At 52.8% G+C, this 70,503-nt stretch overlaps 1 protein-coding gene across 2 annotated transcripts; it reads right to left on the bottom strand.

The window, feature by feature from the left end:
* Positions 1–14,790: 14,790 nt before the first annotated feature.
* On the bottom strand, positions 14,791–48,311 carry ATP6V0D2 (ATPase H+ transporting V0 subunit d2). Of its 2 annotated transcripts, none has more exons than XM_084864423.1 (8): positions 47,980–48,311; positions 36,340–36,511; positions 24,328–24,506; positions 23,293–23,372; positions 22,095–22,172; positions 19,251–19,427; positions 17,939–18,016; positions 14,791–16,464 (listed from the first exon to the last, which is right to left on the bottom strand). In XM_084864423.1, the coding sequence occupies exons 1-8, from the start codon at positions 48,107–48,109 to the stop codon at positions 16,303–16,305; spliced, it is 1,056 nt and encodes a 351-aa protein (XP_084720549.1). In that variant the 5' UTR covers positions 48,110–48,311; the 3' UTR covers positions 14,791–16,302. The 2 variants fall into 2 exon arrangements, with proteins under 2 accessions (XP_084720549.1, XP_084720548.1); XM_084864422.1 differs by having other exon boundaries at positions 14,791–16,435; positions 47,980–48,287.
* Positions 48,312–70,503: the final 22,192 nt, after the last annotated feature.

Below are 70,503 nucleotides of genomic sequence, written 5' to 3'. Positions count from 1 at the left end.
TTTTATACCCCCAATACCAGGAAGTTATCACCAACTTATTTGCATTCTTAAGTAGGTCCTAGCATGCCTGGATTTACATATCTAGTCCCACCCCTGCCCACACCTGGGCTAATGTGAAGGCCAAGCTGATTACACTTTCCGCCATCTTGGGGAAATGTGTATCCTAGACGCGGCTCTGCCAATCGTCTCGGTTGCAGCTGGCAACAATTAAAAGAAATGCCCATGTGCCTTCCCAGGTGGCCCTCTATAGTAGAGTTCATTCTAAAAGTTGTCCTTTGTTTCAAAAGCTTTAACTAGTAACCATAGCCTTTATTAACTTATCACATGCCTGGGATATTATTATCTCTACTAGAGGCCTGGTGCACGAAAATTTGTGCACTTGTATGTAGGGGGCATCCCTCAGCACGGCCTGCACCCTCTCCCAGTCTGGGAGCCCTCAGGGGATGTTCAACTGACATCCTTTGGGGGATGTCCTCTGTGGGAGGTGACTGGTGGGCTGATAGGGGAATAGTGCTGGTGAGCGGCCCCCCGCCCCCCACCACCTCACTGCCACTGGTCACCGTTGCCCCCCAATTGCTGTCCCCTCCCTCTGCCTGCTGGCACTTGCCTTGGTTGGCCTGGTGCTGCCCACTCACAAACCCTGCCCACTCACCGACCTATCGTTATGCCGTTCAGTCCATTTGTAGGAATTTACTAGGCTTTTATTACATAGGATAGTTTCCATTTCTCCCAACATACAGTTGAAGAAATTGAAACCTGAACAGGCAGTAAATTGTCCAGAAACATACTAATAAGTGGTGTAGGCAGCATTTCAATACAAGTGTTCTGTCTCTACTGCTCATGGCCTGACCCTTTCCTTGGGGTCTAAGCCACGTTCAGCCTTGGCTACTGCAGACGGAAGAAATTCAATGGGGGTCAAAGGACAGACATTTATCCATCCAGTGGGATTTGGCTTTAAGTAACAGAAGCCCTCCTGCATTCACTGACCCAATGAAAGGGCAACTTGCTGAAGAATGTGCTGTATTTGTTGTTGTTAATCCTCATCCAGGGATATTTTTCTATTGATTTTTAGTGAGAGTGGAAGAGAGAAGGAAAGTTGGAGAGAAACATTGATGTGAGAGAAACACAGCAACCGGTTGTCTCCTGCACCAACCCTGACCTGTAACCGAGGTACATGCCCTTGACCAGAACCAAACCTGTAACCCTTCAGTTCACAGGCTGATGCTCTATCACCGGGCCACACCAGCTAGGGCCAGAATGTGCCGTATTTTAAGGAAGACCTGAGCAGGCAAGTCCCAGGCATCAGGGCAGCTCCATTCCCAGCTGTCTTTCTTTGCTCCAATGATGCTGCTTTTCTCCTGGATCCCTGTTTTGTTGACTTTTGGTTCAGTCTCGAGAGAAAGGTGTGCCCAGTAGAGACTGGCATCCAGGGAGTCAGAGGTCTGCCCTTGGTTCTGTTACTGCCAAGGCCCAGGGCACATTGCGTTCCCACCGCCACGACATTTAATTCCGTGTCAAGTCATTCTCACAGATGGCGAAGCGGGAAGACAGGCGACACGGGACACCGAGAAGACTCTCCCGGAAACCCGTTGTCCGTGATGGAATCCTGACTCCTTTTCCTCTGTGCACTCACTGCTGCACAGGGCCGCCGCCCGGGAGCGCTTTCCCAGCTCTTCATACGGGCGGGCAGGAGGCCGTCAGCGGACAGCCTTGCTGGCCAGGAAGAGATCCCATTCTCTTTCCCCAGAAGCGCGGCTTTGCTGAGAGCTGAAGGAGAGTAAAGGCCACCAGGCAACCAGGAAAGCGAATGGGCCCTCTGGCCGTGCCGTGAGGACCAGCGAGGCCAGGGGACAGCAGACTGTCACGTGACACACTCTCACAACATGCGGTGCCCGTTCACAGGGACCCGCACCCAGGCCCTACTGCAGCTCGGATGTGACGGTTCCGGTCCTGCCCAGCCCCTGCCAAAGTGGCCGTGTCTGTCTCTGCTCCAGGGCACCCCTTCAGACTCAGCACAGAGCCGAGAGGAGGCTGCAGACAGGCACCGGACCCCCGGGGTCATTCCATCCTCGTGCTCTTCTTCAGTAACTTTACCATCTGGGGGAGTGAGGACATGCCCCCTTTCTTCATTCAGCACCGAGATCAGGAAGGAGGGGGAGACGGCTGTGCACCTGGGCGGGTGCTGGGCATCATGTGCGCATGTGTGTGGGGTGGCCGGGAGGGTGCTGCCAGCACTGGCTACGCGGTTCACTTTCCAAAATACTCACCTGAGGATGTTTCCATTTATTTATTATTATTATATTATTATTATTATTATTATTATTGCGAGAGGAAAGAAGGGAGAGAGAGAGAGAGAGAGAGAGAAAGAGAGAGAGAGAGAGAGAGACATTGAGTTGATGTTCCACTTACTGATGCACAGTTGGTTAAAACATCATTCCAATACTACCCAGCAAGGATGGGTGAGTTATTTTTAAATTTCCTTTATTCCCCCTTCCCCACCCCCTTATTTCAGTTTTAGCTGGATTCTGGAAGAAAAGGCTTAAAAATACATTTCTTTGGTCTGCTGTCTTAACCTAGATATCTAACTTTCAATTCATTTAAGAACTAAAGCTTGGCTGGCATGGCTCAGTGGTTGAGCATCAACCTATGAACCAGGTGGTCATGGTTTGATTCCCAGTCAGGATCCATGCCTGGGTTTCGGGCTTGATCCCTAGTCGGGGAAGGGGCATGCAGGAGGCAGCCGATCGATGTTTTGTTTTGTTTTTTAATTGATGTTTCTATCTATTTTTCTTCCTGCCTCTCTCTAAAATCAATAAAAATATATTTTTTAAAAAGAACTAAAATACGTGTTGCAAAGATTTTTATTTTTACTTTTTGGAAGGGCCACCCAGATTTGAAGATGAAAAAAAAAAAAAATTGAACTCAGTCAAGAAATCTGAATTGATAAGACTAACTACTCCTAATACATTTTAAAAGAAAAGTGCTGAAAGTTTGATATATAAATCTTTGTCTCAACAATGTAAATTGTTTTGAAACCAAAACAGGCTGTCCTGATGGATCATGGTTTAGGCCAGTATTTCTCCCCTTTCAGTGGTGGGCCCTGCCAGGTTAAATTTGGTGTCAGCCATTTACATGTGCTACACAAGGCACAAAACCTTCCAAGATGTCCTGTAGATTTTGTTTTCATTTTCTGTAACCCTCACTGGAGGATGTTTTTCCCATTGATGTTAGAGAGAGTGGAAGGGAGGGAGGAGGGGGAGAGAGGAGAGAGAGAAACATCCATGTGAGAGAGCCACACCCATTGGTTGCCCCCACATGAGCCCCAACCTGGGAGGGAACCCTGAGACCCTTCAGTTAGCCAGCCAATGCTCTAACCACTGAGCCGCTGGCCAGGGCAGATGTCCTGTTGTTTTATCAGCCTTCAGTCCCATTTAGGTTAACTGCTTGTTCAAGATGTCTCTCCGCGTTAAAGTCTTATGGAGGGTGACATGCCTTGTGGCAAGCTAGACAATTCTTCATCCCATGGAACTGAGGAGCTGGTAGGCCTGGCAGAGGGCCTAGCTGCTGCCTCTTTCTCCCAGTTATCCCACCTGCTTTATTCAGGTGACAAGCAAATCACTCCCAGCTTCAAGGGATGGACTAAGGCTGATCTCAGCCAGGCCCTATGATCTGTGCTCCTGGCCTGGGCGTGGCTTATGGGCTTCTGCCAAAGGAACGCCAGGAAGGGTCGGATGCAGAGATTATAAATAAGATTGTTCTCCCCGACTCAGAGCCAGAGCCAGAGCAAGGGCGCCATCCCTTCCTTTCCCGGACTTGCCCTGTAAGCCGTGCGGTTTGAAGTCGCATTGGCCGCCTTGTCCTGAGGTGGGAGCCGGGAGGCCCGTGGAGAACAGAGAATCCTCAAACGATGAAGCTGGAAACTGGAGCCAGCCTGGGGGAACCAGTCTGGACTTCTCCTACGCCTTCAGCTGATGGCTTTGACTTAAGCACTTTGACCCAGTCATTCTACTTTGAGCCCAAACGTTTTAACTGGCAAAAGTGATCAAATGCGGGTGTTTAGTGGTCCCTAGTGAGGAGAGATGCTGATTGCTTGATTTAAACCCATTTCATCAACTATGCACCCGCCGTTTTTAAAAATGAGACTTGAACTAGATATTACATTGAATGAGATAAATTGTTTTTCTCAGCTCCTCACACAAGATAGATAGTAGTTAACATTATTCTAAATTAGTTAAGACCTCTATCTTATTTAACAAATGTAATAGTCATGATTTGGCCTAGTGAGACTATTAAAATTGGAGGCAGGTACAGCCAAATATATATAATGTCTACTATGTGACACATGGTAAATGCTCCAAAAAAACCTGTGAAACAAGTGAGCATAGGTGTGCAACCATTTTTATCTCATGCGTAAATGAGGAATAAACGAGTGCGTGTCAGTGGGCGCTATGACTGTTGGTTTCTCTGGCTGTTAGGAGGAGTGGTGGTATGATATCCGAATAAATCCTGTGAGAAACGTAATAGCTGTCGTTTCCCTGGAGGACTTAGGACAGTCTGATAAGTGGCAAAATCTGAAATGTCCCCCGTGGAACATCGCTTCACACACGGACTGCTGCTAGCAGCCCATTGCCTCATGGGATGGCCCTGGAGCATTGTGGGAAGTTTCCCTGAATTGCATTAAGAGCAGATTTTGCCTCTCTGCCTACTGGGATTTTATTTGAGAATCTCACAGGGTAATGCAGCGTCAAACTCACTTTCTGTAATGCACTTAGCTCGCGCCGCAAACAGCCCTCATTAAGCAGACGGGCGGCCAGCGCCGGGGAACAGGGTGTACCTCCAGCTCTCCCCCGCAGCCGGGCGTGCTCTGCTCCACCTGAATTCCTCAGCCCGGCCTAATCTGATCACAGAGGCATTTTAAACAGAAACGCCGTGCAGAAACCGGCAGATAATGTTTGCTTTGCTCACAGGAAACACGCATTGTGTGCCTCACTGAGAAACACTCTGGTTCCCACGCTTCCTGATGTCACACGGACTCCTGGCCGCTGGCCGCCTGGCTTTTTGGAAGGCTGGTGGCAAGCTCTGCAGAAACCACCCTGAGCCAGCCAGAGCTCAACAGAATCCAAGTTATAAAGGAAATGGCTTAAATGGCTAAATTTGTATAAAATCCTCTTGAAAGACATTGGTGATTTATGTCTAAATATTTTATGAGCCTAAAGGCTGGATAGGAGAGATATGGTTTTGACAATCGAAAGACCTCAAAGAATTCATGCTGTTGCTTCTCTTCTGGATATGGGCGCATGTCTGTGGATGGGGCCAAGGCTTCCTTCTCTGTGTTGGAACTGAAATGGCCTCGCTGAGTTCCCCGGCCCCATCAGGGAGGCACAGCCGTGGCTGACAGGACCAAGTGGTCCCAGGATCCACGGAGGGGACAGGCGGCGGATGCAGGAGAACCTGACTGTGTTGAGGACGCCTTCCGCTGCAGCCCCTCAGAGGATGCTCAGTCAGCGTTTCTGGATTAGGGGACACAGACAGGCTGAGAACACAGTGGTCACTGTCCAGACAGAAGTGGAGCCCGGCCAGCAGGCCCACAGATGGACAAGAATGGTCAGCATCCGTCCTTGTGGGGTGGCTGTGCGGCTCAGGGAGGCTATGCGCACACAGTGAAGCCGGGTAGGGCTCCGCACCGTGGGAGGGACTGTGCAGGGGACAGCTCCCAGCGGCAGTTGTTTAGGTGACTTAGACACTCCTCTGGCTCAGGCACCTAGACGTGAGCCTTCAACATCCGTCTCAGACATTCCTACATCCCTGCTGTTTGTTGTTATAACAAGGTAGAGTGGATGAAAGAATTTCCAACATCTTAAGAGAGAATTACCTGCATTTCACAGGTGCCCTTAAGACGCAATAGAACATGTTCAGCGCAGTCGGAAACAGTACTGCTGGCTGTTGGAATCCGAGCTCATCGCCACACAGCATGTCCTGCCTGAGATTCTGAGATTGTGCTGAGGTTACCGGGCTTGGTAGGCCTCGAAACCCCCATCCCCCCTGCACTGCTTCTTGCCAATTCTCCGGTGCGTCCCTTCCTCGTTCCACACAAGGACTGGCCGAGTCTGCTTGAGAAAAGTGGAGTGTGTTAAAGCACGTGGCCAAGCTATGTGCTAGTGTCAAGTTCTGAAGGGTAGGTACATTTCAGAACCCAGAAAGGCAGGAAGGAAAGAAACCTCCGAAGGTGCGTGGTGGCAGAGGGAGGTCTGAAGCCGCTGGAGGCTCAGCCCTGGGTGTGCTGCCCCCCAGGTGGCTCAGTGGGCGCCATCCCGTGCGCAGGAAGGATGTGGTTTCAGGTCCCGGGTGGTGTGGACCCAAGGATTTACAAAGAGAAGAATGTAAACAGCGCAAGACACAGGTGAAGGCATTTCTGGCCCCTGACTCAGTAACAGGACATTTTTTAAAAAATATATATATATATATTATTGATTTTTTACAGAGAGGAAGGAAGAGGGATAGAAAGCCAGAAACACTGATGAGTGAGAAACATCGACCACCTGCCTCTTGCACACCCCCCACTGGGGGTGTGCCTGCAACCAATGTACATGCCCTTGACCGGAATCGACCTGGGACCTCTCAGTCGGCAGACCGACGCTCTATCCACTGAGCCAAACCTGTTTTGGCAGGACATTTTCCTGAGACCCACGTAAAGGGGACATTTTGGGGGTTCATTGCCGTGCATTTATCTTGGGGATGACTGTTTCCCCCAGCTTGTTTTCTTAGTGGTGAAGATGATTTCCAAACACTTGCATTTTTATTTTTTTCAACAGATTTTTTAAATTGATTTTTAGAGAGAGAGAAAAGGAGAGGAAGAGAGAAACTTCCATCTGCTGCCTCCTGCTCGGCCCCTACTGGGGATGGAGCCGTCAACCCAGCCATGTGCCCTGTCTGGGAGTCCAACCGGCAACCTTTGGTGCACAGGGTGATGCTCAACCAATGAGCCAAAGGGTCAGGGATGCTTGCATTTCTTTCTCTTTCTTTCTTTCTTTTTTTCTTTCTTTCTTTCTTTCTTTCTTTCTTTCTTTCTTTCTTTCTTTCTTTCTTTCTTTCTTTCCTTCCTTCCTTCCTTCGTTCCTTCCTTCCTTCCTTCCTTCCTTCTTTCTTTCTTTCTTTGTTTTGTTTTGTTTTGTTTTGTCAATCCTCACCCAAGGATATTTTTCCATTGATTTTTCGAGAGAGTGGATGGGAGTGGGAGAGACAGAGAGAAAGAAAGATCAATGTGAGAGACACATTAATTGGTTACCTCCCACATGCACCCCAACCAGGGCCGGGGATCTAGCCTGCAACCCAGGTACATGCCCTTGACTGGAATCAAACCTGAGACCCTTCGGTCTGCAGGCTGATGCTCTATCCATAGAGCCAAACCGGCTATGGTGCTTGCATTCCTTTAAAAGTTCTCCCTCTGATGGCGAAGATGAAATGTCAGCTTGGCCCCAAGTTTTATGTGGGTTGGTCCAGCCTCACAGAAGCAAACCTTTCCAGCTGAGGTTGCTGAGGGCAGGCGGTGGGCAGGATGAAGGTGGCGGAGCCCTGCCCTCCTGCTTCTCTCAGGATACCCCTCTCTCCCCGCCCCAGCGGCCATGCAGCTTCCTTCCCTCAGGGCCTCAGGCTCCCTGGGACTCTCCTAGCTTGGTCTCTATCCTCCTAAATTCCAGCCCCTGGATGTGTCCCCTCAGACCAGCTCACCTGGGACACAGAACAAGGGCAGCGAGCCCTTCTGATGCAGAGGTTGTGGCCAGGGTGGGGGTCACAAGGGTGGAGGACAGTAGGATCCGGGACTCGGGCGGGCAAGCAGGAACAAGCTTGCTGTTGGAGACTCTCAGGGTGAGGGTCTTTTTGTCTCTGCAGCCTCTCTCCTGGCTCCTCTCAGAAGTAACTGCACTCGTTAGCCGGGGAAGGACAGAAACCCAGCTGGACTCCGTGGAGGGGTGGGCTTCCTCAGGGCCTCACAGCTGCTCTCTCTTCCCCGCCCCTCCCCCCACTGCCCTCCTGCTGCCCAACCAGCCTCCACCCATCCTGCCACTTCCCCAGAGCAGAACCCTTCACTGACAAGGGCCTCTCCATTCACCTTCGAGTTGCACAACAGGAACTCCGGAACTAGCCTCTCTCCAGACTCACCTTTGTCAACTTCTTCAGATGTCACAGCTGCAGCCGTGGGGACTGAGCCAGCCTGGCCTCCTCTGGCCTGCAGGGCGGCACGGGGAGGCTGTGCTTGCTGCCTATGGGTGGGCGAGCTCTCCCTGCACAGAAAGCTCCTGTGGCCATAATCGGCAGGACCTACCTCGCCTTCCTCTGGGAAGTGGCCCTGCTATGGGGTGGGTGTGGAGTGACCCTCCCTAGAGGTTCAGGCCCCTGCTCAGGCGCCAGCCGGCCAGCCCTGCTGCCATCGAAGCCACTGCCCATTCGCTGTGTGTCCCTCTGAGGGAGGCCTCCCGCCTTCCCCCGGCACGCTGCAGGCACTTACTGAGGTGTGGGAACTATTCACTGATTGAAAAGGAAACACAGGAAAACCATGATCGCTGTGCAGCTACAGGAGTCTGGAGGTTGAGGACAAGCCCCCATAGGAACACGTGCAGTGGGGCTGGCTCAGTCACCTGACTCCCACGTGACCATCCAGGGGCAGACATGGAAACTGCATTGAGAGGAGCAGAAACTGAGACTCTCACGGAGTCAGCTGCCCAGAGTTCCCAGCCGGGCCAGAGCCCACCAGCCCTGTGATTCCTGGACTCGCCCTGACTTCCGCCCTCTCGTTGCCTGGCACCTTCCCTCCTTGGGTTTTTGAGCAGCCCTTCAGCCTCGCTCTGCAGGTCATCCGGAGTGCTAGGGCCAGCTTCTGCCACTTGAAGACAAGAGTCTAACCTCATGGTTGGCAAACTACAGCTTGCGAGCCACATGTGGCTCTTTGGCCCCATTGAGTGGCTCTTCCACAAAATACCATGGCCAGGGCAAGTCTATTTTGAAGAAGTGGCATTAGAAGAAGTTTAAGTTTAAAAAATTTGGCTCTCAAAAGAAATTTCAATCGTTGTAATGTTGATATTTGGCTCTGTTGACTAATGAGTTTGCTGACCACTGGTCTAACAAAAATACCACTACAAGTAGCGGGCAGTGTGGGAGCTCCTAGCAGGTCCTGACTACAGGCTAACATTGCTCGTAGATTCCCACGGTGAAGGCCTCTGTGTACAGACTGGACAGCACCTGAAGGTATTTGATTGAACAGAAACAGAGGTAGACAGATATACAGCAATCTTTCCTTTTATGTATATATATATATATATATATATATATATATATATATATATATATTATTGATTTCAGAGAGGAAGGGGAAGGAGAGACAGAAACATCAATGATGAAAGAGAGTCATTGATTGGCTGACTCCTGCACGTTCCCCTACTGGAGATGGAGCCCACAATCAGGGCATGTGCCCTTGGCCGGAATCGAACCCTGACCTCCTGGTTCATAGGTCAACACTCAACCACTGAGCCCTACCAGCCGGGCAGTAATCTTTTCTACAAACCATATCAACACAGTTAAGTCAGGTTTTTCTTTTCTTTTTTTTTCTATTTAGGTGTCCTATTTTCATAAAAAGAATATGTTTTTCCCCTTCATGACAATGACTTTTCACTTCAAGTGTAAAGGCCATGTCCAGCTAGTAAAGGGTTTTGGCTTAAATCCTTTCTAGATTTGAGGTCCATTTCCTCGGCGCCCAAAGGACAGGGCGTGGTGGAGTGCCTGCGTTCTGGCCGCTCCAGAGCAGCCCTCCTCATCAGCTGACACCGCTGCGGCCTCCCCCGAGGCTGAGCGCTGTGTGGCCTTCGTAAACATGGCCGTGTATGTGGGGGAACCCAGAGCAAGCTTTATCCAGGCTGAGCAGAGGGGAGCGTGCGCCCGCCTGGCTGACTCCCAGAGGAGAGCAGGCGGCATGGAAGAGACCCTGCCTCCCCCTCGCTGGGCTCTCAGGAGGAGTCAGAGGCGTGGTTTGCTCCCGCAGCGTGGTCAGCGGCACCTCCACCACCCAGGTCCCCAAGGAGTGTCGGGCATCATTTCAAACCCATTGGAGGACTTAGCGAGGGCTGATTCGGCTCCAGCACTTCCTGTCGCCCAGAGCACTAACAGGTCAGCATCTTCTGAACCCGCGGTGACCGGACAGCTCAGCTCTGGGGCTCATGCCCGGAGCCCAGGGGCCCACTGAGTCCAAGTGCAGCTCACACTGGCGCCGACGGGCTGTGTCCTCGCTCACAGCCAAGTCCAACCTCAGGACCGGTGACTTTCATTGCTCCCAGTGGGTGAGCGGCAAGCAGACTCCGTAGAAGAAGCTGGGGAACAGTCCGATCACACCGGCGGCCAGAGGGGGGAAAAGGACAGAGCCCCCAGGAAGCTACCAAAGGACTTGGCTGCAAAGACCGGCAGTGGGCTCCGCAGCCTGGCCCCATGGCGAGGCTGCTATGGCTGTGGTTTTTTGTGCCTTTCCTATTTGAAATGGTACAGGAAGATACCGTCTGCGTGCTTACAGAAAGGCCGCTATGACTGTAACTCCACACTGCACCCTGTGTACGCACACACGGCACCCCAGGGAGGGCTGTGGGAGCTGCTGGCACTTGGGTGGCCGCTGGGGGAGGGTCAGGACGCAGGGAGCCGGGCACCACCCACTGCACCTGCTCGTGGCTGCCCTCCCACTCCTGTGCAGGAAGGTGCCACGCCCCTTAGGACTAGGCAGGGTGTCCAGGTCCTGGGACCCCTCTTTAACTCAGCCATGGCTGACCCCACAGATAACTTTCTAAAAAATGGAAATTATGAAAACAGAAGCAAAGAAATGGAGGGCGGTGAGGGAAGGATCCCCATCAGGAAGAATTCCATGCCACACAGGAAGGTGTTCATCCCACTCCCTGTTGGGTTTATGGCCAGACTGAGCTGAGGGATGTGGGAGGAGACCCCGCAAACAGGGATGAGGCGGGACTTCAGGCTGAGCCCAGCTGCAGACAGACGGGAGGCTGGGACTCGGAGAGGAAGGGGTGGAGTTGGGACTTGGGAGGGGGCCCTGAGTTGGGCACAGAGAACAACCATACAAGAGACCAGACAGTGCTGTGCAGGTCAACAGGGAAGGCGACGGGCCTCATTTATTAGAATTAACTGATCTTCAGCCAACTGTGAGCTGGGAATAAAGCAGTTATTTTGGTCATCTATCTTTGTATGTCAGTGTCCAGTAGCATACGTTTCATTTTATCTGGAAGCACGAGTGATTTCTTTTGAGCAAACACTGTGTTCTGAACGAGCGGAGAAACAAAGGCAAATAAGAGATGGTCTGCGCTCCCGGTGGTGCTGGAGACGCCGCTGCATGGTCTCTCGCACATCCCGGAGGAGGTGTGAGCGGCTCATGGACCGGCTCCCTTTGTGCAGGCTGCGTACTGAGCAGTTCAGCTATTACTTCATCTAAATCCTGCGGCGATCTTAAGAGTAGATATAGTTATCCACTCTCACAGGAGGGGATACGAGAAGTTCAGTGACTTGTCAAAGTCCACAAAGCTCTGGGAATTACGGACGTCGATTCCAAGTCCTGGCACTCATGTCTTCCCAGAAAGGCTCCTCTGCCCTAACCACGGCTCCTTCGAGCCCAGCGTGTGCTCGCTGGGCAACCAACACGATGGAAGGGCTCATCTGTGAGGCCTCCATCTGTGAGCCCGCCGCACAGCAAAGGATCTGACGGAAGGCCGGGCCGTCGGAGGTGGCGGGGAGATGCCATGGAGGCAGAGCCTGCCTGTCAGCCGGAGGGGGAGATGGGGAGAAAGCTCACCTCTGAGGTCACTCAATGCGGACTTTTTAAGCCCGGGCTCCCACATGCTATCAAAGCAGAGCACGCCTTTGAGGAAGCCCGACGTGCTTCTCCACGCCTGTGACGGGTCCGCAGCACGGACGCCGGAGCAGCAGAGGAGCCCTCGCCTCCCGGGCTGCCTTCGCCCGGCCCGTGTTGGCATCTTCCTGAGGTTCCTGTGAGGACTGGGGCTGCTGGCCTGGCTGAGCGGGCGTGTCCGCTGTGGCTGGAGCGATGCATTTGGAAAACGTTGGCAGATGCGTTGTTTGGGGCCGGGGAACACACCGCATCCCCGGTGAGCGGGTGTCCGGCCTTCTTCAGGAAGGCTCTCAGAACCAGAGGTTTCATACCACTCCAGGCACCGGCTGGCGCCTAGTCTGTGTGACTCAATGTTGACCCGAGCCTGAGAGCACTGGTTCGGACGGCTCCCCTTATCCCCCTGAGAGTTCCATGTTTAAGTCAAGAAAAGTGTTTTGAAAAGATGTCTACGTGCTCCCTAACACCAACAGCGCCCACAGCGAGTGTGCACTGAATGTGACCCCCAAACGATTACTTCATCCGATCTGAGACCCTCCTCCAGCTCAGGGGACCGTCCTGCGTGTCCTTCTGTGGTTGATGGGGCGCGTGGCGTGTGCATGGGCCTGGCGGGCCTGGTGGGCAGACCGATACTGATTTTGACAATGGCGGGGACTTTGGATGTCATTTGCAATTCTTTGAGATTATTTTTATCTCCTTTTTTCTAAAGATGATTTTCTTTCCCCCCCTCTTAGCACACTCATTAGTTTTCATTGCCGAAATCGAATACTCTAGGCTCCTGCTTTTGTCTCCGCACCTTGAACACGCTTAGAAGGAGAGAGAAAGCCACTAGTTGAGGAACAGACAGTGCACGCACAGCAGAGTTATCGGCCTCAATGGTTCAGCGGTCTTTTCCCCTTTAATAAACTCCGCAAACAAAGGAAAGAGCCAGCCCTTGCTGTAGTCTGCCTCCTGGGAGTTCTAGGAGCGTCAGTGTTGGACAGCAGGCAGATAGGTAAGTCATCACTCAGTTATCCGCTGTGCAGGGCCCCCCCTGCTGTCCCCTCCTGGGGTGGAAGCTGGCCTCACGCTCTGCCTGCGGTCCCCAGGTACCGGGGGTGGCCATGCGGTCCTTGCTTGTATCTGGGCCTATTTGTTCCACAAGTGTGGTGATTGCTTCAATGTCCTGATGCTGTGGGACTGGAGATGAGGAGCCGGGACTCAGCGCTTGCCTTCAGGGGTCCTATTTCCACAGAGAGAGGGGCAGCGGCCTTTCCTGTCTTCCTGGCACGGAGGTGTCTGTGCCCCGGAGGAGGTGGCAGGTCCCTGCCGAGCCTGTCGTGGCCTTTCCTTCCGTGCAGCAAGTTGAGGAGGAGCCTCGGACCGCAGCGCCTCCCAGGCCTCAGACGTCCGTGTCAGGAACCAACCCAGGCCTGTGGTGTCTCGGGGTCGGGAACCAGAGCCCACCAGCAGCCGCCTGGGCTCTTCCAAGTCAGATGGCTGCTAAGCGACAGCCAATCAGACACTGTCCTTGTTTGCGTCCACCTCTTCTCCAGAAACTCCTCCCGGCTCCTGTCCGGACACTTCTAACCACTTCCTGTTGGATCTGTCCGATTGGAATAGATTTTTGCTTAAATAAACTCTTAAAAATTCCAAGTTTCTCTTTTAGTGGTTCTATGGTTTGAATCACAGAGCCCTCCGGCAGGGGATTTGCCCTCATTCACTAGGCAGACATTTATTCAGTGCTGCAGAGCGCCAGGCCTGTGCTACAGACAGACAGCGTGATCCGGGAATACATCTCGGGCTTGTAGAGAGAGTGCTCAGTTGGAGGGGGAAAACCGACATTACCAAGCAAACAGATCTGCCCATGGTACAAACTCGGTAAGAACTGTGAGGTGAAGAGCAGGGTGTCCGACAGAGGCCAGTACGAGGTGCCCCCTAAGCCTGGAGGACCTCTGTGAGAAGGTGAGTATGCAAGATTGCTGTGCACAGGCCAAAAGGTGGGACAGATGCCCGCTGCAGAAGGCAATGTGGCATCAAAACCTGCAGGAAGGCGCCAGCCGCGTGGAGATCCAGGGGAAAATGTCCCCATAGAGAGAGGGCGTGGGTGGGCGGGGCCCCAAGGGAGCTGCTCCAGACTGGAATCTGGAAGGGGCGGGCGGGAGCGGGCTGCCTGCGGGGACCTGATGTGGCCGGTGCCCGGTGCCCGGTGCGTGCTAGCACACGCTAACCGCCTGAACAAAGCGGGCAGTGCTTCTGCTCTGACAGTGTGTAAGTGAGCGGTCAGAGGTAGGGGTGGAGGCTGCAGCGGAGGCCGGGGACTGTGGAGGAGACGGAGTAAAGATGTAACCAGGAAGCTGCTGAGGGCAGGGGCTGGGCTGTGGCTTCTGCACCCACTTCCATATTTACCAGGCCTGTGCCCTGACAGCCACATGGCCGCCTAGCCCCAGCCTCCGGGCCTCGGTGCTGGGGGACAGGGGCAGGAGCACTTGTCCAGCACGCTGCGTCCCTCACTGCTGTGCTCAGCACCCGGAAGAGGACGCTCCCATTTGCTGGAGTGAAAATGACTCAAAATGAACGAGATGAACCCAATGGAGAATTTTGTTTCCTCCTGACTCTGACACAAAGCAGACAGCATCTGTAATCTCCCCGTGTCCGTCCTGCCTGTGCTTCTGACCCTGTTCAGTGGTGGGTGTGAGCACTGCTACAGCGAACCTTTGCTGGGGGTTCAGAACCAGACCTCAGGATGTGCTCTGCGTTTGATTTGAGCTAAAGGCAATTTTAGCTTCCGGGCCAAGAGAAACTCTGCCCTCCCTTTCAGTCCCTAAAGCAGGCGGGGAACTGTTCTCTGCCCAGGGCCATTTGGGAATTTATCCCATCATCAGGGGCCATACAAAGTCATCAGCTTAACAAGTGGTCAAACATTTCTAAAATATATATATTTTATTGATATTTTACAGAGAGGAAAAGAGAAGGATAGAGTTAGAAACATCGATGAGAGAGAATCATCGATCAGCTGCCTCTTGCACACCCCCTACTGGGGATGAACCCGCAACCAAGGTACATGCCCTTGACCGGAATCAAACCCAGGACCTTTCAGTCCGTAGGCTGACGCTCTATCCACTGAGCCACACCGGTTTTGGCACAAGTGGTCAAACGTTTAACCAGCTCACCCCAATGCCTCGGCAGGGCCAGGCCAGATGACGTCCAGACCTTCTACAGCCCGTGGGCCAGACGATCCCCACCCTTGACCTGGAACTGAATCAGGGGCCTTGCGCATAGCAGGTTCTCAGCAGGAATGTGGAATCTGGAATTGCCTCACCTATCTGGTGGGCAGTGCTATTCACTGCCCTTCTGCTCCGTCGGCTGACAGTGACCTGTGCGCGCCCCAGGACGCTGACCTCATCCGAGCGCAGGGCTTCTGTACCCACCCCTGAGCCCGGCCCCCTCGCATGCAGGGTTCCCACACAGCGGAGTTAGCCTGGCCATGGTCTCCTGTCTGTGATTGCTAGGCCAGCCGGGACCTGAGGTCGGGCAAAGTTCCTCTCGCCCCGCCCCGCCCCCACTACCGCAGCACCGGTTCCTGTGCTGGAAAGAAAGGCCTTGAGCAGGTGTGGGCTGCTTGTCTTCCTCTGGTTGGCTCTGGGCACCGATTCAGTGAAGGTTTATAGAGAATCCAGAGGCTGCGATGGACCCTGTGGTTTTCTGCTGGTTAATGTGTAAAATCCAGCTTAGTGCAGCATGAAGGAGCACTAAGAGCTGTGTCTCGTGCTTTGCACTAAGAGGAAGCTGTGCAGGTTACACACCGTGCCTGTGACAAACGGACCCTGCCCGCTGTGGGATGTCTGTGCTGAGCGGCGGCTCCCGAGCCCACCTGACCGAGTGCCCGACAGGAGCCTTCCCATCGCACGTGCCAGGTGGGCGGCGCACAGCTCCGGGGGTTTCCGATGATGGAAGGAACGGACAGTTAAAGAATAAAACAGGCCCTGGGGGACTGCTCAGTGGTTAGAGCTCATGGGCTCGATTCCAGGTCGGGCACATACCCAGGTTGGGTGTTTGATTCCCCATTTGGGGTGCACGCAGGATTTTTTTTTTTTTTCTCTCTCTCTCTTCCTCTCTCTAGAATCAAGGAAAAACATTTCCTCAGGTGAGGAAGAAACAGTGAAACAGACTGCCAGTCGTTGGGCCCGTGGAGAAGTATGAGGAGCAGGAGTCAAACACTTATTAGATTTGGTTTCAACACACAAATTCAGAGTAGGGAAAGTCCCCAAGGGTTAGTGAAAACGCATGGCCGAGGCCGTGAAGAGACATAAACGTGGAAACAAGGGGAGTCTGCAGGTAAGCCAGGCCGCGGCTTCCTTCTGTGATAACCGAACGCCCCTCCTTTCATTCTGCTCAGTAGCAGCCCTTCCCACTCAGATCTCTGCCCCGCGCGGTCACAAGATGGGGATGTAGCTGTTGATCTTGGTGCGATGCCTTTGGGAGATGCACTCGGCTATCCACACGACGTTCCTCATCTCCTGCTCCCGCAGCTTCGTGTAGGCATAGAAGACGCCGCAGTGGAACTGCCTGGAGAACGCCAGCACGTTCATCTTCACCTGAGCGGGGGAGCACGCCGTCAGCCGCCCCGCCCCCACCGCCCGCCCCGCCCCCACCGCCCCGCCCTGCCCCGCCCTGCACCACACCGCACGCCCCGCCCCCCACCGCCCCACCCTGCCCCGCCCTGCACCACACCGCACGCCCCGCCCCCCACCGCCCCACTCTGCCCCGCCCTGCACCACACCGCACGCCCCGCCCCCCACCGCCCCGCCCTGCCCCGCCCTGCACCACACCGCACGCCCCGCCCCCACCGCCCCACCCTGCCCCGCCCCGCACCGCCCCGCCCCGCACCGCCCCGCACCACGGAGGAGCCAGACGCTGTGCCTGAGCAGTGAGTGCAGACCCAGCAGTCCCTGAGCAGGTGCAGGCCTCAGGGCTCTCTCCCAATCTCACCGTCACTCTGAGCAGGCTCTTAGGACTGTGTGTGTGTGTGCGCGTCTGTGTGTGTGCGTCTGTGTCTATGTGTTGTCTGTGTGTATGTCTGTGTGCATGTCTATGTGTGTGTGTGTGTGCCTGTGTGTCTCTGTGTGTGCATGTCTGTCATTGTGTATACATGTCTGTGTGTGTGTTGTGTGTGCGTGTCTGTGTGTGTGTATCTGTGTGACTGTGTGTGGCGTTGGAGCTATATTCACTTGGCATCCAGCTTGTGGGCTTGTCTCATTCAGGGAAAGGTTGCTGTGGCCACGGCCTTATAGGCTTGGGAAGGGTTTAGCTGCCTAACTCCCTCCAGGGCAGTGTCCGGCCCCTGGTCTCCAGACTCAGCTCTCACGAGCTTTTCTAGAATGCTCTGCAACAACCTGATTTACAGGGCAATTGTTTGTGGTTTTTCTCTGTAGAAGGGATATAAAATAAAAATTTCAAGAAAATACTTTGAACTGGGGCAGTCGGAAACGGCAGAGTTCCGCACTCTGTCCCTGTGGCGGGAGGAGAGGGGGCTGAGGGCCTCTGCTGCCACCGCAGCTGTGCAAGCGCTCGGAGCAGGGCGACAGGAGCCACTGCCCCGCTGCGGCCGGGGGTCCCTCCGGGCTCCCCGTGGTTCCCCGTCATTGCAGCGGGAGGGCCTGCGGCTTGGGGAGTGATGGGCCGCACTGGGAGGACGGCTTAGATTAGGGGCTGCTGCCGGTGTCAAAGGTCAAACACCGAAGGAACACAGTCCCCTGTGGGGCCTCAGCACCGGGCAGGGCCTGGAGGGAGAGGGGCCTTTCTGCCTTTCCAGGGAACCAGGACGCGGCCCCCCACCCATTCGCAGGAACAGTTCCCAGCGTCGCAGTGTGCCCCGCTGCGTCCTCCCCTGGACAACCGGAGGGCGCGCACCGGGCTGCCCAACGACAGGCAGGCTGATGGCGCGAAACCGGCCCTTCCCTGCCTTTGGGCTGCCCCCCCCCGCGTCTGTCCCCGGGCACAGCACCGGCTGCTGCTGCGAACCCCGGTGAGCAGAGGCTCAGGCCAGAGCGGGAGGAGGAGCGGCCCTACCTCCTGCTCGTAAAACACGTCCTCCAGCGACTTCCCCGCGCTGCCCTCACCCACAGCCTCCAGCAGCGGCTTGTACACCTGAGGGACAGAGCAGCGATATTGGTAACAAACCCTCATTTCTTATCACGTGTGGCCCCTGGCAATACAGAAGCTGCATTTGTTTATTTGTTTACAAAGCTCATCCCCAGAGGATGTGTTCTGTAACTCAGCCCCCAGGAAGTGTCACATTTCCCAGGTGACAGCGGTGGAAGCACAGCGTAGCCGCGAGCGCAGACCCACCGGCCAGGGCATAGGAGCTCGTTCCCAGCTCAGCGCCCCCTCTAGGGGCAGGGCCTGTGTAAGGTGACCAGACGTCCCGCTTTCGGCGGGACAGTCCCATTTTTAACAATTTGTCTCCTGTCCCGCTGCGTTTTAAAAGTCTCAATTTTTGGAAAAGTCGCGATTTTTTAAAAGAATCTTTCCAAAAATCAGGACTTTTTTAAAACACTGCGGGAATCGGGACAAATTGTTAAAAATCGGGGATGTCTGGTCACCTCAGGCATGTGGCACCTTAGAGACGGCAGCTGACCAATTCCCCCGGGGACTGCGAGTGCGGGTGGGGCACAGGCCAGGGACCGGGTACAGTGGAGGCCTGGCCTCCAGGTCCCCAGAGGCCTCAGGGCGCCCGGGGAGGGGCAGGTCTCAGCTCCAGAGGAGAGGAGCGGCTGGGGGAGGAGGCCTGAGCTGCAGAGCAGCTGGGGGGGCAGGGGGGGTCCCTCTTGCCCCCGGAGCCAGGCGCACAGCCAGGGGCCACTGCCCTCACTGCCCTCACCTGCTCACCCCCGGCCGCTCGAAGGGCCTCCGGGCTGGCTCTTCCACCTGCTCTGACGTGAGCTCAGGTGCCCGCCCCGGGGAATGGCCTCCTCCGCCCCTGAGAACTGTGCTTCCCGAGGCCACAGAGAGTCCCTGTGCTCCTCACAGCCCCGGGGGGAGCACCCGCAGGGAGGGAGAAGGGGCAGGGAGGAAGCACGGGCAGGGAGGGAGCAGGGGCAGGGAGGGAGCACGGGCAGGGAGGGAGCACGGGCAGGGAGGGAGCAGGGGCAGGGAGGGAGCACCGGCAGGGAGCACCGGCAGGGAGGGAGCAGGGGCAGGGAGGGAGCACCGGCAGGGAGCACGGGCAGGGAGGGAGCAGGGGCAGGGAGGGAGCACCGGCAGGGAGCACCGGCAGGGAGGGAGCACGGGCAGGGAGGGAGCACGGGCAGGGAGGGAGCAGGGGCAGGGAGGGTGCATGCCCAGGGCCCACGTGACAGCGGGGGACCGGCCATGTACGCACCTCGTAGTGGTCCGCCACCCTCTTCATCTGCTCAAAGTCCTCCGCCTGGGCCAGCAGGCGCAGGCCCTCGGGGCCGAGCCGGCCGCAGGTCGGGTAGAGGGCCTCCCGGGCGTCTCTGCTCAGCTCGGTGCCGAAGGAGTTGAGGGTGATGATGAAGGCTCGCCTGTCAGCCTCAAACTGCGTTTGCAGGAGGGATAGCGTGAGAGCCGCCCTGTCGGGGCTGAGACAGAGCCCGGACCGCGCTTCCGGCCACTTGGTCCCTGTGGGCTCTGCCTCTGAGGTCACAGGCCAGACTGTGACCCCGCTCACCACCGAGCAGCTGCCCGGGCCCCACCCCAGGGCTAGCCCTGCTCCACACCCCACGCGCTCCGGCAGGTGCGGGACAGGGGCCAGCAGCCGCCGCGCCTCCTCCTGGAAGCCGCAGGGAGGCCTGCGCGGTGTGGTGGGCCCGGGCAGAGCAGACAGCCGGAGAAGGCCTAGCGGGCACTGGGCAGGGAGAGTGCACGCTGCCCCCACGCCCCTGACGTGGGTCAGCTCTTCACGGGAGGAAGTGCTGTAGTGCCCGTGGTCTGGGTGGGGTTATCATTTTGTTTTTTGGTTATTATTTTGTTTTGCTGCTTCTTTTTTTGTTTTGTTTTGTTAATCCTCTCCTGAGGATATTTTTCCATTGATTTTTTAAGGAAAAGACGAAGAAAGGGGGAAAGACAGAGAGAAACATCGATGTGAGAGAAACACGTCGATTAGTTGCCTCCTACACGAGCCCCAACCAGGGCCCAGCCTCGTGCCCTTGCCTGGAATCAAACCTGGGACCTTTGGTCTGCAGACCAAAGCTCTATCCACTGAGCCAAACCGGCTGGGCCGGAGTTGTTTTTTTTAAGTTAAATAGCAACACTCTAACTCTGTAGCTAAGAATTATACTATTTGGAGCTAGCGATCTCGCTCTCTGGCCACAGTTTCCTCGTTTGTGGGGTGGTGGGCCGTGTGAAGGTCGGTAGGCTGAGTGTGCTCGCCTGACTGCTCCGCTGGACGAACACCAGGCAGACCTCTCATCTCTGTGCTGTTTAAAGTCCAAGTGAACCCATGCAGTTTCGGAGAGTGCTGCACAGACCACGTGCTGGCTGGTGCAGTGCTGCTGCACACGTTTTGTTCAGCGTAACTCCCGTCTGCTTCTGTTGGCGGGAAGGGCAAGAACCATTTCTAAACCTGAGACTGGGATGTGGACACCATTTCTGAGCCGGGATAAGTGCTGCTTTGAGTGCCTCTGGAGTGAGATTCCCGGGAACGTGTGATGTGACCAGAGTCCGAAGGGACATCAGAAAGTTCCCGACTCATCGGGGCCAGCCTCTGGGCGAGACACGGGGAGGAGACCTTAGGAGGTGGCCAGTGACCCTTCCCTCTCCAGGGACTGCTCACTGGACGCTTCGAGGGGGACGCAGGCGCCTCCAGCTGTGACACCGGGCGGAGGCGCTGCTTTGAGGGACAGAGCTGCCGGATGCAGCTTCAGGACGGGGCTTCCACCACATGCCGGTGAAGTTACTCAGCCCCCACTCCCCAACCCCCCGGCTTTTTTGCCGAAAGGGTAGTTCTTCTCAGTTTTCCTTGAATTCAGAAGTCATGGATCCACATTCAAGGATCTGCCACCAATGAAGCCAGAATAAAAGGTAGCCTAATGATTAAAGGTAGTCTTTGGACAAAAATTATCTTCACAGGGCTTTTCTGAACCCAGAATACACAACTCATAATTAAATTCAGTCCTGCCCGGGCTGGTAGCTCCGCTGGCCGGCGCATTGTCGTGATACGCCAAGGCGGGTCCAACCACACATAGGGCTCATGAAACCAATGAACAGGTAGGTAAGTGGGACAATTAATCGATGCTACTCTCTCCCTTCCTCTATCTCTCCACAATCAATAAAAATTAAGGTACAGATTTATTTTAAGTTACATATTTATAATATTTAAATTATATTTTAATTTTTAAGTCCAGGAGTCTGAGGAAGCCAGCAGAGAGCTCCACTGACAGGCCACACTGAGTGCCAGCTGTGCCCCGATGCCCTGGGACGCTGGGCTTCCGAGCATCTGCGGGTGACATTTAAACAAGAGGCCTCTGGCACAGATTCAATTCCTCTTTGACGACAAAGGGGATTGAGAAGTATGACACTCCGGTCAGAGAGGCAGGAGCCAGGCTGGGCCTCCCGGTCCCCACACAGCGCTGGAGCAAGAGCGGCTTTTAGGTGCGGCTTCCACAGGACGCTCCCCGGGTCCCACGCCTGTGTCCCTCACTGGAGGAGTCTGGGTCCTTCTGAGTCCTATGGCGTGTAATTGCCATAGCTTACCAAATTTCTCACTAACTGCGATCTCTCTTCATATTATACAGCAAGCATGATCACATTTTTATAAGTGTTATTCTTTCCTAAGTCTAAAACAACTCTTCAATGTTGGAAACTTGGGAAATCACTCTTTTTTTTGAATCCTCACCCAAGGATATGATTTAGGGGCAGGGAAACAGAGAAACAGAGAGAGAGAGAGAGAGAGAGAGAGAGAGAGAGAGAGAGAGAGAGAGAGATATCAATCGGTTGCCTTCCTTATATGCCCCGAGCAGGAATAGAACCCTCGATCTAGGTATGTGCCCTGACCCAGAATCGAACCCACAACCTATGTAGCCACCCAGCCAGGCAGAAAACACCACTAACGGAAGACACTGATGTCATACAGAGAGTAAAAGGCGTTGCTCGTTTCACTTTAGTTTAATAAAGGAGCTTCCGCGATGAAGCAGCATCCGGCCCTGACAGGAATGAAACACCTGGAAACACATTTGGCATGAACGCTTCAAGCACGCTTTCTCACCTCGAGGATGGGGCACATGACTTCCGCGGTGACGTCACCGTGATCCTTACAGAAGTTGTGGAACGCCTCCAGGTACGACTGGAAAAGAGGAGACGTCAAACGACAGGGTGGCCATACAGCCTTGTGGAGAAGCTAGAGCCGCCCTTCGTGGCTCAGTCAGCGTTTGTGGGCTGTCCCTTCTCGCCGGGAGGGTAGGAGTACCGGGGAGGAGGAGCTCACACCAACGCCGTGGCACCGTCTGCAGCAGGAGCTGTAGGAAGCACAGCCGCCCTCACCTCGCCTCGTACCCCCGTACCTCCCTTTTCCGCATGCTTCTCCGTGGCCTCACTCGGCTGTTCTGGCTCCTCTACCGAGCGTGCCAGCCCTTTCACCAGCCCCAGAGAGACCCGCTTTGTCCTGTGCTGACGCCCCCTCTCGGGAGGTGCCCGGGGCTCTGAGCACGGGGTAGGAAGGGCAGGCTGGCTGCAGTCAGCCGCCCGCAGAGTGCCACTGCACGCACCAGGAACTGCTTCCCCCCGCTCGCCCCGCGCCGCCGGGCCTGTCTGAGGAGAGCACCAGCCCGCTTAGCCGGTGAGTGGGTTAGCCTCCGCATTGCTTGGACAGTGCCTCCCGCTGGCTGCATCAGGGGCCCTGTAGCCCATATTCACAGCCAGGGCCATGCCTGGCTGAAGTGCTTGGGGAGGACCCTGCGCTGCAGCAGGGCGTGCGGCCCAGAGGGTGGCGCCTGCGGTCATTCAGCTGCTCTGGGAAAAGGTCCGAAGGCGCTGTGGTTGTCCAGGTGCCAGGACAGGTGACTCAGCGCCTGTTACACAGAGACCTGGAGGGGGCGATACCGTCCAGGCAGAGGCCGATGATGTGAGCAGCACCTAGGCCGCCCTGTCAGCGGTCATCTCGGTACGCTGCCCACGGCCAGGAGAGTACAATCGTGTGGACAGGTAGCGGGCATTGGGACTCACAGAACGAAGGACAGAGCGAGCTCCACTGACAGAGGCGCCTGTAAATGCTGCTTGTCTCTGGGCCGCCAGCCCTTTGCCACCTTACGCTCCGGCCAGGCCTGGGGACAGCGAGGGCTGACCTCCCTCAGCTGCTTCCTGCCGGGAGGCGGACACATGCTCCACGCCGGCCCGGTCCGCCGTGCCGGGCAGGGGCATCGCGTCGCACAGAGCCGGGCAGGACGGTGCCACAGAGACAGCGTTACCTTGTACAGCTTGTTGCGCAGAACTTCGATGTTCAGCTCATCGAGGGTGTTTTCAGACATGCAGTCCTGGAAGAACGGTGCTGGGAACAGAAGCGTCACAGGATGAGTTAGTGACGAGCAGGACTGCACGCGGACAGTGTCACCTGCACGCTCCGCCTGTGCTCACCAGGGGGACACGGGCTTCAATCCCAGGGTGAGTCACAGCGACCGCCACGGGCCACCGGCTGGGACCACTCCGCAAGCATTAACAGCATCACCTGCGGGGCACCGGCTCACTGACAGCCAGTGCCCGGCAGTGCCCACGTCCGGGCTCACGTCCGCAGTCCTGCCACAAATGCTAATACTTAGCTCTGATGCCCTCGCTTTGTGCCAAGCGCGGAGTTGTGCTTATTGTTAATCAGCTTAACAATAACCCACAACCTTCGGACCAACTTGAGTTGTGCTTATTTATGTCCGATTTCATTTTTAAAACTCTGCAGTGGGGGCCGGAGGGGAACCGAACTGCCTGTGCCTGGTGGACCGGCTGAGCCTGCCTCACGCTCACGGCGTCGGTGCCAGACCCCTGCCCTCCTGGGACCTGCACCACAGCACCGGGCACTTGATGACACATTTATTTTTTTCTAAAGCTTTTGTCCAAAGTGGAGAGTATTTGGACAAATGACCAAAGGGCATAGCTACTGCGCAGACTTCCTCACAGCCACGCGTGCGCCCGGGCCGGTGGCGTCTCCGTGCTCCTGGGCCGGCGGACACCCCGGGCGCCCGACACGCCCCTCAGGAGCCCGTGCGGACGGCGGTGACGGGGAAGGGAAGGCGCCCGGGGAAGGGGCAGCCTGTCATGCACATGCGGGGGCGGGGGGCGTTGGAGATGAGTGCTCCCTCCAGGTGCGGACCCCGAGGTGCCCGCAGTGCTCCCTGTCTGAGCCGGGCAGGCGGGCTGGGCTGGTCCCCCCACTCCCAGCAACCTCTCCACTGCGCTGTGCTCTCGGGAGCCGGGGCAGTGACCGCACACGGGCGAGCCCTCACCCACGCTGGTACCTAAGGGCGTCTCCACCAGGACGGCGTGGAAGAGGTCGGAGGGCGTCTCGGCGATGTTGACGGCCTCCATCTCCGAGAAGCGGCCCAGCGGGTGGCACCGGCCCAGCAGGTCCCGCACGGACTTCTTCTGCAGCGCGCCGCTCAGCAGCAGGACCACGTTGTCAATCATGTAGCTGCACCTGGAGGAGGAGGCACGGCGTCAGGACACACCCCTGGCCAGACGCACCCACTGGAGACGCCGGGCGCGCTCCCTGGGGAGGGTGGTGGCCCGAGCTGTCCCGCGGGGGAGCCGGGACGGAGACAGGACAGGCCCCGGGCTACGAGCCAGCGGCTCTCATCTGGAGGGGCATCTTCGCACCTGGGAGGGCATGGGACTCCCCCCTTCTCTCTCTCTCTCTCTCTCTCTCTCTCTCTCTCTCTCACACACACACACACACACACACACACACACACACACACACGGGAAAGCCTTGGGGAGTGGCTTTGGCTCAGGAGGGTCCCACAGCCGCACAGCAAGACGTCTCCTGTGGACAGGGCGGTGGGGGAAAGGAGCAGAGAGCGCCCCGCCCCGCAGTCGCTCCTGGAAAGCCCGCCCTGTGGTGCTCTCCCCTGCGCCCAGGATCTTGGCTTCGCTGCAGTTCTGCCTGCGTTCCTGTCAGTGACTCCTTCTGAGCTCACCTGCTGCTCCCAGCAGGTGGGACTTATCGACCGGGAGTGCGTGAACACTGGCACGCCCACAGACCAAAAACCATGTTACTGTTGCGACATTCGCTCAAAGTCTGACTTATGCCCATTTTACGAATTTGTCTTCATCCTGTTTTGCATCTTGTAGCCTAGAGTTACCCTCGTGTGGTCCTAGTTTAGAGGATGTTCCCTTTAAGATTTGCGAACCCTAGGAGGCTTCGCGTTACCTTTTGGGGAATGTACTCATTAAAAGGAACACTGCTGGTAGCTAGCCGTCATCCATGACACTTGTTTTTACATCTGAGAGGCCTGCCCTGTGCCACACGGAGGCCTCAGGATGGGCTGGGCGTCCCTTGGGTGGGACTGGACAGCAGCAGCTGGCAAACTCCGTGGCCACAGCAGACCATCCCGTAAGGCCCCGTGACTCCCCCTGCGCCCCGCCCCGCTCAGCACTGAGCTGCAGGGTTCACGCCACCTGAGAGGCTGGGTCTGCAACATGCAACCGCGTTCTCGGCGACAATTCGGTGCCAGGCGACCAGGATAATGTGCCGTCTGCCAGGTCACACTTGTCCATGTGGGAAGCACATACAGGGACAGGGACGTACGTGCAGAGTCAGGAGCCATCTTTCCTGGGAAGGACTGGGTGTGTGGAGTACATTTGGTCCGCGCTAAGTAATTCATTACCAGTGAACTTCTCCAACAAAACGTGCCAATCTACCGCAACAGGCCCCACGGGTCCCACTGGGACCCGGACAGGAGGGCCGAGCTTGCCTCGGCGACATTGCAAACGTGTCTTTTTGTCCCCGTTCGTTCAATCCAACGCCAGCCCCACACCCGCCCGGGGCAGGCCGCCTTGGGTCGGTATGCTAACCAGCCTGCTGAGAGCTGGATCCCCCACAGCCCTGGCTGGCATGGCTCAGTTGGTTGGATGGCAACCGTGCACCGCAAGGCTGCAGGTTCGATTCCCAGTCAGGGCATGTGGCAGGTTGTGGGCTCCATCCCTGGTGGGGAACGTGCAGGAGGCCGCAGATCAATGATTCTCACTCACATTGATGTTTCTCCTTCTCACATCCTCTCTATCTTTAAAAATCAATTTTAAAAAATCTTAAAAAAGAGAAAAAAGAATCTCCTCAGAAATATTCTGCTCCCTCTTGAAATTTGACATTTTGGATAACATTTCTTACTTCCCTGAACTTCCCTTTTTAAGTAGAGAAATGAGAAAATTAAAATAATAGTAGAAAGCCATTCATTTTGCTCTCACACTCATTGTTTGTCTTCTGGCAAAAGGAAACATTGAAAACTTCCTCAGAAGTAACAGCATATTTAGAACAAGAGTGCTGAGCATGAATCACCCCAAACTCCTGGGAGCACCTCCCCAAACTCCTGGGAGCACCCCCAATCCTGGGAGCATCCCCTAATCCTGGGAACATTCCCCCAAATTCCTAGGAGTGCTCCCCCCAATCCTGATGGCTCTGAAACGGCTAGGGAACCTTCCCCTCACACCTCAGACTCCCGCAGTCCTGCTCCCAGTGGCGTTCAGGTGAAAGATGCCTCCAAACCTGCCCTTCCCTGCACCAGCCTCTGCCCTGCTCTCCCAGGAGACGCTGGCCCGCTCCTCACTGCGGGGCATGGAGCCCTCCCCGCCTCCCAGGCCACTCAGGGCCACAATTCTCATTAAGCTTCAAAGTGTCTCCAGCTAGAAGTGACTTTTCTCTGCACTTTTCCTTTCATTTGTCCCAGCGTGAAATTAATCTCCCATGTATATTGGTATTAACGATGTGAACAAGGGGACGAGTTAGCTCACAAATGCCCCTCACTGTCTGAGGAGGCAAGCACTGACTCTTCTGGGCAGTCACTTCACACACGCGCCTCAGGTAAGTGATGGCACACCCACACATGGAACGCAATATACGCCTTGCATAAGACAGCTCTGTATGATCTACATAGGAAATTCTTCATAGATTACATGGAAAGACAAACTGGATTATGTAACACATATAATACGGTCTCCCTGATGTAAAACAAACAATGAAACCTACTATCTATAAATATAAAACCTAATATGCAACTACACTGAATAGCAAAACAACTGAACAACCGGTTGCTATGACATGCGCTGACCACCAGGGGGCACGTGTGGAACATGGCAGGTGCTGGCCATGGTGGGATGGTGGAGCAGGTGAGCAGGACGCCGGACCAAGGCTGGTTGCTGTCATCGGGGTGAGCCTCTGGTGGTTACTGAAAAGTCTTTGCTCCCACATGCACAGTCCCGCCTGGCACCCACACCCACTGCCAGTACTGGAGCCTGCTGCGCCCACCTGCTGCTGGCTCCAGCCCCGATCTCTCTGCATGGAGACCCCCCCCCTGTGCCCACTGCAGCCTCGAAGCCCACAGTTCCTTTCAAGGTGCATGAATCTGTGCACTGGGCCCCTAGTGCATGTGTAATTGTATATGTGCACATATTTGTATTTGTTTGTTTACACACACATATTTCTATTTTGTACAAAAAAATTGGAAAGATATGCAACAAACTATGAGTGCCTAACCCTAACCCTAACCCCTGGTCTCTGGTCTTTAGGAAACAGGTACTGAAGTACAATACTTATCTGCTTCCTTATTTCTAAAATGCCAGTAATATTAGTGCCACCTTGTAGGGCTGTTGTGCTGTTGTGGACATCAAATAAATTTTATTTGGTTTCGGGCTTGATCCCTCATGGGGGCATGCAAGAGGCACCATCAATAATTCTCTCTCATCATTGATGTTGCTATCTCTCTCTCTTCCTCCCTTCACCTCTGAAATCAATAAAAATATATTTTAAAATAAAAATAAATTTAATAGCACTGGCCCATGTTGCTCTGTGTTTAGAGCATTGGTTCTTGCACCTCAGGGTTGCAGGTTAAATCCCTAGCCCTGGACAGGTGCATTCAGGGTGCATTCATGATGTCTCTCTCACATCAATGTTTCTCTCTCTACCCCATTTCTCCCTCCCTCCCTTCCACTCTCTCTAAAAATCAATGAAAAATGTATCCTCACTGAAACCGGTTTGGCTCAGTGGATAGAGCGTTGGCCTGTGGACTGAAAGGTCCCGGGTTCGATTCCGGTCAAGGGCATATGCCTTGGTTGTGGGCGCATCCCCAGTGGGGGGTGTGCAGGAGGCAGCTGATTGATGATTCTCTCTCATCAATGTTTCCATCTCTCTCTCCCTCTCTCTTCCTCTTTGTAAAAAATAAAAAAATTACAAAAAAGAAACAAAGAAAAATATATCCTCAGGTGAGGATTAACAAAAAATAACACATTTAATGATTATGAGAATGTGGTTTGTAGAGAGCACTACATAAGTTAAAACAAAACATGGACACAGACAACAGCCCGGTGATTACCAGAGGGAGGGGCATGGGCAGTGGAAGAAGATAAAGGGGTAAATGGCGATGGAAGGAGACCTGACTGGGCGGTGGACACAGTACAGCATACAGATGATGTGTATAGAATTGTACACCTGAACACCATGTAATATTATTAACCAATGTCACCCCAATACATTAAAAAAAAAAACTCTTAAAAAGCACACGTTCTTCTTTTTCATTAGAAAGATAAAGCCAACAGCCCGGCCGGCATGGCTCAGGGGTTGAGTGTTGACCTATCAACCAAGAGGTCTCAGCTCGATTCCCCATTAGGGCGCGTGCCTGGGTTGTGGGCTCGATCCCGTGTGGGGGGCGCAGGAGGCAGCAGATCAGTGATTCTCTCTAACCATTGATGTTTATCTCTCTGTCCCTCGCCCCAATAAAAAATATATTTTAAAAAATAGATGAAAAAGATAAAGCCAACAAAATAAGATAAAACGAGGGGCTATCTGGCTCAGCAGCAGAGTCTGTGCGGCCTCCTGTCTTCCTATCTCTCCCAGGACAGTTGGAGAGAGAGAGAGAGAGAGAGAGAGAGAGAGAGAGAGAGAGAGAAATGAACCCAGTCCTTTGGAGAAGGGGTTGCTGTGACCAGTCATGCCCCCTGGTGGTCGATTGATACCTAACCAGAAAGGTGATGACCAGCAAAGGAAAGGTCTTGTAACCCACCAGGAACTGCTGTAGAGATAGCAACCTGTATCTTCCACACCCAGGACATCAAACCAACTCCCAAACCCTCTGGCACACAGCACTCTCTGCGGGACTGGCTTTGGTTTACCCCGAACATATTGGCTAAGAAATGGCAGCACAACAGGGCCGCACAGAATGTGAAATTCTGAGTTGTGTGTGTGTGTCGGGGGGGGGGGGGGGGGGGGGGCGGGCCGGGTGGTTTCTAGCTCTGTAAGGTCCTGCTGGTTACAGGAGTTACATGGATTCCACAAATGCCCAGTGGCCGTACTGCCAACTGATTCCGGACAGGGACACAGAGAGCATCCAGGAGGGGCCGAGGGCGATTGCTCTTCAGACTTGTTCTCTCCTGTCCTCTCAGCTGTCAGAAGAAATGAGATTTTCCAAATTAAACCTTGTCCATTGCCAACAGCACCAGCGGAATGCTAATACTATCCAGACTATCTGTCCACTTCCAATTTGGCAGTAACCTTCTACCCAGGGTTTTGGGACCACCTGTATTCTTATGGACAGTTTTTAACATCACTTATAGCTGGAAATATTTAGAAATTTAAGTAATTTTTAAAAAAACACTATTTTAACTAGATCAACATGCGGGTTTGTTGTGAAATGATGATGCTCGCTTATTCAACACCAAGGCTCCTTCCATGTTAGAGATTCTAAAGTTAGGAAACAATGAACCATGTGATCATCACCATCCATGGAGCAACCTGCCATTCCAGGGATAGCATTTCCCCAAATATTTGGGGCAAATTCCTTCTCCTCCTCGTCGTCGTCATCCTCCTCCTCCTCCTCCTTCTCCTCCTCCTCCTCCTTCTCTTCCACCTCCTCCTCCTCCTCTTCCTTCTCCTTCTCCATGTCCTTCTCCTTCTCCATGTCCTTCTCCTCCTCCTCTTTCTTCTTTTTCTCCTCCTCCTCCTCCTCCTCCTCTTCCTCTTTCTCCTCCTCCTCTTCTTTCTCCTCCTCTTCTTTCTCCTTCTCCTCCTTCTCCTTCTCCATCTCATTCTCCTCCTCCTCTTTCTCCTCTTTCTTCTTCTCCTTCTCCTTCTCCTCTTCCTCTTCCCCTCCTCCTCCTCCTCCTCCATCTCCTCCTCCTCCATTTCCTCCTCCTCCTCCTCCTCCTCCTCCAACTCCTCCTCCTCCTCCTCCTCCTCCTCCAACTCCTCCTCCTCCTCCTCCTCCTCCTCCTCCTCCTCCTCCAACTCCTCCTCCTCCTCCATCTCCTCCTCCTCCTCCTTCTCCTCCTACTCCTCCTTCTCCTCCTCCTCCTTCTCTTTCTCCTCCTCCTCCTTCTCCTTCTCTTTCTCTTTCTCCTCCTCCTCCTTCTCCTCTTTCTTCTCCTCCTCCTCCTCCTCCTCCTCCTCCTCCTCCTCCTCCTCTTTCTTCTTCTCCTCATTCTCTTTCTCCTCCTTCTCCTTCTCTTTCTCTTTCTCCTCCTCCTCCTTCTCCTCTTTCTTCTTCTCCTCCTTCTCCTCCTCCTCCTCCTCCAACTCCTCCTTCTCCTCCTTCTCCTCCTCCTCCTCCTTCTCCTCCTCCTCCTCCTCCTCCTCCTCCTCCTCCTCCTCCTCCTCCTCCTCCTCCTCTTCCAATTCTTGGACTTGTAATGCATCCTTTAAAAAAATGTATTTCAGAGAGAGGGAGAGGGATATAAAAACATAAAAAAAAAATGAGAGGGAATCATCTATCAGCTGCCTCCTGTACTGGGATCAAGCCTGCAACTTGGGCATGTGCCCTGACCAGGAATCGAATTGTGACCTGGTTCATAGGTGGACACTCAACCACTGAACCACACTGGCTGGGCTGGGACAAATTTCCATCATGTGAGACCTGTCCCTCAACTCACAACGTACAAAATGTGACGGCTTCCTGACTCAGTTAAAATTAGACCTCAGGTCAGATTTTCGGAATTCATCCAACATCTGAGCAAACTGATTTTACAAAGCCTACTGTTAACAGTGATTTCAGACCAGGATGCCTTCCCTGGTTTGATCTATGATCCCAGTAAGTTACCATATGTATGTTTCAGTTTCTGCATCTCTAGAAAGGTGATAAGAACCAAGAAAGACTGGTCAGGAGGGTTCAGCAAGACTCCGGGCAGAGTACACACAGGGCCCGGCCTACAGTCACATCCCGCCAATGCCAGGACTTCATCCTTTCTCTCCCACGTGGCCAGGGCCATGTTGTCGCACTGCTTGGGGACTTTGGATGTCTGCGGGAGGCACTGCAGGCAACATGGTGGTGGCCAGGAAGTTGGGTCTGAGTCCAGCACCATCCACTCACTGGCATGGCAAGGACAGTCCTGAGAGCACTCCGGCCTCTGCTTCACCCCTTTACAGGTGGGTTTCTGCTCAGACTGTCACATTTAAGGAAGGTCTGGCAGATGCCAACACCCGACACACACGCATGAAGACACCTTCTGATGTGATACAGCCCCCTGCCTTCCCGCCGTGGGACGGTGGCCTTAACCTGGCCTGCGTTTGCTTCTCCAGCCTCCCTTCGCCGTGTCTCCACCCTGTGTGCAGCCAAACGGACCCATTACTCATCGCACTTGAGGCTTCAGCCCAGATGCTCAGCCTTCTCTGGTCCCCAGCTCTGTCCATCTGCAGCATCCTCCAGAGACCCCGCGTCAGACCACTGCACACCCAGTCTCTGTCCCCAGGCCCTGTCTGTGTGTGATTCCTGTGGCAGGCCAGCGGCTGTATCTTCCCGGAGTCACGTCCTGGCCCAGCGCTGAGGGAGGGCCCACGGCACAGACCAGGGACCCGGCCCGGACCACGTGGGACACGCGCCCCTGCTGCCTCCTCGGACTGTGGTCATGACTTCTCACTTATTCACAGAAACAGCAGACACTGCATAGCTTCTGGGGGGGGGAATGTAACTGCAGCCCAGGTCTTGTGCCTTCCACCAAAGCACATTCCAGATGAGCCAAAGTCTTAGATGGAAAGAGTGAAGCATCAACAATGATGAGTGGGAGAAGAGACACGTGGACTAATGGATTGAGAGTGGGGAAGGCCTTCCCATCAGGATACAATAATCAGGAGTCGAGAGATGAGAAGAATGATGATTATAGCTAATTAAAAATATTCAATGTTTCTACAGCAAAAACGTGTAAAAGTTAAATTCTATCAAACTGAGGAAATAACTTTGGAACATATATGATGAAGGTTAACTTTCTTCATTTACAAGGACCCCTTACATGCCAATCAAAAATGCTGAATATTCCCACAAAAAATGGTCAGGTAGCAATACAGATAACTGATAAATTGAATTGATGTTCAATTTTGCTAAGAGCTATAAATTAAAGCAAAGAGATACAATCTTTAACCGATTAGATGGGCAATTAATGAGAATGTGCGAGTCCTGGCTGGTGTGGCTCAGCCGCGGGCATCGTCCTGTCACCCGAAGGCTGCCAGCTGGGTCCTGGGTGCGGGCATGAGCCCAGGTTTGGGGCTGGATCCCGGGAGGGGCGCGCAGGAGGCAGCTGATGGATGTTGTGCTTCTCATAGCGATGTTACTCTCTCTCTCTCCTTTTCCCTCTCTCTAAAACTCAATAAAAAGATTAAAAGAAGATACTGTCCAGTGTTGGTCACAGTGTAAGTCTCAGGCTTCCCCATGCACTGCGTAGGGAGCACCAAAGGAGGCTACTTTTGTTGAGTACAACTTAGCAAAATTTAAACAAAAAAGAAGACATTCCTTTGATTCGCTACTTCCACTGGCAGAAATTTAGCTTGGAAATAAATTCAAGAACGACGCAGTAGTAAACTGTTTGTGACTAGATGACTGGTTGGTTGAGTTGTGATACACCACACACAGGATTCTGTGCAGTTACTACAAACAATGGCATTGGAAGGATCGTTGTGAGAAGTATTAGGTGCGGGAAGTGCAGAGGCATCTGACTGCACACATGGATTTGGAATGCGGGGCGGGTGGGCTGAGTGTGTGTCAGTTTAAATATACAAATGTAAATGTTTTCCTGGAAAAGTGCATAAGAATGTGAGAAGTGGTCACTCTTGGGGGAGGAGCTGAGTGGGGAGGGGGACAGGAGGAAGAGGGACATTTCCATTTTATGCTTCCTGAGCCAGTCATACATTATACAGGGAGACTACATAGCACATACGCAACACAGTCCAGCTGCTGCCGACCTTGGTTCCTGGCTTGCCCGCTGGAGGGGCCCAAAATTTTGAGTATTGGGTATAATTTATTAACTGGATTAATAAAAGCACCATTCACTATTGTGTACAAGCTCAACATTTTTTAAATTATTTATTTAAAAATATACATATATTTTTAATTTTTAAAATTTTAACATATTTTTATTGATTTCAAAGAGGAAGAGAAAGGGAGAAATAGAAACAGCAGTGATGAGAGAGAGTCTTTAATCCACTGCCTTCTGCACACCCCTCACTGGGGATGGAGCATGCAACCCAGGCATGTGGCCTTGACTGCAGGCTGATGCTTTATCCACTGAGCCAAATTGGCTAGGGTGATATATATATATATTATAAAAGAGTAATATGCAAATTAACCACCACTCCACTACACCCACAAGCCATACCCACCAGCCACACCCACCAGCCAATCAGAAAGGGTATGCAAATAAACCTAACCAAGATGGCTACCGGCCACAGAAAGTAGGAGGGAGGCTTGGGTTTCCCAGGCAATGGAGGAAGCCAAGTTTTCCACCTGCCCTTGCTGGCCTAGGCCTCGACTCAAGGCTACAAAGTTTCAATTATAGAAAGTAAACAAATACAAACAGAAATGGCTGTGGGCCACAGAGCAAGCAGGAGGCTTGGCTCCGCTATAGGCTACAAAGTTTCAATTGTGGAAGGTAAATAAATTCCAGATACCAGTGCCTCCCCTTGGGTTGCCAGGGGGTGTGGCTGGCCTGAAAACCACCACAGGCCCCTCGCCCAGGACACCCCACGCCCCAAGGGAAGCCCCACACTGATCTGGGACACCCTTCAGGGCAAACCAGCTGGTCCCCACTCATGCACCAGGCCTCTATCCTATCTAATAAAAGAGTAATATGCAGATTGACCATCACTCCAACACACAATAGCTGCCCCCATGTGGTCAAAGATGGCTGCCCCTATGTGGATACAAGGTGGCCAACATACGATGGCCAGCAGGGGAGGGCAGTTGGGAGGCACCAGGCCTGCAAAGGAGGGCAGTTGGAGGTGATCAACCCTGCAGGGGAGGGCAGTTAGGGGTGACCAGGCTGGCAGAGGAGGGAAGTTGAGAACAAACAGGCTGGCAGGGGAGCAGTTAGACATCAATCAGGCTGGCATGGGAGTCATTAGGGCATGATCAGGCTGGCAGGCAGAAGAGGTTAGGGGCAATCAGGAAAGCAGGCAGGCGAGCAGTTGGGACCCAGCAGTCCTGGATTGTGAGAAGGATGTCCGACTGCCCATTTGGGATTGGGCCTAAACGGGCAGTTGGATATCCTTCTAGGGGTCCTAGATTGGACAGCCTGGGCTGAGGGACACTTCCCCCCTGGCCCTGTGCACAAGTTTCGTGCACTGGGCCTCTAGTGTGTGTGTGTGTGTGTGTGTGTGTGTGTGTGTATATATATATATATATATATATATATATATATATATATATAATGCTAATTAGACCGGACGTCTTCCAGATGTCTGTCTGGACAAAGCCACAGTGGCTGTGAGGGCTTAAGGCAGCGTTTTTCAACCGCTGTTCCGCGGCACACTAGTGTGCCGCGAGATGTTGCCTGGTGTGCCGTAGGTGCAGACAAGACAAGAATTTTATAATTTTTCACTATTTTGTTTTCTTAATATTTCATAATAAAGTAATTATAAAATACTTTCTTTGTGTTTATTTTATTCCTATTCAAGAGAATTACTTTATATATAGTCAATATAGGCACAGAGTTAAATTTTTTAACATTTTCTAATGGTGGTGTGCCTCGTGATTTTTTTCATGAAACAAGTGTGCCTTTGCCCAAAAAAGGTTGAAAAACACTGGCCTAAGGCATGCAGTTGTGACGGCTGCAAGGGCCAAGGGCAGGCCACCAAGGAGGCTAGCAGTGGCACCAGCAGAGGGGTGTTGGGGGCACACCTTGCCCTGATCAGCCTGGTCATCTCCTACAGAGAGAGGCCAACTGTGGCTTAGGCTCACTCCCTGAGGCCATCAGTAGGACATCTCCTGAGGGCTCCTGGACTGTGAGGGGGCAGGCCAAGCTGAGGACCCCCCACGCTCCAGTGCCTGCGGCCAGTCAGAGGGAGAGAAGCCCAGGTCTCAGGTGCTTGCAGCTGGTTAGGAGGGAAGACTGGGTCCTAGGTGTGGGGGCCGAGGCAGAGACAGTTAGGGGCTATCATGTAGGCAGGCAAGTGAGTGGTTAGGAGCCAGCGGTCCCAGATTGCAAGAGGGATGTCTGACTGCCGGTTTAGGCCCATTCCTACAAACGCTGGTTTAGGCCCAATCCCACAGGCATTGGGCTGAAACCGGTAGTCGGACATCCCCTGAGGGGTCCTGGATTGGAGAGGGTGCAGGCCTGGCCAAAGGATCCCCTTCCTGCACACATTTCATGCACTGGGCCTCTAGTGTGTGTGTGTGTGTGTGTGTGTGTGTGTGTTTAATTTTGTTTAAAATATATTTTTATTGATTTCAGAGAAGAGGGGAAAGGGGGAGAGAGAAAAGCATAAAAAATGAGAGAGAATCATTGATCAGGTGCTTCCTGCACATCCCCTTCTGGGGATTGAGCCTGAAATCTGGGCATGTGTCCTGACTGGGAATCCAACTGTGACCTGGTTCGTAGGTTGATGCTCAACTATTGAGCCACATCAACCGGGCTCAGCATTTTTCAGAGTGAAGGGCCTTTGCATTGAAAGACTGGGGCCGCTGGTGACAGAGAAGGATCAACACAGACACTCCTGAATGCGCTGGGGCTCCTTATCCATTGTGAGGGGGCTGGAAGGGCAGCTGTGGCTTAAAGTACGTTCTGTGATGTTTCGGTGCCACCACAAGGGACCCAAAAGTGTCATATTGTGTCACCGTCAGTCCCAACAGCACAGACACGTTCACCACCAGCCCCACGGGGCGTTGGGAAAGAGAAAACAGAAAGAAGCTTTAACCGGAGGACACCATCGCAATCACAGGTTAGTGCGTGAGGTCTGCCTTCTCCCCGTGGGTGCGGCCCGGGCTCCTCAGCTGCTGAGGCTGGGATGCATTTGAACATGAGAGCAACGGAAAGGCCTAGAACCCCACCCGCCCGCCGCCACTCACGTCATGTAGGTGAAGAAGGTACTCAGCGGCTCCAGGGAGTGATTCCGGAAATACTCAAACTCCCCGCACAGCTTCTTCCTCATCTCCGTGTCGATTTTGGAAACGGTGAGAGGATTCGTTTGATCAGCCAAGAAGTTGCCGTAATCGGTGGTCTGCAGGTGAACTTTCAGATCTGCAATCCAACGGAACCCCAGAGCGGGTTAGCGTTTGAACACACATGAGCAGCCTGTACAGCCCTCACTGAATTTACGCAAGCTTTATCATTACTAATGATGCACGTTAATTACCATTACCTTACAGACCACAGCCTGAGTCTACGTATGATTTAGACAAGCTGATTTCTCTAAAGCAACCAACAATTCATAATTGATATGGGTATTCTGGTAAACCACATGTTCAGTGACCTAGCAGTCCAGGATTGTTAGCACGGCCGGAGAACATTACCGACCACCTGGTGAGAGAAGTGAGGAGCTTCTCGGAGCCGGAAATAGCTGCTCGGCAAATGGTTGAGAAGGAACTGGGGGTCCAGCCCAACGTGGTGGAAAAGAGCCCTTCCTCAGGGACAGGGCCAGCGGCAGCCTGGGGCTAACGGTGCAGTTACAGAGGGGTGGGGAGTAGGAGGGGGGAGCGGGGAGAGGAGGGAGGGGCAGAGCTCAAACAGGGTCTCCTGACTCTAAAATCAATGGTTTCCCCAGGCTCAGGCCAGCACCTTTGATCACATGCTCTTGGCTGCAGGTTATTGAATTAAATTCTACTCACAGTGCTTCCTCCTCTGTGAGACGTGTCCCCAGCCTCCTCACTTTTGTTCATGCTGACCCCCCTCTCCAGGAACACCGGCTCCCCCACATTTGCCCATTATAATGGATCCTTCAACACTGGCACAGTAGTTACTGTGACTGAGGGCTTAGTGTGTACTGGGCATGTACCCTGTTTCCCCGAAAATAAGACAGTGTCCTATATTAATTTTTGCTCCCAAAGATGCGCTAGGTCTTATTTTCAGGGGATGTCTTATTTTTCCAAGAAGAAGAATATGGTACACATTTATTGTTAAATGAAAATAAAGAAAATTTATTACCTGTATACGGTACGGAGGTACAGTAGTTGTCAACACAAACCAAACAAACTGTGAATCCTACAGTATCAAGAACTTACTCATTTATTCAATGACAATCATGTCATCATCTTCTGGAACATCATCATAACAATCCAATTCCTGAATTTCCTGGTGAATTTCTTGTGACTCCATTTCTTTCAGAATCAGTGGACCAAATCTCTCATGTTTAGCCTAGGGGGGCCTTATTTTTGGGGGATGCCTTATATTTCACTCAGAAGGAAACCTATAAGTAGGTCTTATTTTCGGGGAAACACGGTATTAGCTCCCTCAATGGCTAGCCTCGGAGGTGGGAATGATGTTTGCAGGTAGAAGGCTGATGCTCAGAGGTTAATAATTGGCTCAAGATCACAGGGATAAATGAATTCTAAGCCAGGCTATCTGACCCCAGAGCACTTAGAACCTGTATTTTATTGCCAACCCGTTCAATCAGGTTGCCCATTGTTCTGTGGCCCGAATTCTCTGATGACACCTCTAGCACAGCCCCGTCCCAAAGTGCTTCAGGCTTAAGCGCTTTAACCCCACAGCGGCTGCACTAGCGCAGCCGAGCCCCTGAGATTCACGTGTTATTAACTGCCTCTGGCACCATCCACCCCGCAGCCGGGCTTCTGTTGCATCCGGGGCTCATGGGGCTGCCTGCGGCGCTGATGGCATAGCTCCACCCGGACTCCTCGTCCCCAAGGAAACGCAGTCTGATGGGGACGAGGCACCACCAACTGCGAGCTACATCAGGCTTCAGCGACTGAGCCCAGGCCCCTGGCTAAGGGGGGCACAGCGGGCCAGGCCCACAGGGACAGGAGCCCAGGAACGTGCCCCTGAAGGCTGCCAGGCCCGGGTGCTCCGTGCCCGCAGGAGCGAGAGGAAGGGCGGCAGGAGCAGTGAGGCGGCCGGCCGCAGCCCCTGTCCCCACAGCCTCTGTCCTGAGCTTCCAGAAGGGGAGTGAGAATCGAGCCAGGGAGCGAGCAGGGGCTCCAAGCAGGGCTGGGCAGGCACCTCTCCTGAGGACACAAGAGGCCATAGGGGCGTGGCTGGGGGGCTGGGGAGGCAGCAGGCCATTGTGTTCAGCAGCCGGGCCCCTCCTCAGGATCCAGAGTTATGCGTCGGAAACGCGGTTTGTCTGGCTGCAGGATTTACTTGCTCAATTACCTATTTAATTAAGTTAGTTTAAAAATGCTCTTTTAGGGGGGCCATGTCTCGTTTGTCTTTTATTTCAAATCTTCCTATCACTTGACAGTTTGCATGCTCCGTAGGAGGGCTGTTGGCCAATGAAAGGGCACAGGGCATTTCTGTAGAAACCGTGACATTTGCTCATGTGACACGTTTCTTTTAAGCAAAACAACTCGCAGACCTCCTGGCCGCCAGGGGGATCCTGACACTCAGTGGTCGCGGAGCTGGAGGCCCCACAAGGCCCAGGCACAGGTGCGCCCAGACGCAAAGAGCATCGCAGGGCTGCCATGCGGCCGGGCCACGATGGCCACCACAGCAGCAATGCCTCCACGCAGATTTACAACGTTCACGGGTCCGTCCCGTCCTACCCACGTGCGCATCCGAGTAGGTGCGTGAGGAAGCAGGCTGTGGAGATGTGATTGGGAATGACAGGCCTCTTGTTTAATCTTTCTATACACTTTAATTTTAGGAGGCACTTGCTCAAGTACCACGAGAAGAGGAGTCAGCACAGTGTGCTCTGTTCCTCTCCTCGTCCCAGCTTCCAGCTCTGTCAGCTCTTACTTCTCCTTCCCAGGTCACAGCTTCACAGCCTCTGCTTTTACCCGCAGTGGATTCGGTGTCTTCATGGCAGTCCCCACAGGAGCGGCCTCCGCGCCGGGGCCTGGCTCTATCTCGTGGCCAAGAGGTCCTTTTGGGAAGGACCCTGAGCTCCGGAGACTAGAATAGCTACTTATCCCGCTTCTGTAAATATGACGAGCCACACCCGGGGCACACTTCCTTTCCTCAGGACACTAGACATTCTCCTGGCACCACTGGCACATGACAAGGGCTAGGGCAGTTTTATTCCGTCTCTCCTGAAAATGACTGACTTTTGCCCGACTGTCTAAAAAATTCCCTCTTTAGTCTTGAATCAGAGTAACTTGATCAGTGACTGTCTCAGGTCAATGTCTATTGCTCTTTCTCAGATTTTCCTGTGATTCAGTTTCCTATTTTGCAGTGTGGATTCTTCCCTTTTAGAAAACTCTTTTTTCTTTTTCTTTCTTTCTTTCTTTCTCTCTTTCTTTCTTTCTTTTTTTTTTCTTCTTCTTTTTTTTTTTTTTTTAATAAACAGGCTTCTTAAATGCAGGCATGCAGCCTCTGTGATGCCCCCAGAGCCCCAGCCCGAGGACAGCGGCCAGGGCTGCACCCAGGGAGGCACCGCACACTGGAAATTCCCGGCTTCTCCACCCAGAGAAGCTGCGCAGCAAGTGGCAGGGTTTTTCTTTTTTATACAAATGAGAAAGTGAAAAATGTCCAATCTATGGGATCACTACCAAATAAATCAGATTTATAGCAACAGAAAAAGTCCTCAATTAGATTCTCATAACAAATACCAGAGCATGGGACATAGAGGTGTGTGTGTGTGTGTGTGTGTGTGTGTTTGTGTGTTTGCGCATTCAGGCATGTGCAGGGGCCTACAGGTGTGCAGGGGTGTGTAGGTGTGCACACATGTGTGCAGGTGTGTGCAGCTGCATGCAGGTTGCGGGTCACAGTGGAAAATGTGTCTCCAGGCTCAGTCCCTGGGTCAGGAGTTGCCTGATCACTACTGAGCCAGGACAAGGACCAGGGCTGCGTGGCCATCTATTAATTCACTGGGCAGATCAATTTCAGAAAATGGAGTTTGTTGTCTGTCTTCTGGCAGCTTCCTGTTTGGGCTTTACTATGCGCAGACCTGCTGGCCAGGCCGGCGAGGTCAAGGCAGCCCCTCCAGGGCACCTGTTCGGGGTGCCCTCTGCTTAGGCCCCGGGGCCCCGACCCTCCGCAGTGTCTGCCTCTACAAGTGGGTGTGGAACCCAGGCTTGGGGTGGGGTGAGGATTACACCAGATGGCGGAGAGGAGCCGGTGTGCAGAAGCCACCGTAATATTAGTTCCCTTTTCTTCTCACTTAGCCTCTACACCAAAGTAGTTTGGTTCAGTTGGCTAAAAACTCTGGTTTTTACTCTCTAACCAGATTTTTTTCCAAACAAATTACTGGAATTGGCCATCATGTCTTACAATTACTCTGATTTTAGTACGTATATCAATGTCTATAAAAGCCGACGTCTTCCCGTGTTCGCTTTTACCGTCGTCTTACGTGATGAAGTGTCGCCCTCTTAGGCATCTCGTTGCCCACCCCGCTTGGCCTGCGTTTCCGTGGCAGCCTGAGGCCCAGCCTCCCACCTGTGGGTCAGAGCCGGGCGCCGCCCGCACCATGGCCACCACCCGATGGACTCTCCACAGACAGGCCGGTTCTAACAGACATGGTCTCCTAACCTACAGTAACCCCGTCTCAGAGCGGAAACGCGGGCCAGAGGAATAACCCGCTGCTGGTGTCAAGGCAAGTGTTTGACTCTCGTTCAGCATCTCAGAGCCCCGCAATCAGACCCTCAGCCTCCCACCTTCTCCAGCCTGAATTCCAGCCTTATCTGCAGGTGTTCCACCCCCACACCTCTATTCTCCTATCAGTAACCCAGTCACTTTCCTGCGGCCCAGACTCTCCCAGCTCAACTCCCCTCCCCCACCGCCTCACGGGCATTTTCCAACCGCCTGTGCCCCCACATTTGGAGTCATATCAAACACCACCAGCCATAGCCGTGAAACGGGAGAATTACTTCAGGAATTCACGAGCCCAGCAGAGGCCAATCCTTGTAGATGCGCTGCAGTTCGGGCTCCTCAGGGAGTCCGGGAACTCCTACGATTTAATCTACCAAACACCCTAGAAACCTGGGACCCCCGGGACACGGACCAGGCCGGGAGACAGCCTTCGGGGCTTTGTTTTCTTCTCTGGCATGAAAGCCCTTGTAGGGCACGGACTATATCTTTGTAATTTTTTTTTTTAAACATTATCTATTAGAGAGAGAGAGAGAGAGAGAGAGAGAGAGAGAGAGAGAGAGAGAGAGACATTTGATGTTCCACTTGTCTATGCATTCATTGGTTGATTCTTGTATGTGCCCTGACCAGAGATCGAACCCACAGCTGCGGCCTATCTGAGGGTGCTCCACTGAACCGCCAGGCAGGGGCCATTGCTTTCTGGCTGCACTTCCTTGGCTGCAGAGGAAGCTCACCAGGCAGGCTGTTGGCCAGCTGCTACGTGAAGGCGCCGCTGAAGAGGAACGAGGGTCGTGCCCCTTCCAGGGACGTCGCTGTCGGTGAGACTTAACCTCCAAACCGACAGCCGCGTCCCGTGACCGCTGGCCGCCTCCTCTCCCCACGCCCGTCTGTTTTAGAAAAGGCGATTATTACTAAGTCCTAGAGCTCTGAGGCATTCATTATACCACCGTGTCTTTTTTTTTTTTTTTTTTTAACAACAGCCCTCTGCTGAAGAGAAATAACAGGAAGAAGAAGAGGAGGAGGAGGAGGAGGAGGAGGAGGAGGAGGAGGAGGAGGAGGAGGAGGAGGAGGAGACTCAAGAAGTAATTCGGTTCCAAACTAAACATGAATTCACTGTGTACATGCTGCGAAAGGAAAAGCGGATAGGGTATGCCTTTAAACGGTATAGCTCTCCCTGCTCGCCTAGCCTTTTCAATGACAGCACCCACCCACCCCCTTTACTGTCATGGATGCTTTTCATGATTCCCTGAGAGGAAGAAAATATCCCCTGTTGCCGAACCCTGGCTTTTCACACAGCAGATGACCCTCTTGGACAGATGCAGGAACTCTCTCACTCCAAATCCAAGAGAGGGAGTTTTGACCTTTCATCTCTTTCTTGGTTTGTTTTCTTTAAATGGTGGTTGGTAAACACAGACCTCCTTTGAACGTTTTACATTCACACTCCTTTAGCTTGATTTTTTAATACAACTAACTCCCTCCCCGGGTGTGTGTGTGTGTGGCGCGCCATGTGTGGTGGCTTTACAGACTAAAATCAGTTTGGGGTAAGTGATCCCTGTGCCTAGGCCGGCATCTTCCCTGACAGAGCCTGCCTGCCTGTCGCCTTCCTTCTTTTTTTTTTTTTTTTTTTTTTTTTGTCCATTTTAGAATTTTATTTTATTTTATTTATGAATCTTTATTGTTCATATTATTACAAATGTTCCTCATTCAACCCCTTCCCACCCTCCATTGCTCTCCTCCACCAGGTTCCCACCCCACCCTTTGCCCTTTCCCCACCCCCATTGTCCTCATCTGTAGGAGCACAGTTTATGTTCAGTCTCTTCCCATGCCCCCCTATCCCCGTTTTCCCTGAGAATCGTCAGTCCACTCCCATACCATACCTCTGATTCTATTATATTCACCAGTTAATATTGTTCATCAGATTTTTTTTTAATTCCCTTGGTTTTTAGATTCACTTGTTGATGGTTACGTATTTGTTGTTCATAGTTTTTAATCTCTATTTTCTTTCTCTTCCAAAAGAACCCCCTTCAGCAATTCATATAATTCTGGTTTGGTGGTGATGAACTCCTTTAGCTTTTTTTTATTAGTGAAGCTCTTTATCTGGCCTTCGATTCTGAGTGATAGCTTTGCTGGGTAGATTATTTTTGGCTGTAGGTTCTTGCTATTCATCACCTTGAGTATTTCTTGCCATTCCCGTCTGGCCTGCATGGTTTCTGTTGAGAAATCAGCTGACAATCGTATGGGTGCTCCTTTATAGGTAACTACCTGCTTTGCTCTTGCTGCTTTTAATATTCTCTCTTTCTCTTTTGCTCTTGGAATTTTAATTATGATTTGTCTTGGTGTGGTCTTTTTTGGATTCCTTTTGTTTGGAGTTCTGTGTGCTTCCTGGACTTGTAAGTCTAATTCTTTCACCAGGTGGGGGAAATTTTCTGTCACTATTTCTTTCAGTATGTTTTCAATATCTTGCTCTCTCTCATCTTCTGGGACCCCCATAATTCTGATGTTGGTTCGCTTGAAGTTGTCCCAGAGGTTTCTTACATTATCTTCAACTTTCCGGATTCTCTTGCCTTCTTGCTTCTGTGGAGGAGTGTCTTCTGGCTCTTTATGTTCCAAATCTTTGACTTGATTCTTGCGATCTTCCATTCTGTTTTTAGGACTCTGTATAATATTTTTTATTTCAGACAATGTATTCTTTATTTCTTGTTGACCCCTTATTAGTTCTTGTTGATCCCTTTTCATCTCCTCATAGGTCTCGTCGACCTTTTCTAGGAAATTCTTGAAAAACCTTATAAGTGTGGTTTTGAACTCTATATCCAGTCTCTTCTTTTCCTCCATTTCTTTTGTATGTGCTCTATTTCCTTGTCTTGGCATTTTCACAGCTTCCCTTAGTTGGTAGGGTGACTTTGTGTGCTAAGGTGTCCTATATGGTTCAGTGAGTCAGCCTCCCAGTTACCTGAGGTGGACAGTCTTGGTGTAGCCCTTTGTGGGCTGTGTGTGCAGTCTTGTTGTTAAGCCTTGCTTGTTGTTGGTATCACTGGAAAGCGTTTATCTCCAAGCCAATTGGCTATGAGGATCAGAGGTGCCTCAGCTAGGAGGGTTTCTATATTCTGCTTGGATGGGCGGATTCTCGGGGTGACACAGCTAAGCTTTGTTGAAGGCGAGCACCTCTTTGGTATAGGCGCAGACAAGCTTTAGATTCCTGTCTGCCCCTCCCTAGGAAAGTCCTATTGGCAGCAAATGAGGAAGCTAGCCACTGGAAGGGCTTCTGTGCTCCGCCTGGATGGTCTCTGGTGGTGCAGACAAGCTTTATTCAGCCCCTCCCTACGAGGGTCTGGTTTCTGAGTCCCACAGTAATGGCTGCTGGCTTCACACACCTCCGAGAAATCCTCACCCACTGCCCGACAGTCTGGCCTCTCTCTATGTGGGGCTGTCTATCAGCGCAATAGGGTGGTTTTGGTTTCCTCCCGAACAAGAAAGCAGCTGCGCATTAGCTGTCCGCCCTCTATGCGCGCAGGGAGTAAGCTGGTAGCGAACTCGGCCCGCCCTCTCCGCAAGCAAGCCGGCAGCGAACTCTGCGGCTGCCTTTTCGCGCGCACAGTTCTCCGCACCTTCACAGTTCCTGAGGTTCAGCGCGCCTTCTCTCTCCTTCCCAGATGGTAGAGCCTCCCCTCAGCCAGCCGTCCGGCGCCTCAGGGTGATGTTTCCCCTGTTTTTCAGTTCTAAATTCAAACTTGTTGTGGTGGGCTGCATTCGGGTGTCTGCCCTATGCCGCCATCTTGTTGAGTCCCACCGTGTCTTTTTTGAAGAGGAAAGGATGTTTGCGAGTCTTACGTATAATTTAAAAATGGATGAAAACAGCAGTGCGGCCCTGGAAAGCTGGAGGGGCCCTGCACAGCTAGTCCCGGGAGCCGCCAGGCCCAGGCCTTGTGCTCTGGGCCAGGCCCCCCTCCGGGAGCCCCGTGGAGCCCGAGAGGCGCCGGGGGCTCGGCCCGGAGAGGGACTCCAGCACGGACAAGGGGTCAGTCACACCCCTGTGCTGTTACTGTTTGGTTCAAGTCTCTTGTAAAGTGGCCTCCAAGCAGACCAGCCCAGCTTCCCTCTCCTGCCCCTGCAGGGCTGAGTCAGAGCTCCCTGTCACTCAGGCAGCTGGAGCAGATGAGTGCTCTGACCACACGCACACCCAGTTCTGCACACACATGAACACTAGGACTCCGCAAGGCTTGTCTGGCAACCTTCCTTTCCTCTCTGCCTAATCACCGGAACCTTATGTGCTTCTTACAAGTGGTTTGAAAACAATATGCTGAGGCCTGGCCAGTGTGGCTCAGTGGTTGAGCATGGACCCATGAACCAGGAGGTTTAGGTTTGATTCCCAGTCAGAGCATATGTCCAAGTTGTGGGCTCCATTCTCAATAGGGGTGTGCAAGGGGCAGCAAATTGATGTTTATCTCTCATCATTGATGTTTTCCTCCCTCTCCCTTCCTCTGAAATCAATAAAAAAACAAAAACAATATGTGCACATCAGACACTTCTTTTCTTTAAAGATTAGAGGACTTATCTTTGCCAAGTTAGCTTATCTTTTCTAGAAAGTGTCTGCTTGTGATGCTGGATCCCCACTCTTAGTTATCCATCATTGTATGTGCGTGTGGTATGCAAAAGCACATAAATCCCGAAGTCCTTCACTTCTCTCCGATAGGCGGCTGGGCAGGTGGCTGGGGTTCTCTCAGATGCAGCAGGTGCACTGCATTCACATTACTCACAACCAACAGCCGAGACACAGCCAGGAGGCAGGTGTGCTATGTCCGATGGAGCTGTGAGCAAACAGGCCTGGCCTTGGGTCCTCACTCCGCTCAGAGAGGACATGCTAGTGAACCATGGACGCAGACCTCCTGTCCTCTGTCCTGAGGGCGCAGGAGGGTCAGGTTAGGCCCGGCCTCTGGGCCTCGGCTCCAGCCCAGGACATGAACCCCTCATCGTGTTTGACTGACCTTCTCAGCACTCATGACCCAGCTTCGTGTCACATTGGTATTCCTGGGAGCCGCAAAGAGCCGGTTGGAACGGATTCACACATAGTTGTGCAAGAATGTTGGAAATACACTATTCGGAGGAGGACAGAGAGACTCAGGGGGTGCAAAGACAAGCGGCTTTGGAGGACGTAGAGGCCCGAACATGGGCTCTGCGGGAGGACTCCGGGTCCTTCCCGCCACCAGAGGGCGTTCTGCGTGTGCGGCCGTGTGCAGCCGTGTGCACTGCACTAAGAAGGTTCACCTTCAGGTCTGCGTCTGCAGCCTTCCCTCCTCCCCCAGCTGGAGCCGCGGGCGGTTCCTCTTGGCATTCCTTGGTGAGCTGCCAATGCCTGGCTGTGTATCCTGAAGACATTTCTGTATTTGAGTTTAAATTTGCATTTCTCAGCCCATTTGAAAGTTTGACTGAAAACTAAATAGAATTTATTCAAATGACTTCGCTCAGAAGCTCTCATGCTGCCAGGTCCATTAATTTTTTCTGCCTCAATTTATGCGACTTTTGATCCGAGACTCCTCAGTCCCCCACCTCCTCACATAACGCAGGACGGGACTAGGAGCTGGGATCATATTTGTTATTTGTAGCCAGCAGCATTGGTTGGCATCTGGGAGTTTTTCCTGGCTGTTTCCATCGCCCGTGAAAGGAGAGGGTGCGTCTCTGGTGGGCGGCTGGGCCTCCTCTGGCTCTGACAGGTCAGACCACCCACAGGGACTGACCTCAGGCCCTCAGCACCCCCTCCCCAAAGCTGCCTGCAAAGTCACCTCCACCTTCCTCTTTGTAGTCTGGATCCTTACAGATTTCTTGCTTTTTCTAGAATAATCTGGAAGTTTTAAAGCACCTTCTTATGGACACTTCCAGGACTGATTTTATAAGTATGTTTCAAAATGAGTGAGTTGCTGTTTTTAAGAATAAAAATGCTGCACCATGTGATTTATTTGATAAGGTTTTGAAGATATTGTAGCTTAGAGAGCGTCTCCGGAGAGGGGGGCTGGGAGGTGTCAAGGGCAGAAAGTTTGGTTTCACAAGAGAAGCACGTTGTGGGGACCCACAGTCCAGCGCGGAGCCTGCAGTTCACCCCCAACGATCACAGCGACACTAATGGTGATGGTGGGGGGTGGGGGTGAGGGGCGGGCTGTGGCAGAGGTGGCGGAGGTTTCACAGGTGCACACTTATCTAACCTCACCGAGTTGTCTACAATAAACATGTACAGCTTTTCATGTCGACCAGACCTCAATCCCTTGGTTTCAAAACAGATAATTTCCATTTGCAGAGAGTGTGCTTCCTGGTTCTGACATTCTCCCACATACAACTCATTTATTTCTCCAAGCAACGGCACACAGTGGCACGGCCTTGCACTTTATAAATGAGAGCCCCGGGTCTCCACAGCACCTGCAGGCCGGCCGGCCGCTGGCTATTTGTAAGCGCCAGAGCCAAGTCTGGGAAACTCTGTCAGTGGAAGCTGGGAAACTGGGGAGAGGGCACAGTTCTCCAGACTGAAGCTCTTAGCTTTTTATTGTTTGTTTTATGCCATAGATCCCTGGGCAATCTGGTGATGTCTTTATCCAAATAACATCTATAGATATGCAGACTAAAAGCAGGCAGGATTCCAAAGTACTGTTAGCAGGTATCTGAGGATGTGCGACACGTGCTTCTGCTAGGCAGCGGACACCGGGCTGAGGGGAGGGCAGCCTCCTGCGTGGTTTGGAAACAGGGAGAACAGAGCTATTTCAGACACCTGCAGGCCTGCACCAGCATCCGAATATACTGCCTTCCTACTGGCGACAAAGCACCTGCCTGCATCATGGAAGGAAGGCAAACTTCACGCGGAGAATCCTGAACACGGAGATGAACTGTCTCCTGGTCCAAGCTCACTGACCCTGAGGTCCGGCCCTGGAGGAAGACCTGCTCTGGGCTGGGGCGGGGACCGCCCTCCCCTGCGTCCCTCGGCAGCCTTCCCGCACCCCTTCCCGCACCCCTTCCCGGTGGGATCCGCTCACCCTCCAGGGTCTCGCACTGGACCAGGTTGAGGTAGTCCTGCTGGGTCAGGAGGCCGGCCTTGCAGCCTCGCACCAGCCCCTCCAGGTAGCCATGGTCCACATTGAAGCTCAGCTCGGCGCTTCCCAGCATGGGGCCGGTCCCAGGGGCGGCAGTGGGTTGGGGTAGCTCGTCCGGGAGCCTCAGAGCCGCCGTCTGGGCACGCGCTGGCGGCACAGGAGTCACAGGCGCCTCCTGCCCTGACAGCGGGTCTTTGTGACTGGTTTTCTCCGTGTCAGTGCCTTTGAGCAGAGGCAGTGGTGTTGATGGCAACAGTGAATAAGCTGATGACCCATCAGCCCAGGAGGCCTCTTGAGGGGTGGGGGTAAGGGGGCGGGGCGGGCCCCAGCTTTTCCAGGAAAGGGGAAACACCTGAATGTTTTGTAAACATCCCTCCCCCCAGCAGAGCTTTGGAATGTAAAGGACATCTGTTCTCAATTTCTTCAGGACTAGCAATGTGAAGAAAGAGATGGCCTTTTAAAAATTGATTTGAGAGAGAAAGGGTGAGATATGATGGATCAAGCTCACAATCAATGGGGAATTGAACTGTGACCTCCAGCTTCATCGGTTGACACCCAACCACTGAGCCATATCAGCCAGGCAAAGGCCTTTTTTAAAAAAAAAAATCCTCACCCAAAGAGTGAGGGTATTTATTTTTCCCATTCATTTTTAGTGAGTGGGAGGTGAGGGAGAGACAGAGAGAAAAATCTATTTGAGAGACACACAATGATTGGTTGACTTCCACACCTGCCCCAACTGGGGGTCTGGAATGGAATGGAACCTGCAACCTAGGTATGTGCCCTTGACTAAGGTGACCAGATGTCCAGCTTTTGGCAGGACAGTCCCAATTTTTTACAATTTGTCTCACCTCCCGAGGTGTTTTAAAAAAGTCCAAAAGATTTAAAAGACTCTTTCCAAAAATCGGAACTTTTTTAAAACGCCGTGGGACGCAGGACAAATTTTTAAAAATTGGGACTATCCCGCCAAAAGCGGGACGTCTGGTCACCTTACCCTTGACCCCTTGACAGGGAATGGAACTGGCACACAGGCTGACACTCTCTCCTCTGAGCCACCCTGCCAGGGTAGAGAGGGCCTCTCTTTTAACTTTTTAAATATGCTTTTATTGATTTTAGATAGAGGAAGGGGGAGGTAGAAACATCAATGGTGAGAGGAGATCATTGATTGGCTGCCTCCTGCATGCCCCCTACTGGGGTTTGAGCCTGCAACCTGGACATGCGGCCTGATGGGGAATTAGGAGCAGGCAGACTGAAGAATCCTAATCCAGATCTTCCTGTTTGTTAGTGTTGGTTTTAAATTTCTTTGTTACGAGACATTTCAGACCTACAAAAGGAAACAACACCAGACTAACCCACAAAGCCGCCGCCCAGCTTCTGGCTCAGGCCGCCTCGGTCGGATTCGGGCATCAGCAGGCTTTCTCCGGAAAGCTCAGTCTCTGTGGCACCTGTCCACTTGCCACATGTCAAAGAATGAGCGAGACTGTTCCAATAAAACTTTATTTACAAAAACTGGTGGTGGCCACACTTGGCCTCTGAGTCATAGTTTGTGAACCCCTGAATAAGTGCCCTCCTCCTCCCCACCTTGAATAATTGTCAAGTAACACCAAGATATCCTATTGTTTTATCCATAACCATTTCAGTAGGTGTCTCTAAAAGATAAAGATTCTTCTGCAATGTAATCACAATTCTATTGCAATCAAGTTATTCCTTATAATATTAAAAATACCATCAACGTTCAAACTTCTTCGACATAAATTTTGTTGGTTTTACGCTTGGTTGCAGATGTGAGCTTGGGTTTATATGTCCCTTCTCGTCCTTGCCTGGACGCCTCTCCGCCCACCTGCCTCTTGCTGTTGAAGTGACTGGGTCATTCTTCCCCCGTTCCCCACGGTTTGGAATGTGCTGAGTCCGTCTTGAGGTGTCATGTAACTTACTGCTCTGTTGCCTCTAATTCGGATAAGACAGGAAGTGGGATCCCTTTATGCTGGGTAGTTTTCCAAGAACCCTTCCCATCCGTGCGAAGACCTGCCCAGGTGTGTGTACGTCCTGCCTTCGCTCTGACATGCTAATGCCAGCTCTGTGAGGACCAGACGCAGGTTCATTGCAGGTGACAAGGTGCTTTGCTTTAGTTTCCCATTCGTCATTTATCAGCTGGAATATGTCTATGTACAGAAAGAAAATTCTCAACATCAACTCTTGGTTACCCTAGTTTACAGTCAAATAAGAAAGGCAGGTCCTGACCAGTGAGCTCAGTGGTTTGAGCACATGGAAGGACTCCAGATTGATCCCCATAAAAGGCACTACCTGGGTTGTAGGTTCAATTCCTGGCCCCTATTGGGGCACGTGCAGGAGGCAACCAATTGATATCTCTCTCGAACTGATATTTCTCTCTCTCTCCCTTCCTCCTCTCTCCCTTCCTCCTACCCACTCTCCCTAAAAATCAATAGAAAAATATTCTCGGATGAGGAAAAAAAGAAAGGCTGATAAATGCGTCATTAGTTCTGTTCCTCACCACTTTCCAGATAACGAGTTGGTGCCTTTGCATCCTCTGAAAGTGACCAATAATGTTCTTAGGTAAAAGTCATCATTAAATTCTGCGTTTAAATACAGCACGTGCTTCTGACGTGACTCTGGTCGTGGTTCCAGTCTCGCTGTGTACGATTCTGCCCAGACCTTGGATGGCATTTCTCTGCCTTCTCCTGGCCTGCTGAGAGACTCCGTAGGCGGCAGGAAGGGCCCAGGAGACTGACCGGTGGGTCAGACCGACTGGCTTCCGCAACCTCGGTACTGGGTTCTGGCTGGGAAAGCATTCGGAGTAAGACCCGAACTGTAAGGTAAATCAGAGGCAGAAGAAGTAATTTCTAGAAGAAATGGGCTTAGCAAACAAGTTCAAGAGGTAAAGGAAGGGGTTTTGGAGCTTGGGAGTGAGGATGGGGAAGAGGGAGGAGGAAAAGGGGAGGGAGAGGGAGAGGGAGGAAGGGAAAGAGAAAGGCCTCAATAGAACGGTCAGCTGCTTCCCGTGTGTCCTTCCAGGGCTGTGGTCTCTGATTGACTGGCTGGCACCTGGGCAGGGGTCACTGTCCACGGTGGCTGCTCCTGACGTCAGCCGGGGCTGCTGCTGCTGCTTCTCTGCGCCTGGAGCTGACATACAACCAAGGCCTGGATGTTATCTCTAGGGAGGGAGGGTCAGGGGACCGAACCACAGGACCTGCCATATGCTAGGGAGGAAAGGTCACCCTGGGGGCGAGGTCCCCCTACAATGGCTTGTCCATCCTGGTGACCTTCTGTACCAGGTACAGTGTCCTTACTCTGCTCTTTTCTGAACAGCCGACCATGGACTAGTATCTGCCTCGTGGGGGCTGGGTGAGCCCACGGGGCGGGAGGCCGGTGGGCACGCTGCAGCAGGTGCTGGGGCAGGCTCCCTCAGCACCGCAGGGCTTGGGTGCTGGGCCAAGATCACCTTTCCTCACCTTCTCCAGCACTTAGCTTTTCCTAAGAGAACGGAGCACACCTCCGCCACCAGCCCAGGGAAGCCCGGCCAGAGAACCGGTCAAAGCACATGAACCAACTCCTGTGCGTGTTTAAGAAACCCCAGCTGGATCCGAGTGGGTTCAGTGAGGAAACCAGAAAGCAGGGGCGGCTCAGGCTGGCGCTCCAGGCAAACCTGGGTGCCTCCCTCCCCAGTTCTCGTTCCTGGGCGGGGGGGTTCGGGGGTTGGGGGGGGGGGTGCTACACCTGCTTTCCCTTGCTCCTCACAGCCCGGAGCTGCGGATGGTCCTGAATCGCGGCTTCCGGACCTTCGGCAGGAGGGTGCTGAGGTGTGAGGTGAGGATGGCCTGGGCACCTTGCTGACCTGGGAGAATTTTCAGTCTGAAGGCCCCTTAACGACTTCTTCTTCCCGAAGAGAGGGCAGCGCACTCAGGTGCTGGCTGTGAACTTGAGCCGCCAGTGGCTGGCCATGCGCTGTGTGCCCGATGATTCACTTTTGTACTTTACAAGGTAATAGTTTCGCTTTTATGCGGTATTCATATTCATTGTCCCCGGCCTGGGATAGTACACGTCTCCTTGTTCTTCAGCGACCTGTTTATTCTGGAAACAAAACCTGCTCTAACAGCAACAGTTCTTAATTCTATCAGGAAAGAATCAGTCGCCACTCATAATATTTACCCAGGTATCGCTATAAAGAGCAGGCAAAGCGTTCAGAACCCTCGCATGACTGTTTATTTCATAAGCTTGAGGTTGTTAATTAGTATTCCTGAGGCAGCCCAGTAAGAAGGTAGAAAAATCCCTTGGCAGGTGGGTGGGGAAGCCAGGGCAGACAGCTGAGGCAGAGCGGCGGCACAATTTCCAGCCGATACAGAAGGTCACCTCCCTAGAGGCAACATCTAGGCCTCAGGTGCACTTCTGCTCCAGGCCCAGAGGCCAGGTGCGCCTCCCTGGTGCTGGCCATTGGCGGAGACCACAGCCTTGAAAGGGCATCTGGAAAGCTGATGAATATCCCACTGTATTTTATATTTTGTTCTGTCTTTATTGTTTTATTTTCTGCTCAACTGAGACCCCTCAACTCTCAGCCTTTAAAACACTCAAAACAAAGGCCCCTGGACCATGCCCCTGCCTTTCTCCTCTCCTTCTCTTCCCCCTCAGGCCTGCACCTCCTAAGCTCCAGGGCCCAGGAGACTGCAATAGGGGGAGAAATGGGCAGTCTCAGCAGGTCCCAGTTAACCCCAGCCTGTCTCCAAGGCACCCTTCTCCGACTTCCCCGTGAAGGCCCTGAAAGCCAGCCCCTGCTCAGCCCCATGACCATCTGACAGCAGCGTGCCATCTGACACTCTCCCCCCTAGCCTCCTGAGCCACAGCAGCCCTGCCTAGGCCCTGCTGCGTCTTCTGTCCCCCGCCCTCCCTGTTCCCAGTCCCAGCTCTAATAAATGTGTGCTCAAGGCCACGTGGACTCATATTGTGTAAACCTTTCTATACGAATTCAATAGCCCACACACTACCAGCGGCTCGGGCCGACTCTGCATTCTGCTTCCCTTTCCGGTAACACTTTTATCCAAATTTCATATTCTGACTTGCGGAGAAATGAATAATTGCCCGAGCAAGCAAGATGATTACTTATTCCTGTATTTTATATTTTGTTCTCTCTTTGTTTTATTTTTTGCTCAACTGAGCAAACCATGCTTTTTGCAAAAATCCAGCCATTACAGAAATATATGAGGTGGGTGCCCTTTGGTACCAACCTGAAGAGAGAACACCGATGGCCATTTGGGTGAACATTGAACAGGTGACTGAAGCTCCAAGATATTGGATGCTCCTGGTACCAGCACTCATTTTTCAAAAGGTCATTTTGTTTTGGGCCACAAGAGGTCACCACAACATCATAGCAACTGTCTTTTGCTTCATCTTAATGGACATTTTTCACTTGGGAAATGCCACATCAGAGTTTAAATGGGGCTTCCAGGTGCTTATGTCAGAGACTTTTTAAGACATCAGGAGCCCTGCTGCTCCCCATCTCCAAACACCGTTGGTCTCATCACCAGTGCAAGCAAGCCTTCTGCTTCCTGAACAGCAAATCGCTTCCTCTTTTCACCGGTTATTCACAGCCTGGTTTCACGACCACCTTGGTTCACAGACTTGTCACATCTCAGGATGCTCTGTGAAATGGGCGGGCGGGGGCGACAAGCCCGTGAGCAAGCCGGTTTGGGAGATGCAATAGGTAGTAAGTAGGTCCCCCTTGGATATGGAGTGAGCATCATTAAGGTCTCTGAGAAGTCCTTGGCTAACCAGGAAACGGTGTTTTCCAAACACCTGATTGGACAGTGGCTGCCTCTGCTCGGGCACTTTAGGCCTTTGCAACCTGAAGTAGTAGTGTTCTTTGGAACATTGAGAAATTCTGATTTATAACATTAATTATTTTTTTTTTTTAAAAAAAAGCTTTCAAAAATATTTTTATTGATTCAGAGAAGGGAGAGGAAGGGAGAGATAGAAACATCAATGATGGGAAGAAATCTGATTGGCTGGCTCCTGCACGCCCCCTACTGGGGACCTAGCTCGCCACCGGGCATGTGCCCTTGACCTGACTTCAACCCGGACCCTTCAGTCCGCAGGCGGCGCTCTACACACTGAGCCTAACCGCTGGGGCACATTAATTACTTTTAAGGTGTCACATGCACCACACTATTCTATAAGTGTCCAACTCATTCTTTTTCTGTTCCCAAATATACGACATTAAATAAAATACGCATTTCAGTAAGGTATCTTCGGTGAACGGCTGCCTTCTGGGAGGCCACAGCTCGTGGGCGGGGCTAAGAGACCGTGCATCCAATCACAGCCGCCGGCAGCTCGGCCCGCCCACTAGCGCGGTCGGTGATTGGCCGGCCGTGCGGGCGGTGATGCGAGACGTGTGGCCGGACCCAGAGCCGGTCACCTGTCCCTGCGCGTCTGTTCGGCTGCCAGGCGGGGAGGGCTCCTCCGGGCCGTCCACGCCCGCAGAGCCGGGCTGCGGCGAGGACGCGGCGGGCCCGGCGCCGAGGACCCGGGGCACAGCCACCTGCTCCCGCGGCCCCTCGCCAGGGGGTCCTCCTGGCCCCGCAGGGAGGCGCGGCTGCGGCGGGGCGTCGCGTTCAGACCGGTCAGCACAGAGCTGGGTCCCCAACGGCATCCTCCCCGCCCGGGAGCCCCGTCCCCCGTCCTCTCCCCCCGGGGAGCCCCGTCCTCTCCCCCCGGGAGCCCCGTCCTCCCCGCCCAGGAGCCCCATCCCCTATCCTCTCCCCCCGGGGAGCCCCGTCCTCCCCGCCCGGGAGCCCCGTCCCCCATCCTCTCCCCCCGGGAGCTCCCCGCCCTGGAGCCCGCCGGTGGGGGGTAGGGTAGGGGCGGAGGCCTCGGTGAGCTCGGCGCCCACGGAACTAACTGGTTTCCCCTGGCCGCTTTTTAGGGCGGGAGCCGGAAGTGCGAAGCCAGTCCTCCCGCAGGAGGGCCAGCCTCCCGGCCCGCAACCCGGACCAGGCCGGCCAGCCTCCCGGCCCGCAGCCCTGGACAGCAGGGCGCCCCGCAGAGCCGAGGGGGGCCAGCCCGCCGTTCGTCCTGCGCCCCGAGAAGGCGAGGCGTCCTACAACGCCAGACGGTCCCTGTCCCCCACGCGGCCTCAGTGCGTTTAACAGCCTGAAGAAATCACATCTTTTAAATTCACATGTATTTTAAAACTCAGTAGCTTTACAATGCTTTCTTCGCCCCTCCAAACAGTTCCTATTTTTATTTTGATATCTTGATGGCAGAGATCCCAGGACCTGTTGCATGGTGATTGCATCAACTGAGGATGGAAACTTCCTATAGGATGTCCCTCCCAAACGTTGTACATACACTTTGAATAATTATAAAGAAAGTGCTTATTAGAATACATTTCATTTTCAAAACTTAGCTCTCAGCTGTTACAGTGTGTGTACATTTTTTGGGACACTATATTTCTGTGAGAAAGTATGAACTAAGGAAAGTAAATTACTATTGATAGGACATTCGTTATTTTATGTTGTTATAAGTATGATAAAACGTCACAGAAGGAAGATTTGTAAACAGAAAAACTTTTACACTGACAAAACGTATAATCTTGTAAAAGGAGGGGACCTCAGAGGCCATTTGATATGATGTCACACCAGCTGCAGAGGCAGGGAGGGACTGGCTTTTTGAGGCCCATCATTAATTCCCAGACACCTCCCAATATCTGAAATACCCTTTTCTAATACAGAGAAATGTGCCAAATGCAATTCCCATCAACTAGTTCTATTTCTGCAAGATACAAGGTTTTAAAAAAGTTTATTTTATTTGGTTTGCAAATTTCTCTTAAAAATTTGTTGGGAGCCAGCAGAGTTGAGGCAAGCAACTCAGTCTTAAGGAAATAGAATTAAGTTCCTTCTAGCAGAAGTTATGCGGTGCCCTGAGGGCTTGGCCAGAAGATAAGATAACCTGCAGCTTAGCATCTTCCTGCCACTTCCCCTTCCTGATCCTCCCCCCTAGATAGCCCAGCCTTGGAATGTTGCACCTTGGAATGTCACACCGCCCCTGGCAGTTAGCCAATCCTGTGTTGCCAGGTACCAAAGACCCCCCTGCATGGGCAACCCTGCCCCCCTTTGTTTCTGCTGTATAAATACAGCCATTTCAGAGAATAAAAATCGGAGCTTGATCAGAACCTTGTCTTGCTCCCATTCTTTCGCGTTCCTTGTTTGTTCATTCTCTTAGGTGGTTCCTGCGGGCCCCCGTTGTTGCCCCGCAGGCCGGGACAAAAATTGTTACAAATTAGCTTTTAAAAATATTTGAAGTGATTTTTCTTTTCTTTTTTTTCTGGAAGTTTCTTGATGGAAGAGTTCTTCAAATGCCATTAGAATTATAAAACGTATTGGAAATAACAAAGAATTCAGGAAGATCAAAGACAGTCTTATTACCTTAAAGAGAGAGAAGCCCAACTTCCGGAAGAAAGGTAAGGAATTGTAACAGAACCGTAACTCAATAATGGCAGACTGGGGCATATAAGGAAGATGTTCTGACTCCTGGCTTATGATTCATTCCACTATTTTAAAAGTGATTTGTAGTCATAACTTCAGACAAATATGAATTTACTATTATACAATTAACACGAGCTGTATTCTCAAGTGGTGTTTTTATTGTGTTGTGTTGTATTTTTCTGGAGGGAAAACCTTCCACCAGAGTACTTCTCTGTTTCTACCACTAGATGGCAGGCTCCTGAGCACAGGTAATATTAATAGGCCCTCTTGTGAAGGTGGCGAATAGGGTCAATTACAAAGTCACTAAGGAAAGGAGGCAAGAGCACACGCACACTGCAGTCTTAGAGTGAAGTGTGCAGGGCCGGTGGGCAGGCCGCAAACTTCCCTGAGGAAGAATTCCTTCTCTGAGAAATGGCGGTTTTGTTCTTTAACTGCCTGGATGAGGCCACCACTTCTGCAAGGGCAATCTCCTTTTAAAACACAGCAAACAAAACACCTGTTTGGGGTATTGATGAAGTCAGACCTAAGTTGCCATTTATCCAAAGGCAAAGTCGTTGATATCATCTCAGAGAATGAGCCTCAAAGTTCACAACCCTTCAGTTCATTGGCCCACGCTCTAGCCACTGAGTCAACTGGCTAGGGCTCATTTATTTTTTGATAATTATTTCAAACAGGTGGCCAAAAATGAGAGTGCTGATTGCAAAATAGAATTTCTGAGCGAATCATTTATTTGTGGTCTTTCTCTCCCCATTGGAATGTGGGGTCCATGTAGCAGGCATTCTTGTCTGTTTGTGCACTGAGGAACTTCCCAGCTGAACAAGAGCTGGGGCCTAGCAAGGGCTTCCCGACAGTTTAGAAACACGAGTTAGCGTTGGCTTTACGAAGGGCAGCGCCTGGGCCTTTGTGTTGGAAAGCCGGTGGGAGAGCACGTGCTGAAGAAGCGGACAGAGTGTGGAGGCCTTGGTGCAAAGCATTTGGACGTTTTGGGGGCAATGAGGGGACCTGCAGGAGCCAGCTGGCGTCTGTGAAAGCCAGGTGCTGGTCTGGTTTCTGAAGACCTGCCCAGTAACATAGCGCAAGACCACAAGGAGAAACTCGGAGACATGGTGGGAAATCACACCTGTTTTCCTGTTTTCTGTGTCATTATTACATATATTTCTATTTAATTACGTAAACATAAATGTAAATACCCTTTTATTTCCCACAGTGGGAAGTCAGACATATTCTTTCACGGCCAGAGAGTACAATTTCAGTCCAAAACCGTGCTGCTTGGTCACACATCTGACCCACCGCAATCCTTGTGGGCGGTTTGTTTGCACACACACATACATGCCCCCATACACACAGCACATGTATTGTACATACACCACACATGTATACTACACACATCACACACACCACACCACACATATGCATGCATATCGCATACACACACCACACACATATACATATGTACCACACACACCCTACACACACAACCCCCCCACCATATATACACATCATACACACACACTGCCACATACCACACACCCCCACCCTCTACCCCCCACACAACATATACACATCACACACACAACACACACACATGCTCACCACACGCACGTACACATATATACCACACCCACACACACATCCCACACACCACATACACACATCACATACGCCACACACATGCACACACACTCTACAAACACATACCACACAAGTACTACACCCCCACACACACACCATATACATACCACCACCACACACACGCCCCCGCACCACCTCCCTCACACACACCCTCCACACAAAGAGGCTGTGGAAAGCGGGGGGGGGGGGGGGGGGGGGGGAGGGGGGGGGGGACCGCAGGCCGGCAGTGGGTGCGGGGTGGAAGACGCGGGGGCGGGCTGAAAGGAGGGAGGAAGGTGAGCGCCCCTGGGCTGAGGAGGTGCCTGGTCGCCGCGGCTCGCAGTCCCCCGGGGAGGCCCGCCGAGCACCCCTGCTCCGGGCCCGGGCCTGGGGATACTCCAGCCCCGCTTCTACAGGGAGCACTCCATGTGAGCGAGGTTAGTGCTCTCCCGAATGGTGGGCACGGCCTGCTCGGCACCCAGTGCTGCGGGTGAAGAGGAAATACAGATCCTTGAGCTAAAAGCCCGGGGTTGGGAGGGGCTGGAAGAGGGAGCAGGAATGGAAGTCCTATAATTTCAACTAGTTTCCCAAACACTTCTCTAGCAACCCTTCTAATAGGGGCACTTTCTTTGGTAATTACGTCCAGAAGACTTCAGTCCTAGGACTTCTGACCAATGCAGGGCCCTGTGACCACCGCCAGGCTACAGACCAGCCTCGCACAGCAATGACACGTGAGCCCACATTGAGCCGGGATAGAGGTCATGTGAGCCCACATTGAGCCGTGCTAGAGATCACGTGAGCCCAGCATTGAGCCGGGATAGAGGTCACGTGAGCCCACATTGAGCCGAGATAGAGGTCACGGTTGGATTCCCAGTCAGGGCACATGCCGGGCTGCCGGGCCTGCAGGAGGCAGCTGATCAGTGGATCTCTCTCCTCATTGGTGCTTCTGTCTCTCTCCCTCTCCTTCCTCTTTCTTCAAAATCAATAAGACACTTCCCACACATGAGAGGAGCTGAGCCAGGGCTCCTGGGGCATCAGGCAGGCTCAGGACGTCCCGGAAGTGCACGGGGTGCGGCTGAGGCTCCTGAGGCAGGAAGGCAGCTCGTCCGTGAGGGGAAGGCCTTCTCCTAGCCCTCGGCCTGAGCTGGTCCCTCCTAGGATGAGTCTGAGCCTTCCAGACGGGCCGCTGTGGGTGAAGCCGCTGGTGTGGCTTTGTGATGCGTTTCCGGAGCCTGCAGGCCTTGCATTGTGGTCTCCGTGGCACGGGGTCTCGGGTGGTGGGACCCTCAGCAGGCAGGGATCTGGGGTTCACTCCCTTTAAAACTGGAAACCTGGGTGGAAAGGTAGCTCTGCACAGCGCTCTCCCCTCCGGCCGCCTGGCTGGACGTGGCGGCATTAGCGTGTCCTGGGCCTCGGGCTCAGCCCTCGCTCAAAATAGCACAGTGAGGCGGTTCTTGGTAAGTGGTTTGGGATAATGACAATATCGACTTTTTTAAAATTTCAGATTTTTGTCTAAAGGCTGAAGAGTACTCTCTCAGCTTCACCGCAGCCAAGCAGGCTCTCCGTCAAACGGCAGACCAGGGAGGGAGCCAGCGCTCGCTGCTCAGACCGGGACATTTTACAAATTTCATTGCACAGCGGCTCTGACCCCATTAAGACTAAGGGTGCAGTGCACAGAAATGATTCTAGTGCAGCCCTGAGACAAGGTCTGGGAAGGTTAATGTTGGGCTTTACTTCCCTCTTGCTTCCCCAGGACCTCGCTCCCACGTTAACTCCAGAGGACGACTGTTTTCCTGGCCACAAAGGTCAAGAAGCAGCCTTTCTTTCTTTCTTTCTTTCTTTCTTTCTTTCTTTCTTTCTTTCTTTCTTTCTTTCTTTCTTTCTTTCTTTCTCTCTCTCTCTCTCTCTCTCTCTCTCCCTCCCTCCCTCCCTCCCTCCCTCCCTCTCCCTCCCCCTCCCCTCCCCCTCCCTCCCTCCCTCCCTCCCTTCTCTCTCCCTCCCTCCCTCCCTCCCTACCTCCCTTCTTTCCTTCCTTCCTTCCTTCCTTCCTTCCTTCCTTCCTTCCTTCCTTCCTTCCTTCCTTCCTTCCTTCCTTCCTTCCTTCCTTCCTTCCTCTTACACAAATCACACTCTGGAAGAAAGCCTTAGGTGAACACCCAGGTACTATGAACTGACAATAGACTTGGAAAGAAATGGAGGGACCCTGGCCGGACCCAGGCCCGCCCCTCCCTGTCGCTCAGAAGGAGGGTGTCAGGAGCAGGAGTCGGGTGGGGGAGGGGACAGGAGACTGCTGGGACCGCATGGCCCATAGGCTGGCGAGCTGCCAGGGAAGCCCATGGCTGGGACATCTGTCCCTCCCCGGAGGAGGCTTCCATGACTCCGTGTCCCAGCACATGCGATGCTCCTCAGCAGAGGGGGCACCTCAGTCTGCCCAGGGGAAGGGCCCGTGGAGGGAAAGCGCTCCCTAAGCTGTGCTGCTGCGAGCCTGGCCAGCGGAGTTACTCAGCTCCTGAAAGCGGGCCGCCGTCAGCGTGCCCCAGGACAGGTGAGGGCGGGCATCACTAAGCAGCGAAGACTCAGAGTCCCTCTGCAGTGCCTCCTGCGGCCCAGGCAGTGCTCAGATTCTTCCTAAAAGTAATTCTTCATTGAACGTAGTGGGTGACATCCTATCTAATAAAAGAGTAATATGCAGATTGACAATCACTCTACACACAAGATGGCTGTCCCCATGTGGTCAAAGATGGCTGCCCCCATGTGGACACAGATGGCCGCCACAAGATGGCCAGCAGGGGAGGGCAATTGGGAGGGACCAGGCCTCCAGGAAAGGTCAGTTAGGCATCATTCAGGCTGGCAGGGGAGCAGTTGGGCATCAATCAGGCTGGCAGGGTAGTGGTTAGGGGGTGATCAGGCTGGTAGGCAGAAGTGGTTAGGAGCAATCAGGAAGGCAGGTAGGTGAGCAGTTGGGAGCCAGCAGTCCTGGATTGTGATTCCTACTGGGATTGGGCCTAAATGGGCAGTTGGACATCCCTCGAGGGGTCCCAGATTGGAGAACATGCAGGCTGGGCTGAGGGACAGGCCCCCTCCCCCAGTGCATGAATTTTGTGCACTGGGCCTCTAGTTGGTTAATAAGGTTATATAGGTTTCCAGTGTGCAATTACATCATGTGTATATTGCATTGTATGCCTCCTCCCACAAGTCAAATCTTCCATCACCATATAGTGCCCCTTTACCCTTCACTCCCCGCCCCTTCCCTCTGGCAACCACCACACTGCTGTCTGTGCCTGTGAGTTTATTTGTTTGTTCATCGTGGCTGTCAGTTTAATATTCCATATATGAGTGAGAGCATATGGTCTTAACTTCTCTGCCTGACTCACTTTGCTGAGCTTAACACCCCCAGGCCCATCCCTGTGGCCAATGGCAGTGTTTCTTCTTTTCCCTCTGGCTGAGTAGTATCGCCCGGTATGCACCACATCTCCATCTAACCATCTAGTGAGGGGCATTTGGTTGTTTCCATGCCTTGGCCATTGTGAATGCTGCTGCAATGAGCATAGAGATGCGTATGTCTTTGTGAATACACATTCAAAAATTTTTCGGGTGCGTCCCTGAAAAGGTTAGCTGAGGAGCACAAGGCTTAGCCTTACAAACCTAACACATGCCACAGGGACACTCCTTCGGCAAGCCTCAGGTCTGCCAGAACATGTCCCCTGGAGGGAATACCCTACAGGAACCGTGAGACCACAGCCCTGGCACAGCCCCAGGAGGAAGGGCATCTGCCGCCAACAGAAGGACAGAGGGCAAGGCCCAAAACTACAACCGGCAGCACCCAGGTACTCAGCAGCACCCAGGTGCCCGGCAGCACCCGTGTGCCTGGCAGCACCCAGGTGCCTGGCAGCACCCATGTGCCTGGCAGCAGAAGCCGCCTGCAGCCCTCCCCACGCACACAAAAAGCCTGCTCCCTTCCGGTTCTTCATGGATTCCTCTCTCGGAACCAGTCTGCCCGCACCAGGGGCTGCACGCGTGTCATTGTGGCTGCATTGAGCCTGGAATCTGTTCCTGCCGCACTGGCCCACCCCAGCCTTCAGTCCCCAGAAGAGGAGCCTCCGTCTCCTCCGTGTGTCAGGATCACAGCACAGCCACCAGTGACACCTCTGGGGGCGGATTTGAGCTTTGAAGAGTGACAGGCTAAAGATCAAAAGCTGTTTCAGGAGGTTGGATGGGACAACTTGATAGAATCATAAACGGAATGAACTCTCAATACATGGAACGATATGGATGAATGAAAACAATACACCGAGTGAAAGGATTAGATAGAGAGAGCGTGTGCTGGGTGATGGGATTTACACAGACTGTAGAGATGCCACTCTGTAGTGATGGATGGCACATCAGTAGTTGCTCAGGGAAGGCAAGTCACGGGAAAAGATGGGTGGGGGGGGGGGGAAAGCGAGGGCAGAGCAAAGGGCTGAGGAACTTTCGGGGGTGACGGGTGTGCCAGCCCCCTGACTGTGGACTGTTTCACAGTTGTACACATCTGTCAGGTATCAGCATGTACACGTAAAATATGTGTAGCTGCCCGGCCAGTGTGGCTCAGGGGTTTGGGCGTGGTCCCACGCACCAGGTGGTAGCCAGTTCCATTCTCGGTCAGGACACATGCCCGGGTGCTGGCTCCATCCCCAGGGGGGACATGCAAGAGGCAGCTGATCAATGTTTCTCCCTCATCAATGTTTCTATCTCTCCCTCTCCCTCTCCCTTCCTTTCTCTGAAATAAGTAAAAATATACTTAAAAATGATTATAGTTTACTGTATATAAATTACTCTCCATTAAAGCTGTGGATGAAAGGAGCCACATGCTGACCTGAAAAGCTCAGGGGAGGCCTGCATGGCAGTCTTGTGAACTCAGAGACTAAAATAACCACAAAAGATGATCTGAAAATTAAAAATCTAACTACAAACATGTTATAGTGGGCAGTCATGTCCTAGGCCGATATTTCCCCTGACTTAGATCTTCTTTCAACTTAGATCTTCTTTCCTGAGCCCATTTGCCTTTTTTCCTCTAAGGTAACATATCTGTGAGATGTCTGGGTCACTTGTAACTTCCCTTTTTCTGGAGCCCCTGGGGCACAACCGAATGTGCTGGGCGCCAGGACAGATGCCTCAAATTCCTTCATTATCGTGTTAATTGTTCATGCACCCACCTAAGTATGTGTCCATCATTTTACTTTTTATCCAATCCCAGGGGTTTTCCTGCTTTGCTTTCTCCCGCCTCCTTACTCTATCACCAATGAATTTCATGTAACCCACCTATGTCCCATCTTTGATTTCAGTGTATAAATACAGATGTAAACCGCCATTCTCCAGAGCTCTCCAGAGCATTATCTCAATCCGTTGAGGTTCTGCTTCCCGGTATATGCTGACAGTTTGGCTCAAATAAACCCAAAAATTCTTTACAGGTTTCAATGTTGTTTTTTTCCATTAACAAAGCAATGGGGGAAAAAACTCAATGAATAAACGGATGGTTGTGGAGCTGTCTTCCCTGAACCAGAGCTGGCAGCTGCCTGCCCCCGTGCCTGCCGCCTGGAGAAGAGTCTGCCTTTCCTGGAGGAGACACAGCTCCGGGCAGGAGGCAGGGGACTGAGCAGGTCATGCGCTGGAGCTGCGCCTCTCCCGTGCCCCCGGCCCAGCCGGTGCGGAGCCCTCTGGGGATCTTAGAGGAGCGACAGCAGTGCTTCCCTGGCCGTGAGCCGTCCTCTGTCCACAGCACCGGGCATGGCGAGCCCACCGCCATGACCCTCCTACCAGCCTCCTCCCCTGGCGCCGGCCCCCCGGGACCCGCACCCTCGCCCTCCCTCCCCGCAGCGCTCCGGACAGGGATGTGCGGTGCTCAGCAAAGCCTCCTCCAGCTCTCCTGCGACTGAACACTCTTTCCTCCCGCGTGAACTGTAAAACCCGCTCTTAGGAAGCTGCGGTCCAGCCTCGGTCTTCTCTGGGACTCATCACTGAGCTCCTGCTGTGACGTCACACCACCAGCCTCTGCTAGCAGCCAGCGGAGAGGTACAGTCTGTGCCCAGAACCTCTGTGGAAACAGGACGTAAATAATTAACATGAGCCCGAAGTCCTTTCCTGCCAGGAGAGGCTAGTGCGCTGTTTTTCTGCTCATCTCCTCGAGCCCGCCGAGCAAACGGAGACCAGCAGCTCCTGGACCCAGCCGTGCAGCCCACGAGCCTCTCCAGCCCGGAGTTAAATGACTGGCCACATCCCCCTCCCAGAGCCAACCTGTCTCCTCCCGTCTCCTCGCCCAGGCCGCTCCCACCTCTCCCGCTGTCTCCTCCGTCCTGCTCACGCCTCGCAGCCTGGGGTCATGCAGGGCAAAGGCAGTGCCCTACCTGGGGTCTTCACTCATCTGTAATATATAGTGAGGCCGTGATCCTTCGTGATCCTTCCTGATCAGGATCCTTTCTCCTGACCCTTCCTTCTGAGAAGAGAGCACAGCAAACCACGGGGAAGCCAGTGGACCACCGACTGCCGGGCAGCCACGGAGAGCCCACCGCGGCCTCGGTGTGTGGGCTCTGCCCAGCAGCGTGCTGCTCAGGTTGTGGTGTCCCTGGAGAGGGGCGGCAGGCAATCGCGGGGTTTTGGTGGCAGGTGGCTATCAAGGCCTCTTTGCTGCAGCAGCAGGGGAGGGGAGGAGGTGCAGATGGGGGATGGGAGCCTGTTAGCTTGGATGGGCTTCTCTGTTACTGAGATTACAGTCTCAACTAGTGGCCCAGTGCATGAAATTTGTGCACATTAAAAGGGAATTAATTAAAGGAAATATTTTAATATTGCTATTTGCCCTTTCTCTATTATAGAAGTGTCAGAGAGGAAAGAAAACTAGTAAAATGTACCTTCCTTCTTCAGAGTCTGGAGCACGCTGTGGGACCTAGAGTCAAGTCCCTGCCCACTACCCGCACATGCTTAGAAAACACAGGAGACCCAGACCCGGCCAGCCCCACCCCCATCAAGCCCCTTGGGGGAGAGGGGGGACGCGTGCAGCCTCAGGTTCCCCAGCCGAGTGCCAGGTAGGGGGTGCACCTCAGGGGGGGGCATGGCCTGAGGTTCAGCATGGCATTTTGTTTGGCCTCCCGTCAAGCCCAGTGGGGCAGGGAGAGCAGCATAAGGTCTCCTGGCCTTGGAACCAGGGCAGGGGATGTGGCCTTGATCCCCCATCAAGCCCCACCAGATGAGGGGTGTGGCATGAGGTGCCCAACCCTGCTGGGCAGGGGACACAGCCTGAGGTCCCCTGGCCTGGCACTGGGGGGAGTGGCGCAGCCTGAGGTCTCCTGGCCTGGTGCCACGACCTGGGTGTGCGGCCTGAGGTCCCTGTCAAGCCCCGTGGTGTGGGGGGCGCAGCCTGAGGTCCCTCGCAGCAGCCAGGCGCCATGCAGCCTCAGGTCCCTGCTGTTCGGTGTGACATTACAGCATTCTGGCTAATTTGCAAATTCCTCTATTATATAGATAGAAGATAATACTCAAGGTTGTGGTGACTGTTACAGAGCCCCGGGCCAGCTGAACACATTGCTGGCAGCTCTCCATCACATGGCTCAGAGTACCCGCCACCCCCTGCCTTGTGCAAGGCTGCTGGGTCCAAGAAGATATCAGAGCCACACAGGGCCACACTGGAGCTGGGCTTTGGTGGGTGGTTGGCTGATGGGGTTTTTGCACTTGCTCGTCCCTCCGTTCATGCCAGCCACCTAGAATGGAGGGGACAGAGTTTCCCCAGCACACAACCCAGCCCCCTGCGGGTGTGCGGTCAGCATCACCCACATTTTGTTAAAGATGTTCAGTATCAACCTCAGATACAAAGAAAAAGACAACACGGCTCCTGCTGTCAAGAACCTTACGGTTTTATGAAGGGACAGACCCATAAGCAAATGCCAACATAGATGAGAAGTGATTTTCTTCTCCCATCACTTATTTCCTGGTTTGGTCCACTCCGGGCCTCTTTACTTTCCACTGCAAACCCCGATCTGCCAGCAGCAGAGTGAGTGGAAGTGAACCGTGCTACAAGCAGGCCCTGCTGCCGCTCTCAGAGCCCCCGCCCCCGGCAGCCTCTTGCTCCAGTAACTCCTTGGACGTGATTGCTCTTCCAGGGCTGGATTCATGCAGCGTAACAGAGCGATGCCCAAGACAGCGAACAGCAGCCGCACTCCCCTTCCCCATCACTTCCTACCGCTCTACAAACAATGTCTGCCATGCACCTGCTAGGGGTCAGGCTGCACATGTCACTGTTTAACAGACAGCTTCGCAGGAAGCTGTACATAATGTTGTGTGGCTGCCACAGAGTGTGTGTGTGTGTGTGTGTGTGTGTGTGTGTGTGCTGGGAAATTGGGTCCCTGAGAAATTCACTGATCTGCTCAGATTTGCAACTCTCTGCCTCTTCAATTATTGCTTAGCAATTCATTAATTGATTATACTTGTGTTCTTATTAATTGATTACATTTGTGTTCTTATTGTAAAACTAGAGGCCTGGTGCATGAAATTTGTGCATGGGGGAGGTGTCCCTCAGCCCAGCCTTCACCCTCTCCAATCTGGGACCCCTCAGGGATATCTGACTGCCAGGGATCGGGCCTAATCCAGCAGTCGGACATCCCTCTCACAATCTGGGACCATTGGCTTCTAACCACTCGCTAGCCTGCCTGCCTGATTGCCTCTAACCACTTCTGCCTGCTGGCCTGATCACCCCCTAACTGCTTCCCTGCTGGCCTGATCACCCACAACTGCCTTCCCCTGCCATGATCTGCCTCCTCCACTGGGGTCCGCCTCCTCCATGTGAGGTGGCAGAGATGCTGGGACTGGCCTCCGCTGAGCACACGGCCATCTTGTGATGGCCATCTTATGATGATGTGAGGGTGTGACGCCACCTAGGCTATTATTATTATAGATAGTCAATTCCAAGATAGTCAATTCCATCTATATTATAGATGAACAATTCCAAGCACAAACAAAACACCACGTTGAACACTGGGCTGCCACTCTGCAGCCTCCAGCCTGACGAGGTGTCCGGCCTGTCTTATACATTCCCTCACTCCAGACCTCCAGACGGGAAACCAGCATTTCTCCAAGGAGCTCTCCGTGGTCCCGCAGCCTAAGGCCTGAGGCCGAGCAATACCTCCCACTTCTTGTGCCACCCACGAGGGTTACTCCCGTCCTGAAATACTCGGTTAAATCAGTTTTCACCAATTACATTATTGTGATCCTGTAATATGGTTCACGTAATATATTGTGATTATATTTCTCCTGGAGGCCGATGCATGAAATTCATGTAAGAGTAGACCTTCCTTCCCCTGGCATCCAGGACCCGGGCTTCCGTCACAGCCCTGGCTTCGTCCAGCAGATCGTCCGGAAGGATGTCCAGTCTAATTAGCATATTACATTTTTATTATAGATTTTTGTGTAACTTTCTGACTCCCCTGAACTATTGTTTATTTTTTATTTGCTTAGTTTTCTGTACCAGTAAACCTTATTGTAGACACTTACTCTTTTTAAGATTCCCAGTGGTTCCTTAATGAAGTTCTACTCACAAACACATCAAAAACCAATCACCACCCTAGCCAGTTTGGCTCAGTGGATGCAGTGTTGGTCTTTGGGTTGAAGGTCAAGGGCACGTACCTCAGTTGCAGGCTCTTGGCCCCCATTGGGGCCAATGCAGGAGGCAACCAATCGATGTCTCTCTCTCATATTGGTGTTTCTTTCTGTCTCTCCCTCTTCCTTCCACTCTCTCTAAAAAGCGATGGAAGCCGAAACCGGTTTGGCTCAGTGGTAGAGCATCGGTCTGTGGACTGAAAGGTCCCAGGTTCGATTCCGGTCAAGGGCATGTACATTGGTTGCGGGCACATCCCCGGTAGGGGGTACGCAAGAGGCAGCTGGTCGATGTTTTTCTCTCATCAACGTTTCTAGCTCTCTATCCCTCTCCCTTCCTCTCTGTAAAAAAATCAATAAAATATATTTAAAATAAATAAATAAATAAAAAGCGATGGAAAAAAAAATCCTCGAGTGAAGATTAAAATACAAACAACCCCCCCCCAAAAACAACAACAACAACAAAACAACAAAACAAAACCTCACCCTATCACCTGCCCCTCTTGGCATTTCCGAGCCATCCTCTCCCCGTCCAGCCTGTGGCTTTCCTGGGCAACCATAACGCTGGGGCCCCCGCGCTTTGACTTCTCTGTTAAGTCTCCACTTGTCTCCTGGGACTCAGGTCTTCCTTGCTCTTTGCTTTTCCTCTCGTTTTGATAGAGAACATTCTCTAGAGATTCCTGAGAAAACTCCACAATAGAGGCTCACAGAGCTGGGCCAACTCTCACACTCCTTGGGTGTCTAGAAGGGCAGTTACCGAACCATTTCTCTCGGGAGTCGCTGGCTAGCGGGTATGGGATGCCCAGCTGAGACTCCTTTCCACACAGAGCTGGGTGAGTCGCCCCTTCGCCCCGAGGGTCTGGTGTTGCCTCGGGGGCACTGAGTGGATATTCTGTCTGGTCCTTCCCATGACCGACTTTTCTCTCGGAAACTCGGGTCTGCTCTGCACTGCCTCCTGAGCTTTCCCCGCACCTCGGGCTGCTGCTGTTCGCCCCGCTGGTGCTCAGTGGCTCTCAGTCTCTGCCTCATTCCAGGTTGTGAAACAGCCTCAATTCCTGTCTCTTGCGAGTTCCTCTCACCACCTTGTTTCTCCTCTGGGGAGCTTCAAAAATTAGGTGTTTACTTTTAAGAACTTTTGTTGTATATTTTTTGTTATATTTTTTATTTTCTTAGAGCTTCTGCTCACTGTGTTCCTTTTTTAAAAACTAGAAACCTGTGGTCCCTTGATTCAATATTTGTTGACTCCCTAAGGATATAGAAAGATTTGCATGGTTTCTATATGTGACATATGCCTGGTGAATAGACTATATGCCAAGTAATTTCTCTGTAACAAATGTTTAAAAATACTATCAAGCCGAAGCCGGTTTGGCTCAGTGGTAGAGCATCGGTCTGAGGACTGAGGGGTCCCAGGTTCGATTCCGGTCAAGGGCATGTACCCGAGTTGTGGGCACATCCCCAGTAGGGGGTGTGCAAGAGGCAGCTGGTCCATGTTTCTCTCTCATCGACTTTTCTGGCTCTCTATCTCTCTCCCTTCCTCTCTGTAAAAAATCAATAAAATAAAAAAAAATACTATCAAACACTTCCGACTAGGAGAGGCAGGGGACCCCAGAGCTAATAGAATGGCGAGCTTGCACCAGGAAGACTCTGCTGTCTGTGAAAGAAGCTTGGCTGTTGAGTTATGTCATGGGTCCACAAGCCATTATAAAAGTGGGACGCCTCTCCCTGAGGAGGAGATGTGGAGGCAGACAGGGCGGGGCCCAGGGTACGCTGGAGGGCGCAGGCAGGCGAGGCCCTCGATGCAGGCGGCATGGATGGGCACAGCTGGGAGAGCCTTAGAGGGACATGGTGGGCAAGGCTTCCCCCCAACACACACTTCACACAAAGGCTCAAATGGAAGTGAAGCGTGTGGCAAGGCCATTTGCAAATGTCTGCCAGCTCATATTTGACAGACCCTAGAATATTCCTTTTGCCACTGCTGATTTTTTACAGTCTTTTCTGTCCCCTAAGATGTCCGGATACTTCGTTTACTCACAGACGTACTCTGCTGTCCCAGATCCAGCAGCATTCAAAATGGCAGATTCGTCCTAAAAATCTTAGTTTAGTTGAATGACTCATTCTACACCAATGAAACAAAAGTCTGCCCTTCCAGTGTGGCTCCGTGGTTGAGCATTGAACCAGGAGGTCAAGGTTCAATTCCTGGTCAGGACACATGCCTGGCTTTTAGGCTCAATCCCCACTAGGAGGCATGCAGGAGGCAGCCGATTGATGTTTCTCTCTCATCATAGATGTGTCTATCTTCCTCTCCCTCTTTCCTTCTCTCTCTGAAGTTAATAAGAACATTTAAAAATAAATAAATAAAAGTATCCTTTGATGATCACCATTCAATGCTCCTGTTGATACTCGGGTTTCTCAGCTTCTTTTTGGGACATGGAAATCCTGGCTCTCAGGTAACTCCTGACCTGAGCAAAGACAGCTCCTCACGCTTCATTCTTTTGTAGACCACAAACATCTGCGGTGACATTTATGTATTTATTTATTTATTGTTAATCCTCACCAGAGGATATTTTCCCATTGATTTTAGGGAGAGTGGAAGAGACAGGGAAAGACAGAGAGAAGCACTGATGTGAGAGAAACACATTGCTTGTTTGCCTCCTGCACAAGCCCCAACCAGGGCCCGGGCTGGAGAGGAGCCTGCAGCCAAGGCATATGCCCTTGACCGGAATCAAACCTGAGACCTCTTGGTCCACAGGCT

The sequence above is a fragment of the Pipistrellus hanaki genome (genome assembly GCF_964339955.1).
Source record: "Pipistrellus hanaki genome assembly, chromosome: 17".
Taxonomy (NCBI): Eukaryota; Metazoa; Chordata; class Mammalia; order Chiroptera; family Vespertilionidae; genus Pipistrellus; species Pipistrellus hanaki.
Note: the sequence above shows the minus strand (reverse complement) of the source record. Positions and strands in the feature narration are given on the sequence as shown.

Coding starts and splice junctions, on each gene's coding strand:
- ATP6V0D2 (XM_084864422.1), bottom strand. CDS start 48,109: ATGCTGGGAAGCGCCGAGCTGAGCTTCAATGTGGACCATGGCTACCTG. Junction 24,507..36,339: donor ACCTTCTTCACCTACATGAC/GTGAGTGGCGGC, acceptor CTCCTCCTCCAG/GTGCAGCTACATGATTGACA. Junction 19,428..22,094: donor TCATGTGCCCCATCCTCGAG/GTGAGAAAGCGT, acceptor CTGCAAACGCAG/TTTGAGGCTGACAGGCGAGC.